At 43.4% G+C, this 71,076-nt stretch overlaps 1 protein-coding gene and 1 pseudogene across 1 annotated transcript; one reads left to right on the forward strand and one right to left on the reverse strand.

The window, feature by feature from the left end:
* The first annotated feature begins 1,602 nt into the window (after positions 1 to 1,602).
* On the forward strand, positions 1,603 to 1,721 carry LOC145418665 (5S ribosomal RNA; annotated as a pseudogene).
* Positions 1,722 to 16,096: 14,375 nt separating this feature from the next.
* On the reverse strand, positions 16,097 to 59,447 carry TfIIB (transcription factor IIB). Its single transcript, XM_080286927.1, has 8 exons — positions 59,178 to 59,447; positions 51,914 to 52,023; positions 51,194 to 51,304; positions 47,046 to 47,232; positions 40,419 to 40,532; positions 38,971 to 39,072; positions 37,179 to 37,433; positions 16,097 to 16,428 (listed from the first exon to the last, which is right to left on the reverse strand). The coding sequence occupies exons 1-8, from the start codon at positions 59,445 to 59,447 to the stop codon at positions 16,267 to 16,269; spliced, it is 1,311 nt and encodes a 436-aa protein (XP_080143053.1). The 3' UTR covers positions 16,097 to 16,266.
* Positions 59,448 to 71,076: the final 11,629 nt, after the last annotated feature.

A 71,076-nucleotide genomic window follows, 5' to 3' on the forward strand; every position in this document is an offset into this window, starting at 1 on the left:
TTAGTCTTTCTTCGGGCTCTAGAGAGATGTCCTTAGAAAACTTCGGGATGACACTCGCACGTATTTTCACTTGAGGTCTCTACCCACATTCTCGCCCTTTAACGGGGTATTATGTCCTGGTTTACCCCAATGGAGATTACATGAAATTACTGCACCAGTCTTATTCTAAGAGGAAAGGAGTCACACTTAACCTACTTCACGATTATTACAGGATCACTCGTATTTCTCGTGGAGAGAAACACGGTTACATCATTGATGATCCGGTCGGACTGAGGGCGTCGTCAGGGTGGGGCGAGCCGGGAGGGCACGGGGCGACTCGCTAGGGCGTCCTCTCACGTCCGGGGGTTTCCGGACTGGGCTCCGGTGTAAGGCCCTTGGGACTGGGGCCGAAGAGGTCTAGGAACCTCTGGGTCAGGTCCCGGCGTCGCGGGGGCGTGGTGAGGTCTCGCCCGGGTGTCCTAGGGCGGGCCGGAAGAGGCGACGGACTGCGGTCTCCTATGAGCAGGGGCGCCGACAGGGGAGGACTGCGGCAGCGGCTGTCACGGGGGCCCGACAGGTGGGTCTTCTCAAGGGCCTCGCGTAGGGAACAGAGGCCGGGGGAAACAGGGAGGTCTCTCCGAGAATTCCCGGAGTGAGGCCCCTGGAGTTGAACCTCCGGTCGTGGAGACGTCTTTCTCCTTACTACACCCTGGGAGCGACCATCGATCGTCTCTACCGGAGTGCTGAGGGAGCGACCGTTGATCGTCTCTACCTGAGCTTTCAGAGAGCGACCATTGATCGTCTCTACCTGATTTTTATGGGAGCGACCATAGATCGTCTCTACCTTGTTTTTATGGGAGCGACCATTGATCGTCTCTACCGGAGTGCTGAGGGAGCGACCGTTGATCGTCTCTACCTGAGTTTTATGGGAGCGACCATAGATCGTCTCTACCGGGTTTTGATGGGAGCGACCATAGATCGTCTCTACCTTAGCACTATCAGAGCGACCATAGATCGTCTCTACCTTAGGGGCGCTGCCTGGAGTATAGTTTCTGACTCCACCCCTAGCTAACTCGGTGATTCCGCCACACGAAGGTAGTGTCTTTCGCCTACGGTGGCGGCGGCGTGGTGGTTGAGTGTCACAAGGGCGCACGGCCCGGGCTGACGTACGCCGTTGTTGCCCGGAGTGGTGGTGGCTGGCGGCGGCTACCCCGGGGGGTCCGAGTTGGGGTGTCGGCATTCTTGAGGGCGAACTCCACTGCTCCTGGTCCGCCTCGATGTCGGGGATACTGCGGTATTCTCCGGAAATATCCGGAGTATTGTATCGGTCAAAGCCACGCATTTCACTAAGGTAGATAACTTTGAAAATAGTGTAAAAATACTAATGCAGTAAAAAAAAAAATGACTATGCTGAAGACCAATGCTATACGGAGACCACTGCAGCTGCGCTTGGCTGTAGGCACACAAACACCCTGGTAATGGGAGCGTCTGCTAACATACCCACAGCCTCGGGGCAGCACTGGGAAGTGTGGGGGAGAGGGACGATTTTTTTTTTTTTTTTTTTTTTGTCAAAGAACGACTAGTGTGCAATAGATTTTTTTTTTTTAACCTATATTTACCCCTGTAAATGAATACGCCACGTTAAGTACACCGCTTCCCGTCCGATCAGCGAAGTTAAGCAACGTTGGGTCTGGTTAGTACTTGGACGGGTGACCGCCTGGGAACACCAGATGCTGTTAGCATAACGTTCTCCCTACGTGTCGAGTGGGGTTGGTGGAGGATTAGTGCCCCTCCCTGTAAAACAATTAACTCTGAGCCCTTGGCCACCCTGTTTGGGATACATGGCGTCTGGCAATGAATGAATGAGGATGAAAAAAATGAATAAAACTACTTATTACTGATCACCAAGCCTACAGCCATTGATTACAAAAGAATTCTTACAGATTATTATATTTTTTCTTTGAAAAATTAAAAATCTTCCGTATGCAAAATAAAGACTATAATCTTATGTTACACCATATATCCTGTACTTGAACTAATAAGTACAAGTGTACATAGGAGTGTTCAGTATATGTACTGGTGTGCAGATGTACTAATCTCAAAATAATTATATTCCTGTCAGTTATTTGCCCCCCAAAAACTAACACCTATAAACACTAATGTGGGTTTGAGGCAACCCCAAGCATACTTTTCAGTATACAAAATACAAGCAAGCTGCACCACATTACCTCCTTTCAAGAGCGGTTGTAGTGGCATGAAGGTACTGGAAGACCCAGCACCCTGGGCCTCTTATCTCCTCATGATCACGTTATCACCTCCTGGGGTGGGGGTCACCTCTACCCCACGATAGTATTCTAGGGTTGAGCGTAGATCCTGCGGGTATGAGGGATAAATCCACCCCTACAACTAGTCATGGGGAATGTCCTGCTTTGTAATTGTTATGCTGGTGTTTTTATGGCGACTTCTCGTCCTAAAAACACTAGCGACTGAAGCGGGGTCATCTTTCTAGACCGGAAGTAAAGCACCAACAAACGAACAGGACATAAAAACCAGGCAGTACACCTTAACACATCTATTACTTTAATTCTAACCGTTACAATACAACACAGAGTGATATTAGAGATACAGGGGAACAGGTACACAAAGTTAACATTCAGCATCACAAAATATAGTTACACTCAGTACACACTACAATGCTCATACAGGGATATCTTGATTTATATATGATATTGTCTATGTGTCACTTTTAGGCAGGATATACACTGAACTGATCACAAGGGGGATAAACAAGATTGGGAGTGTGTAGGGGAAATATTACTATAAATAAGATAGGGTGCGGATAGCGACACTTGACACATTCACCTGGTCACGGCGACACTTACATTCAGGCTTTTGACCGGCCCGCGCACCCTAGCCTTATGCGTTCACAGAAAGTTCTTTTATTGGGGGGACTTGGATAATTACTCTAAGGTTCATTCTCTGCCCTGCCGACACTGAGTTCTTTTGGACTATTGGTAACTGCACTGTTCTTCACTTAGTCACTGTTCACTGTTCTTTTCCCCGATTTGTTCTCTACACAAGGGGAGTCACTATTTACCTGTATCTTCTGAGTAATGTTCACTCCGTGACAAGGGCGTGAGGATAGAGCCCTAGGGGGACCCGGCCTGCAGAGGGAAAGGGATTACCCGCAGGGGAGTCACTGCCCGGGTCACACTCGTCGGTGGGGTGCAGGGAGGCCCTCCCGTCTGGGGGCCTCGACCTGAAAGGTGGCCCTCGAGTTGGGGCCTCGTCGGTGTGGTGCAGGGAGACCCTCCTGTCTGGGGGCCTCGACCTGAGAGGTGGCCCTCGGGACTGGGGCCGAACAGCCTGAGTAGTCGGGCCTGTCGTCTCTGGCTCCGTGGAGTGAGGGAGCCGGGATCGCCTTCGTCGGGAGCCGGTGGGTCTGGCCTGGGTGTCCTGGGACTGCGGGCACCTAGGGGGAGAGGCGCCGACAGGGCTGGGCTGCGGCAGCTTCTCCTTCGGGACTCGGGCAAGAACAAGGATCTCCCAGGCGTGGGAGGTAGGTCCGATATCGGGCCTTGCCACCACTCTAGTGTCACCTCCGGGGCTATATTCCCGGGTGGTGACGAAGGGCTCCCACAGGGAGGAAGAGGCTGGAGAAGGACTCACGTCGCTCGTGTCCTCTCTGGTACGTCTTGAGGCCGGAGCCTTGGGTCGCCTTACCCTGGTACGTACGTTGGCTGTGGCCGTGAGCTTACCCGGCGTACAAGGAGCAACTGAAGGGCGTACAAGGCCGCTCCTTCCCCACCACGTATAGAGACCGTCGGCGCGGTGTTGCTCCCGTGGTAGGGGACAAGCCGGAGCGAGGGGCACAGAGGCCACACTCTCTCCAATACGTACTGAGGCTACCTTCAGGGCTTCTCTACCCTGGTACGTGCCACGGCCGGAGCCGGATGCCTATCTGTCTTACAGAGAGCAACTGAAGGGCGTACAAGGCCGCTCCTTCCCCGCCACGTATAGAGACCGTCGGCGCGGTGTTGCTCCCGTAGTAGGGAAAAGCTACACGTACGATAGCAGGGGCTCTTTACCCTGGTACGTACTCTGGCCGTAGCCGGGAGCTGATCTTTCTGACCAGATGCAACTGAAGGGCGTACAAGGCCGCTCCTTCCCCGCCACGTATAGAGACCGTCGGCGCGGTGTTGCTCCTGTAGGGGAGAACAACAGGAGAGGGATGCACTGGGGCAACTCTCTCTCTGGGGTGTACTAAGGCCGGATCCTTGGGTCGCCTTACCCTCGTACACTTTATTAGGCCGTAGCCTTGGGTCGCCTTACCCTCGTACACTTTATTAGGCCGTAGCCTTGGGCCTCCTGCCCTAGAGGGTGTAACAATTGCCGTCAATATGGTGTTACCTGGGACTGAAGCTAGTTCAGTCCCATCCCTTTTCTGACGACGGTTGTTCCGCCCGCCAGGTAGTTGCCTTTCCCTGGTCACCTGGTGTTGGGGCAATTGCGGGGAACAAGGGCCCAGGACCGTAGTGTCCCTCTTGATTGGGGTCACTAACCCCTCCGTTATGTCCTCCTGGGGTGGTGGTGGGGTGGCGGCCCGGTGGTGGGGTGGGGGGTGGTGAGGTGGGAGGTCCGGCGGCGGGCACGGCGGGCATTTTAATCATTCCCTCCTACAAACCACACGGCCCAGAAGACATGCAAAATTAAACTGTACAGGATGAAGATTATCTTCTATTTGAATTCGACTGTTTGTTAGCCATCTTGACCGTCTCTGTACACCAAAACCCTGTTTTAATCTAGTTTTAATGTTAATTAATTAGTTTACATCCTCAAGATCATATTACCTCTATTATAATGTCTCTTGGAAGGAGACATTATGATAGAGGTAATATGATCTTTCCAAGATAAATCCCGAGAGAATGAAATCCCAAGTTTAATGATGATGCAGGATCGAGTTGGATATTATTAAAAAATTAGCACATACTCCTGTGGAAGAGTTCGCTAGGTCGCAAGATGTACAGCAAGATTACTTTTGCCCCAATCAGACATAAGGTGTGCCAAAGCCTAATCCCTTGTTTGTTGAAGTAACTGTCGAATCAGGCAGCATAGCCTAAGTGAGGCTTATGAAACTGCCAGGCATCTGGGAGAAACTAAATGAGTGTTGGTACACCATTCATAATACATGTTTAGTTTCAACCTTTCCCGGAGATATAACCCACAACTGTCAATAATACAGTGTGTCCAAATTCCCAACTGGACTTTCGGGTGAACAAGAAGGATGATAAAACAGTCTCTGTTCAAGAGTCTAACCAGTACAAGACTTAAACTTGGATTCTTCCAGTTGAGAATCTAATGTTATAATAAATGAATCACTGTCACCACCACCATGGCAATCAAAATCCTTAAGAAGGTTAATAATATGTATAGCATTTGTCTAAATTTATTCAGATACAAAAGTACTATATATTAATACAGTAAAGAGAACCGACATGAAGCTCTTTCACTTCCAAATACACTAAACCGTACATCCTCTCAAAAGAAGCAAGCACATGACCTACAATAAAAAATATTTGTGTATGAGTAAAATAATTGTCACACAAAACATTTACACTTCCCAGCACTACTTACCACTTCAGCCCAAGTAACATCTTTTCATATCATTCTTACTGCTGCTACCAGGCAATTATATTCAACTTAAAACAGACATTGTACTGAAGGGGTTTATCAATGCTGAGTCCCTGTGCCATAGAAGGTTCCCATGCACTAGTAAAATTTAGCAGGCAATGCTCTCAAAGTTTTCCTACTGTTAAAACAACCATAAACTTTTTTATTTATTGACCATGATCGTTCATTTCTGCTTCCAAACAATGGTGAAAGCATGTACACTCGCTCCAGAGAGTATCGGTGCACTGTTGGTCTGATGTCATCCGGAATGATTCGACCATGTGGCAGTGATAGCCCGTTAAGACCTGTATATATTATAACATTTACGGCCATTCCCTACTCATTATGAAGGACACAAGAGGTATCTGATATACAAGTCATCTATCGTCAGAGATGCCTGCGTGTGGGAGGACAGAACTGCAATTTCCAGTTTCCTTTGTTCCGTGTGTCATAATATTTAACACATATTCTGCACAGATACTTTCTGGAGCGACTGTACATCATGATGGAGAAAGTCTTGAAATAGCAAATGATTGGGGGGGAGGGGAGCAGGGGAGGTGCAAGTAATAAGTCTCTCCTTAGTTAAATAAATCAGGAAATGGGAAATTGAAGAGACTTATTAATGCTATATCCAACCCCTCCAATTCAGTCCCTCCAAAGTTTAATACAACCATCAGATGGCAAGAAAAAAATGAAAAATAGGTCATCAGAGTAAAGTAATAAAACAATATGAAGAGAGTATTATCATGGCAAAACAATGCAACATCAACTTATTACTGGACTATAAACCGCTAAGCTAACTGAAGTAACTTCATGTATAGTAACTCACATGTTGTACTTATATAACTGGAAGAACGAATAACTAAAATGATGAGTGCATGGATATGATCATTTGATGGTAGATGCTTTTCAAATTCAGCAACTACACTGTAAGGGATTATTGGCTGATGATCATGAAAGCAGTAAAAAAATAAATAATAATAATAACCTTTTCTCACCTAATAATAGTGAAATAAATTATAATGGTAATAATGTATTGAAATAATGTTTCTGTGCTATCCAAAGGGCAACAATCACCTCCCTTATCTCAAGAAAGAAGTGCTTTAAAATGACAAAAAGGAAAGACTGCCTACTCTTTATGAAGGGAGCTGCAGTTCATCCTCCTGTTACTTCTTTGTCATTATCTCATTAATCTTCTCATTTTACATCACATTATTTATAATGATTGCTACACATTTATGAAACTTTCAGATCCCTGTTAAAATATCTCATCTCTACACTAATTCATGAACAATACTTGTTATCGATGGCAGCACAATATGCTTACTGGAATATCCCTTAAATCTGGCAATGTATTTTATATATTATTCTTGATACCTCCATATGACAACTGACACCCTAGGAACTCTTACATTGGAGAGATTAATGAAAGATGTATCTAACCCCTTCAGTTCAAAAGGTTTCTCCTAAGCTAGATAAGAGTTTTAGGTCCTGTCCACACAAAATGCTTGCTGTTGCAGGTGGGAGTTCCGCATCACTGAAACCCACAGAAGTTCTTGCACGCACCCGCCCACACCCATGTCAGCAAGCATTTGGTGTAAACCAGACCTTAAAATGGTAGGAACAAAGTACAAAAATACATCACCTGATAGAAGAGGCTAACACAAGTTACTTATATTTACAGAAGATCCAGGATTTATTTAAGCAATGCAATAACAGTCATGCCATTAACCCCTCGTTGCAATCTCATTCTCAGAAGGCATTTCCAATAGCCATGGCATGCTGTCTAGAATCTCATCTAATTTTTCACATTTTCTGGACTTCCTTATGGTGCAAGAAGCATAAGCATATGGGCCATAATTCAACTAGGACTTTGAAGATTCCATAGCACCTCAATCTCAGTGATATACTTTGCCTATTGCACCTTAATACTGTATCCTCCTTGGGCATTAAAACAATATAATTAATATGTGAGGGAATTTTAAGATGCACTAGGGCTAAATATATCACTGAGGAAAGAAGTGCTATGAAGCCTTCTCTGCCAACTAAAGTATGGACCACATTTGATGAATGGCCATACACAGTGATGCAAGATTTCTTATATGATGATTGGAGGTGGAAAATTCCTGCTGGCAAAAAACGAGGTGTTTTTAACCCATCACTACAATCTTCCAGTTTTTCATATGCAAGTAGAAAAAATTATCTATATGTGTATTAATCATATATATGGTATGTATTTCTATTAAATTTCTTCAAAAGGAAAAACAAAAAAGCAATTTTTTCATACATACTCCATACCACAGAAGGCATGCTGCAGGCTAAGGGTTAAACATCAAAGTTCCTTACACTCATAATGGCACTTTTCCCTTTATGGTAGCAGCTAGTTACTGGTGTGCTAGTTTAGCACACTGTTCATCAAACCTCTGATTACACTTGGTATCTTCCTTTAACTAATCTGACAGATTATTGATGAACCTGTCACATGTATAAACTATGTAAGTCAGTATTTTCCATGCTTATTGTGAACATTAGGTATAGGCACTGTTGTATATTTTCTTCAAATCGGTATTTTCACTTATGCTACTGCAGCGTGTAGTTACTACCTTGGTGTGATGTGTCCCACGGATTATCATATATCAAATGCTGGTGGTTTACAGTAATTATTCTTTGCACTGATGAACAAGTACAAAAATATATGCTCTTTCAAGGAGCCTTGCCAATTGTCAACACAAAGATTTACAAGAACTTAGGGCTGTATACACAATTTTACACTACAGTGAGACATGGCACTAATATATATACCAGGTATATATATATAATGTCCCTTATTTTATTTACTACAGAAAAAATTTGTACATGCATACACCTCATAGTAAGATATGAAAATAATTATATGACTTGGAAAGGGAAGTGTGAAAACCTGACCTGTACTATGAAAAAATCATGATCATGGACGCTCTCTGCTTCTAAGATCAATGCTCCATACACACAAAAGGTGCACAACATTTATGGCTAAGTGTTTAGGTAGTCTTTTTAGTTCTATAACAATATTTACTTTAAAGATAAGGCTATACACAACAAACATCATGTGTACCTTTAATGGCTGATCTTCAAAGTTTTTACACCTGTATCCTTGCATTCAAGTACACTGTATAAACAAGACAATTGAATTCAGATTATTTCTTTTTTGCTCATTCCCACCATACCCACAGAATTCCATTCAGTCTTGGAGAGCACTTTAGTAGAAAGAGACACTGAAGGCTGAAATTAACTCTCCAGTTTAAAAAGTCTCCTAAGCTGAATAAAACTGCTGGGAAGCTACATGATTAAAATAAAAATGTCACTGGATTGAACAGGTTCATCACTTAAGCAAAACCTGTTATACAGTACAGTACTCTTTCTTCAGGCTTAAAGAGGGAAATCCCTTCCACAACATAAATATATAAAAACATATTATGAGAAACTTATGCAAATGAAACAAAATAAGTAACAAACTACAAATATGACTAAAAGAAAAATCATGAATCTTAGAAACTACAAGTATGAAAAAAGGTATGGAAAAAAAAAGGTGGATCATGGAAACTAAAAACAATATGAAAACAACTACTTGTATAAAAAAAAAAAAAAAAAAAATTGCAGCATAAAGACTGGTATATAATTACTCTTACAAAGCATCTATAATGAATGGTTTGTTCACTCAAACTTAACCCCTTCACTTTTATGACATTTAACTCACGTTACCCAACCATTCCTAAGGGGCATAAGAGCCAGGGGGCTAGTCCACCCAATCCGGACATTTACAGCAAGAGTGACTGGTTGCTCATCCCTTGGCAGCATTATGTGAGCAATAACCCCCAACCATCCCTAACAATCACACTATTCTGGCCCACACCCAGTTGAAAAGAAGCAAGACCAATACGAGTCACTGCTGTGAAGGGATAAGATGTGAACATCAAAACAGTCCTCTATAGTTGTATACCTTTCTTCTATACTTGTATATCTTTCTTCACAATATTTAATGCTTTAACAGAAATCCAAAATATACACATTTTTCCACTCCTTATGCAATCATCTGTTTTCCCCAACCTACATTTTAAAACACCTTAGCTAAGTCTAAATAACTTATGACTCAAAGGAACATTTGTGTCAAACTACTGTGCTGGTAAAAAAATAATGAATAATCACCAGAAACCTTAACTGCACATACTGCTACTGGTTATAACACTGTCTACAGGCAAAAATCACTAAATAGGAATAATAAACCTTGAAGTGAATAATGACAAAATCACAAAAAACAAAATGTCAGTCCCATATTACCCCCTCCAAGGTGTAGGAGCCTGAGGCTACTAAAGTCCAGGTGGATGTACAGCCTACTTTCCCTGATGGCATTACATGACTGAAAAACCTATACCTTTCGGGGATTAAATCTATACAAGGCCATCACTCTGACTGGAGTGTTTGAACCACTAGACCACCAGGCACAAAACCATAAATACATAAAACACATTTGAAAACTGACTTGCTTCCCCTCCTTCCATGGCAACATCTAAATCACTTAAAATTATGTTCATAGTTGGTACATGACACTGGATGAGTTTTATGATATGATACCTGTAGTTGTATTCTCAGTGGCATTGGAGATATCTTAACTCTGCTTCCCTACTGATTTATTCTGCACACCATCGCAATATCTTCTTGATGTTCTTGATGCAAACTATGTCAATATTAGTGGTTGTAGCAGCTGAAGTCCCAGGTTCATCCGAAACATGAACCCAAAGGAGCAGGCTTAAGTTGATCTCCTGCAGTTCACCATCCTTGTTTGGGGTGATAGGGAGGGAACTGAGGGACATTTTTATGACCAGGCTGTTGAGCCACCCAGTCATATCAGTGCCAACCTGTGAAGGAATCCCTCTCCAGCATCTTGTCAATATTATAATGATATAAATAGCATGCAGAAGCATGCTATGGTGTGAAATGCAAAATAAATCACTAAGGAGGATCTACTAAAAAGGTTCCAATGCCACCTAGAAATTTTGTCAATGGTCTATAAGCTTCACCAGAAAAAAAAAAAAAAAAAAAAAAAAAAAAAAAAAAGTGAGATGATAGATATTTAGGGGAGATCTGACTGATGAACTTGGCAGTATCTTGAAGAGTTGGGTGGCTAGTCTGGAAATGAATCCTGCATGCAAATGTGGTGCCTCCATCATTCTCATAAGGACGTGAATTTTGCCCAGTAATGAAGGAGAAATTTCTTGCATGCTGTAAAAACTACCAGTTACAAAATAGTTGCACGCACAAACAGGACAAATGGCAAAAGTAATAATAAGAATTTTTCTTAGTACACTAGAACTGAAATGGAAGAAATTATTTATGGAATAAAATGTGTCATTACAGTATGAACAGAGAAAATGCATCAAGATGACGAGGACACGTACGATATAAATAATGCACATTGATGTGATACCAATAACAGTGTTTGAAAGTAATACAAAGGGTATTGTTGGAAAAGGAAGTCTATATACTGCGTGTTGAAGAGGAGAAATCGTAAAACATGGAAAAAAATGGAAAAGGAAAAAAATAAAGAGAGCAGCTATGTGGTATGGAAGTAAAATGAGGGGACGGGAAAGAAGGAAGATAAAGAGGGATAAGAGAGTGAGAGACAATGAAGTCTACATGGTGTGAAGGTGAGGAAGTGAAACAAAAGAATGAAGAGGAGACAGAATGATAAGTGAAGTAAAGACTATGTGGTGTAGAGAGAATGCACAACAGGGGAAGAGGGAAGAGCAGGAAGGAGGAAACAGAAATGAAGAGAAAGAATATGCAGTGCGAGAGAGTGAAACAGTGCAATGAGAGAAGAGATGAAAAAAAAGAGTGAGAAATTACAGTAAGAAATGATGATAAAGATTATGTGGCATGGAGAGACATGGTACATTGATGGTGAGAAAGAAGAGGAAGAAGGATAACACTTTCCCGGGCCAGCCTTGTGTAACTTTTCTACCCTGTTCCCGGGCCAGGGACAAGTTTGCAACGAAATGAAGCTGTGCTGTCTGTGTTCACCAAATTCTTGTGCCACGAATCTGAGCAATGAAAAATCATTCCAACAAATGTCGCACTGGCGTGTCATTGGCCCAGAATTGGTTGGCCAACACATGACACACCTGCGCATCATCGGCTTAGAATCAGTTGGCAACAAATAATGCACCGGTGTGTCATTGGCCTGGAACTGGTTGGCCAACAAATACTGCACCGGTGTGCCATCGACCAAGAATCAGTTGGCCAACAAATAATGCACCAGTGTGTCATCGACCAAGAATCAGTTGGCCAACAAATAATGCACCGGTGTGTCATCAGCCCAGAATCAGTTGGCAACAAATGATGCACCAGTGCATCATCGGCCCAGAATAGTGCTAACACAGAGTGAGAGAAGTAAAGAAACAAGAGAATAACAAAGTATACAGCTTGAATTCAGTAATGAAGCAAAGGGTTAGAGATTATAGCAATTAATGATGATGACAAAACCAATGCTCATGATGATTACCAGCATGTGGTGGTGGTGGTAATGATGATGATGATTGATTATGATGATTATCAACATGTGGTGGTGGTGGTGGTGGTGGTGATGATGACAATGATGATGCCTTTACACTTTGGAGTTATTGCAAATGTTATACTGAAGTAACTGAATGTGATTCCTAAACTGGAACTTGGTGCTGGAGGTAATGATAATGAGGATGATAATGACAGATGATGACAATACCTTTACAGTTGAGTTATTGCAAACCTTCCAGTTGAACCATTTATAGCACTAAGACAAATACAATACTAAAACTGTTTTCCACACAGCAATATCCATGAAATTCATTACTATGTTTAAGACAAGGGGTCCGTATTTTTCTCAAATTAGTAGGCTTTCTTACATTTCTTCCTTGCCAGTTTATTTATATATTTGGTAACAGTATATTCCTGTGTGGTATTTACGCAATCACTGTCACTATTAGTGTACACTAAATCCATTATGGAACAAATCCTTAAAAGCAAAAGTTCTTTACGGAAATGTCAATATATTTCATTTAACTGCATCAATCAATCCTGTACTGCTCAATCAGGAACAAAAGGGACTGAGGCTATGCTACTTAATCCAGACACTGAAGACGAGTGACCAGTTGCCTCCTCTAAGTGGCATTGTGTGGGCATTAAACCCCATCCATCCCTTGTATGTTTTCCCTTACAGTAACATCTGTTTGGAGTGCTACACCACCATGCACCAATACGATTATGTGATTACCACCTGTCTTAATAGTCATGCTTGTTAACTTATGTTTGTGGTAGGTGAGGGTGCTCATCATCCACTCACTCAAATGTTAGTGCTACTCTCGGGTTCCCGCCCTTTCCTCTCTTCCTTCCTTCTCCTTCTGTCTTTCTTTCCTTCACTTTTTTCCTCTTCCTTTTGTCTACGGGTGACCCTACACTGAGTGACAAGCCAAATGATTTCCTGTACAACTGGAAACCATTAAATATGCTGGGTGGTAACCATATAACCAAATTATGGTGCTTGGTGGTTCAGTGGGTAATTAGGGGGCTCCAATCAGATTGCACCAGGGCAGGTTTATATCCAAGGAGTGGTTGAGGATTATTGCTCACGTAATGCCACTTAGGGATGAGTGAGGCTGGTCGCTCTCATCTGAAATGTCAGGATCAATTTGCTTAGCTAAGGGCTCATACACTCCTCATGGGGCAACACAGGATTAGATGATGAATGAATGAATGAAAATGTTAACTTTTGTAATCAACATTAATGTGAAGAAAATATAATAGCACAACTTATTTAACATACACAATCAACATCAACATAAAGAAAAGAAAAAGCATACAAGAGTAATGTGTAATATGAAATACTCTGTGGATGAACTCTGAGGGCACCAAAATCAAAATTGAGAAAATGGAGGAGAGAATACAGAATTCTGGACACATGGTGATTTCATTATCCTTTTTATGATGCTACTCCATGAAAGAACTCCAAAGGGATCATTTAGAAAAAAAAACAATAATAATTAAAAAAAATAAATAAATAACCTCCATTTTATCAGTTTATTGATTCTGGGACATTTGGAGTTCCCATGGAGTGCCTCATATGCAAAGTACAAAAATATGGAAGATATGTTACAAAGCCTCCTAAACTGATGCTAATACCAGCCATGGTCCTGTAACAATTTTTAATACATATGTATATAAAGTGTTGTGTGCAAATGTAAGCTCTGACTGGTTCAATTTTTTCTAGGTACTTCATACATATTTATAAAATACTTGCAGTGCCTAAATAATTATGGTACACATAATTACAGTACTTAGTTATACTGCTTACTGACCACTTCAATATACGTTACATCTTACCCTTGCTGTTACCAAACAATATTATTAAACTTAGGAAAGACCTCCCATATTAGTACTGCCTCCCATATTAGTACTGCAGTAGTTGCAACTCCAGGATCATCTCAATATGAACCCAGTGGACTGCTAACTGAAGCTGCTCTTCTGCAGCCTACCATCCTCCATTTGGGGATTGGAAGGGAGCTGAGGGACATCTGTATAACTGGGCAGTGGAGCCACCTGGTTATATTAGTGCCAACAGTGTCCCTCTCCAGCACACCCTCTCATACTGAACAGGTTTAATAAGGCTGTATCTAACCCCTTCAGATGGAAAAGTCTATCCTAAGCTGAATAAAATCTTCAAGGGGTGGTACATATTAAAAAAAAAAAAAAAAAAAAAAAAAAATGACTGTACATAACAAAGCAAATGTAAATCAAAAGATATAAATGATCATTACACTGATAGCTGTATTCAAAGTGGCACTGCATGTTTCATAGCACCACTATCTTAAGAGAGATATTTCACACATTACACCTTACCTAGTAGTGTACCATTCATTACATTTTTTTCTAATATCAACAAAGGTTGTATCAATAATATAAACGGAGATCCTGCGATGTAACATACAGAATAAACAGGCATCTTAACATTACCTTGCAAAGCACTTTTATCTTCCCAATATTAACAAAGCTTGCTTCAATAACATACGTGAGGATACTGAGGTGTAATGTGCAGAATAAATCACTATGCAAAAGGTGCTACAAAATCCCCAAACCCACTTAGAATACAAACCCAAGAATTATATCTTCTGAATACGATAACCCAAAGTGTGATTCTCAAACATAATTATGATTGATACCCTGTTGTAACTTAGATTTGTTTCTGCAGGCAATGAAGTAATGGAAAGATAATGCATTCTCTTGTCCTTCCCACTAAAACAAATGTATAAACCCATATCACCTCTCACGACCAAGATCTGTTTTTGCAGTAAGAATTAGACATGGGAATACTGCACTCTCCGTTCTTTGCCCTACCTTAGAAAACAAAATCAAAGTTGTAACTATTGCTAGCTAACCTGTCTGTCTGGTTGAGCAGACCTGTTGACTTGTGGGGCCATCCTACAGGTACAGTACAGTACATACACTGAGTAAAGATCCAGCACCCCTAGGTGGTACATGGTGTCTCACCAGGTCCTTTCCACACTGAGGTCCAGGGAAATATGAGGAAATTTGGTTCCGAAGTGGATGCCCCAGCTGCTCCACCCTAAATGTACAGCATCACCATGTATAGGCTCATCAGTGCCATAAATCGAAGTTACAAAAGGGAATTGATCCTAAGCCTGCTTGTGAATCTGGCCCCGTCATTTAGGCACACATGCAAACTCTTCTCTCTTTAAAATATCTTGCACAAAATATACAGATATCCAAGTTTGGAAGGAAGCAAAGTATAGCATGGTCATATTCTGGGTGGCATAGAAGGCTTCGCAGCACCTCTTCTATTGTGATTTAATTGCATATTCCACTTTAACATCCTCTTGTGCATTATTCCTATTATTAAAAGATCACTGTGGTGTTCACATAAATGTGACTTATGGCATTTAGAGAAATACTCTAAGATGGTCTGGCCATATGAAGAAGATGGAGAATGAGACTGACTAGGAGAGTGTAAGTGGGTGAGGTTGCAAAGGGGAGGAAAGACTGAGGAGGAGACAGAGGTATGCAGTGGAGAGGGAAGGTGAGTTGGAAGAAGGGCAGGCAAATGGCAGTGGACAGGGCAACATGGAGGTGATTTAATTGTGGTCACTCCTTACGGGATTAAAGCTTCCAGCTATACTGTAGACAGTTAGATAGATACAGAAAGACAGAGATAGACTGATAGATATACAGATAGACAGACAGATGCAGTCCACGGGTAACATATAGGAGGATATTATGGCTTACTGTGCTGAATAAATGACCTTACCATTCTCTTGTATGTTATTTTTATAATTTTAATATCGACATAGACTGCAACACTAACACAAAACAATATCAAGGTGTAATGTACATAATAAGTCACAATGGAAGAGGTGTTGCGATATCTCAAAAGCCACTTAGAATACCATGCATACTCCACAGCAATCATTTTATGAACTGAAAGATTTGTGAACACTAAAAAAAAATACATTAAAATCATACCTAACCAACTGGTGTAAAAGGGTGAAATCACCACACCTTAATATTTTCACATTAAGGAGCACTTTGGTATGTTTATAACTGAGGCAAATGTTCAATAGAGGTGGAGAATTTGAAGTCCTCAGGGAAGAGCTGTTTGGCATGGGGGTACATGAGTTTGTATGACTGCCTAATGGTGACGTCTGCTACACCGGCAATGTCCCCAATTTCCTTCTGGGTGCGCTTGTCATCTGATGCCTGCAAGCAGAGATAAATAAACTGTCAAAATGTTGCAAGGATAAACTGAAAAACACATTAGTGGACTGAGGGGATCAGGGGGCATTTTAGTGTGCCACAGTGTAGGTAGCATGATGGGCTCTGCAGCACCAATTTCTACATGACTTATTTGGCATATTAAACCTTAGCATTCTCTTATATGGCAATTATATCAATCAACACAACTTGCAATGATAATAAATATGATGATACTGTGATGCAACATGCAGAATAAATTGACATGGAAGAGGTGTAAAAAAAATCTCTAAAGCCACCACTTAGATCATGACCCTTATAACTGTGGTAGATGCTTGATGGAGGATGTAAATTTAAAGTTAGCTGTTTGGCATGAGGGGTAACATACAGTTGGAGTCAGGAATATTGTGCCATTTTTTGGTCGAAAAATTATGAAACTCTCACACAATAATTTTGAAAAATTTGTTGGGTTTCAAAGACATCATTACTATGTTTCAATAGTCATTGTTCACTGTCCTGCTATTCATCATTATGCAGTGGATCGGTATCAGTGTCCGCAATAGCACATAAACTTGCGTGACTGACTGATGTTGACATTTGCTATACCGACAATGCCATCCATTTCTTTCTGGGTCTGTTTGTAATCTAATGCCCGCAAAAAGAGGAAAGACACATTAAAGTTTCTCTAAAGCCAAATGCCTTAATCTCACAAAGGGTGCTAATGAACATCACCTCCATATCATCCGCTGTCATTATGACGCCCTCCCTCCAACCCACACCTTCCTCATTCATATACTCATACCTCTCCACCCCAGCCCTCCATTTACCCTCAGTTAAATTAAACAGAAATATTAACTGTAAAGTAAACAATGGCAATGTTGCCACTTTTCTTCTAAGTTTGCTTGTCTATCTGATGCCTGAAAGTACAGAAAATTCACATTAAATTAATAATAATCATCATCACCATCTCACCCTTTTTCTTCCCATCAAAGATGGGGTGAGGTAGGGTCCAGAATGGAAGAAATGAGAAAAAACATAGTAGAGGGAGAATTAATTAACATCACATTCCATGAAACTGGCCAAATTCTTACTAACTCACCATTCAAGCCCCTGGAATCCTAACTCCACCTCAGAGGCCTCAGGAGGTAGCAAGAATATACTGGAAAACGAATCACCCAACTCAAGGCTACAGGTCACTTATATGTGTCCTAATCTCATGAACGTGTTGAATGGAGGTGGAGAGTCTGAAGTTCTAAATCTTCCTAACTTTGGCATGTCCACTGCTGGAGCAGGTGTTCACTGGAGGAGAATGTGATATCCTATGTCATCCTATTGGAGAAGTTACATGTCACTTTGGCTGCTACAATTTAGGCAGGTGTTCAACAGAGAAGAATGTGAAGTCCTACATCCTACTGAAAGGTTCCAGGTCACTTTGGCTTCTAATACTCTGGCAGGTGTTCAGTGGAGAAAAATGTGATGTTCTGTATCATCCTACTGAGGGTTTACAGGTCACTCTGGCTTCTAAAACTTAGGCAGTTGTTCAACGGAGGTGGAGAATATGAAGTCCTCAGGGAAAAGCTGTTTGGCATAAGGGTACAAGACTTCATATATTGTCCTAATGGTATAGTCTGCTACACCCGTGCTATCCATAATTTCCACATAGGTTCGTTTATCATCTGAGGCCTGAAAGTAGATGAAAATCATCATCATCGTCATCATCATGATCACCACCACCAACTTTATCAACAACATCCTCACCTCTTTTTCCCACCGAGTGTTGGGGTGAGGCAGGGCCAAGAAAGCCAGCAAAATGAAAAAACATGACAAGGGACAGCTAATCAAAGGAATGCCCAATGAAGTTTAAGTTAAATACAAACAATAACCCCTTCAACTTCTTACTACCTTATCTGCCACAAAAACTATATTCATAATTAAAAGAATGATAAGTTAAATGTTAATATTAATAAACTCTTAATAACTGATGGTCTTCTCGTTATTTATAGATTTCATCAAACTTAAGAAAGGTCTCTCATGCTTAACTGATTAATAATGGCTAAAGATAAAAGTCTCTACTTAGCATAACATAAGCCTTTGGACGTAAGAAAAATTTGAGGTCCTGCTGCAAGAGCTGTGTCGCATGAGGGAAATATAAGTTTGCATGACTGCCTGATGGTTATGTCTACTACACTGGTAATGTCCTCAATTTCTTTTTGCTCTTCATCTAATGCCTCAAAGAGGATTGACATACCAACACGAAATGATACCGTGCTTTCTCTTAAGGAATTCCCATATTTGTGTTGGCCATGGTACGTCTGATAATTTCTGAGGATTGAAAATCTAAAAGTATCAGTAACAGCTAATTATTTTCTATCAGTTCCCAGAAACCACTGGGAAAAAGAAATCTAAGATGTGTACTATAACTTGTAAAATTATAAGTGTCAGCTTGGTGTTTCCCTCTATCTACCCGTGCATAAACATTCCTACCTAAAACTAATGATACTGTGGCATGTAATCAAGCCTGTAGCCACAATTCACTCTTTGGTAGTACCTCCCAGGGTTGACAGTAGCCACCCATCTACATTCATGTTAAATTAATGGAAATATTACCCTGATTGTTCTTGCTTCTAACATATGATTATATAAAGCTTTGAAGGAAACTCTCAGAACTTGAGGGTCAGATATAAGTACTCCTCCAGCATTTGAGCTCCTTTCAAAGTTTAATACAGCTCTCTGCTGGTAATCTGATTAAACAATAAATAAATAATTCATCATCATCATCATCCGGACCTCCTTCCTCACCCAAGGGCAGGGTGAGGAGTAGCAATGTCCAGACAGCCCAAATTTGCCCAATCCAATGGGCCACGCTTCCATTCACTCATCATTGAAGTCCCCGGAATCCTGGCTCTATAGGATACGTCAAAAAACATTCACCACATTCTGTAGCTTCGCATAAATGAATCCGATTGAGTCAATCAGATAATAAATAAAATATAATAAATAAAATAATAATAATAATCCATCCATCCACCATCCAATCCTATGTTGCCCCACAAGAAGCGTAGGAAACCGCGGCTAGGCAAGTTGGTCCTGACGTTTAAGATGAGAGTGACCAGCCTCACTCACCCCTGAGTAGCACTGCACAGGCAATAAACCCCAACTACCCCTTGGATATAAACCTACACAAGCTCAATCTGATTGGAGCACCTTAATTACCCACTAAACCACCAGGCACCATAATTTGGTTATATGGATACCACCCAGAGTAGTAAATGGTTTCCTGGTGCACAGGAAACCATTTGGTTTGTCACTCAGTGTAAAGTCACCCATAGGCAGAAGGAAAATGAAAGAATGAGGGAAAGAAAGACAGATGAGGAAGTGTAAAGTCACCCATAGGCAGAAGAAAGAAGAAAGACTGAAGGAATGAATGACAAGAGGAGGGATGGAAGAGAGGAAAGGGAATAAAAATCAATCCATTCATCCATCACCTAATCCTATGTCGCCCCACAGAGAAGCGTAGGAACCCGGGGCTAGGCAAGTAGGTCCTGACATTTAAGATGAGACTGACCAGTGTCACTCATCCCTGAGTGGCATTACATGAGCAATAAAAGGCTCAATCCAATCGGAGCACCTTGATTACCCACTAATCCACCAGGTGCCATAACTTGGTTATATGGTTACCATCCAGCACAGTAAATGGTTTCCTAATAATACCTAATAATAATAATAATAATAATAATTGTATAATAATAATACAGTAATAATAATAAAAATAATAATAATAATAATAACACTGTAATAATAATAATGGGCCATTACTCAATCTGGCACTCCCCCAGCTAGAGTGTTTGAGTCTGGGGCCTGCCTATTCTATCCAAACATTTAAGGGGGGTGAATGCCAAAAGAAAATCTAATATTTAATCTGATTACAGAAAATGGAAAAAAAAAATCAGAGTATACCTTGAAGCCTCTCTGGTTGTCTGTGAAAAAAAAAATAAAAAAAAAAAAATGGCATGCATACAAACACTCCAAATGCTTCAAAACAAATAATATATAGGGGTACCTGGAGCGTCCCCCCCCTGATATCCTTGTTTTCTATTGGGGCAGTCTATACAGCAAAACCTCTACAACTCTGCAAAATACACGTGCAAGCCTTGCCGAGTTAGCCTATTTGCCGAGTTGTAGGGATGAACTTTAAGTCCCCCCACCCCCAGCACACACGCAAAAAAAAGGAAAAAAAGGGAAAAAATGAAAAAAAAAGTTTTTACAATAAACAGTAAAAGCTGCCTTACCATGATTCCATGCAGTTGTAGGGTGTATTCCAGGCATGAAGGAGGACTTTTGGTAGTTTTATGAGGTGTTAGAGGGGCTCAAGATTACTTTTGGGCACACCTTTACTGTACTGTACTTGAGACTGTACACTATGTGAAGTACAATTAACACTATAAAGGCCATTACTGTAATGCATTTATCACTTGTACTATACTGGGGAACTAAACACTAAACACTTATACATTACTGCACAGAACTTATTTACTAAACACTGGGGTAGCACTGGGAGACGCCATGGTTAGCTTCTGCAGGTACAATCCACTTAAAGAGTGCGTAACACTTACTCACAAGCAGAGTGAGTGAGGAGAAAATGCAACATGGGCGGCGGACGAAGGCAAACTGGCCCACGTGGAGCGCAACAGGCTTTGTTTACATACCCATGCACACGTGATGCCGGGTTACTCTTGCTGAATGTCAGTACAACTCAGCATCTTACCAAGTTGGGGGGATTTTTGCCGACTCTCTTCCGCTCACATGCGCATTTTTGAGAATTTTTTAATTTTGATTTTTAAATTATATTTTTGAGCCTTCCCGAGTTGTAGAGGTTTCCGATTTGAAGGATGATGAATTGTAGAGGTGTTACTGTATATTGTACAATGTACATTGTTTAGTAATTGTCTTTACAGATTTTATATGATTTTTTCTTTTTTTTTTACGTAAAAGTACACATTCTCCTACACGTAGCAACTCACAGGATGGGTGGAGGGTAGGTGGAGGAAGGAGGAATGTAGCCAGAGCTCCACTGTTGCTCAGAGAGGAAGGACACTAAGTTTGCTCAATCCTCTCCTAGCCTTTACAGACATCTACCTTCTATATGGAGTTCCATACAAGATGGGACGACCTTCTCAGAAGATTAAAAAACAACATGGGACTATGAGAAGACTCCTGGAATATCAGACTGAGAATAGCACAGCAAGAGGAGAGTACTGTGGGTGACGCAACATGACTCACCGCTACACCACCACAATCATCACCTCATCATTTTACACTATCTATTTATCTATCTATCTATTGCCAAAAACAATCCCATACGGGGTGGCCACTAACAAATCACCTCCACGTTGCTCTGTCCCCTGCCATTTCACTGCCCTGCTCCCAGCTCACACCCCCTCCCTCATATACCTCTCCACTCCATCCCTCCATCTCATCCTTGGCCTCCCCCTCCCTCTCTCCCCCTCCATCTCACTCACATATACTCTCTTCGTCAGTCTCTCACTCTCAATCCACTCCAAATGGCCAAACCACTTCAGTGTGTTTCTCTTAACGCTTCCTATCACATCCATATCCACCCCACAACTCTCCTTCACATCCTCATTTGTCAGTCTGCCTCTCCATGTGACACCACATGCTCCTCTCAAATAACTCGTTTCCACTGCTCTCACTCTTGACTTTTATCCCTTCAACAAGGTCCAAGTTTCACTTCCATACATCAGAGTTGGCAGAACAATACTATCATGTAGAAACTTTTTCACTTCCATGCTCACTTCCCTGTTTCTTATCACTACTTTCAAGGAACCACCAACCTTTCTTCCTTGTTGTACCCTTTCAAGCACTTCACCCTCCAAATTTCCATCCTTACTCATCACACTACCCCGGTACTTAAATGTACTCACATTCTCCATTTCCTCCTCATCCAACCTCACTGTAAATTCATTGACTTCACTTCTCTCGAAGACCATAACGTTACTCCTCCCTACATTTACCTTTAGATTCCGTTTCTTACACACTCTCCCAAAGTCATCCACCAAGCCTTGCAGCTCCCCTTCATTCTCACTTAACAACACAGTATCATCTGCAAACAATAGTACAGGGAGCTTCCAAACACTGCCCTCTCTCATTAGGGCCACTCCAACATCCAATGTTCTACCTTGTATCTCTTTTATAACCCCATCCATGTACAGATTGAACAACCATGGAGACATGACACATCCCTGTTTCAACTCAACCTTCAAAGAGAAAAATTCACTCAGTTCACCATCCAAAAGCACTGCAGCCTTAGCCCCGTCATGCATACTCTTCACAGCATTCAACAACTTCCCATCTACTCCATATATGCTTAATACTTTCCATAATCTCTGTCTATCCACCCTGTCATATGCTATCTCCAAATCCATGAAGGTCGCATACAATTTCTTTCCCTTCTCTAGAAACTTTTCCCCACCATCCAATCACTCAATGTAGTGCTGCTCTCAGGTGTCTGCCCTGTCCTCTCCTCCATCCTTGTTTCCTTCCATCTTCTTCTGTCTTTTTTTACTTCATTCTTTTCTCTTCCTTCTGCCTACGGGTGACTTTACACTCCCTCTTCTGTCTTTCATTCCTTCATTCTTTCCTCTCCCTTCTGCCTGTGGGTGACTCTACACTCAGTGACAAGCCAAATGGTTTCCTGTACACCAGGACACCATTTGCTACACTGGGTGGTAACCATATATCCAAATTTTGGCGCCTGGTGGTTTAGTGGGTAATTATTGTGCTCCAGTCGGATTGAACCAGTGAAGGTTTATATCCAAGGGGTGATTGGGGTTTATTGCTCATGTAATGCCACTCAGGGATGAGTGAGGCTGGTCACTCTCATCTTAAATGTCAGGACCAACTGCCTAGCCCCGGGCTTCTACGCTCCTCATGGGGCAACGTAAGATTGGATGATGGATGGATGGAAAAACTTTTCCACTAAAGATCTAAGAATGAATATCTGATCTACACAACCTCTTCCCTTCCTAAAGCCTTCCTGTTCTTCTCCAACTAATTCCTCTGTTATTTCCCTAACTCTGTCAGTAAGTATCCTACCATACTGTATACTCTTCCTATTACACTAAGAAGACAAATGCCCATATGATTACCACACACTTCTTGTTCCCCTTTCCTTTGTACAAGGGAATAATTATACTTGGCTTCCAATCCTCCGGGACTCTACCTTCCTCCCAGGCCAACCTGCACATCTTCCACATCCATTCTACTGCTATCTCTCCCCCATGCTTCAGCATTTCACTACACACTTCATCAATTCCTGGGGCTTTCCCCATTTTGACTCTCTTCATTGCTTCTACAACTTTCATCCTACTGACTTCTTCCTCTCTTCTCACATCCCTCCTTCTCCCAGCCATTCCCGAGCCACTTATACTGGCATTACTTTCATTCTCTGTGTTCAACAATTCATTAAAGTGTTCTCTCCATCTGCTCACTTTTTCTCCTGTCTCCACTAGTAATCTACCATTTTTATCTTTCACTCCCCGACTAACTTCCCTGAAACCCTGTCTAAAGCTCTTTACCTCTTTCCAGAACATTTTCTTACAGTCCCTCCACTTTACACTCAAATTCCTTCCAAATTCCTCATCCACTCTCTTTTTACTCTCTCTTACTAATCTTTTCACCTCTCTCTTCCTCTCTATGTATCTCTCTCCCATCAATCTCTCAACTTCTTCCACGCCCCTATTTCTCATCCACTCACTATATGTTTTCTTCTTTTGTGCCACAGCCTGTCCACCATGCTGTTCCTTGAACCCCCTTTCATTTTCTCTTCTTCACCCCACACACCACTTCATATGCTGCACATATTTCTTCTGTAAATATCTAGCACACACCTTCCACGTTCTCCATCTGCTCCAATCCATATTTACCCAATCACTCCACCACTTCTCTCTTATATTCTGCCTATTTCTCATTCTCTTGTAACCTTTCCACTCACCTTGCATCTACTCCTTCCTCCCGTCCTTCCCTTCTTCTATTCTCCATTTTACTTGGACCTTGATTCTGACCACCACTTAGTGGTGGTCAGAAAGTCCACTCCCCCCACCTCTATATGCTCTTGCATCCATTACACACCTTTGCATCCTTTCATCCACACACACATAATCAATCATTGCCTTCCGTTCATTCTGTTCACCACCCACCCTTCTCATCATTCGCCATGTATACCTGTGGATCATTTTGTGCCTGAAGAGGGTATTGGCTATCACCAACCCCCTCCCGGCACAAATGTCCACTAAAGCACTGCCATTCACATCCATCTCAGCAGGCACACCCCACTCACCAACTACTCCACCCACCTTCACATTCCCTACTTTACCATTCATATCACCAATCAAAAACACTCTCTCATTCTTTTCAAACTTTTCCATGCACACTTCCACATTTGTCCAGAACTCTTCTCTCACTCTGCTTGCACGAACTTGCGTTGGAGCACACACGCACACAATCGCTCACTTTTGTAGTCCAACTTTCAATCTTACCCACACAACCCTTGAGCCAATTGATCCATACTCTCTTATATTCTCCTTCCATCTGTTACCCACAACAATACACACTACCTCTTTTGCCCTCTCATTCTCACCTACTGCCGCACATATATCCTATCCATACCCCCATTCTCTCACACTCTCACCTCTCCTTTTAGTTTCAGTTAATCCACATACATCCACTTTTGCACCTTCAAGCACCTGGACAATCTCTCTTTCACCTCATCATTTACACCCCTTACATTCCACGTCACCATCCGTATCATGTCCTTTGTTCAGTCCTTAGTCGTCATCTTTTGGTCAGTCCAGGTCCGAGGCTTCTTGTTCATATTTTTAGTTAGTTGTTATCCGGGGAGGGGCATTAACCCTTCGCCAACCCACTTACTGTCACATGGGGAACACATGTTGGTTGCTTATAAAGTTACCACTATCACCACCACCAATTCGTCAACGTGATTCATCATCACAATCATCTACCTCATCTGCACAATCTAAATCAACATCAGCTGCTGCAGCATCATCAACTGAGGATGAAGTTGCTGTTGTCACTAGCTACATGCCAGGAATGTAGTTCTGATATCAAAATTCTTGGATCTAATACCTGGGTACAATGAGAAAGGTGGCAACTTCTGAAACCCCAGCAGAGTGTGATAATATTCAGTAAATGGGTCATTACAGAAAGGGACCAGGTGCCAATTGGGATTAGGATTAGTTTTGACATTCAAAACCAACCCTAATCCTAACTAGTAAATTATCATAACATCACTATACTTATTTCTATGCCTCTAATTCAATCATACAGTACTGTACTTTCACAGAAACCAGCCAATATCTCAAAACTAAAGTTATTACACTTTCGGCCATAACTGTGACATTTCTGTTCAAAGCATCATAAATATGACATGTCAACATGAAGAAATAGCAGAAGAAAGTTTTCCTAATTTAGTTTTATTAATTATGCATTGCACTTCTTATATATTGATTTTTTAATGCCAAATTTGGGGGAAAAAAAAAAAAACAGCAATGCAACAAGCAACAGAAAGGAGGAAATTATAGCTTTTTTTTTTCCCATTGTTTAAAAAAAAAAAAAAAAAAAAAAAAAAAAAAAAAAAATACCCCCTGGGGGTAGGGTTTTTTTTCCAAGAATACTCCCCCAGTATCCCTGCTTGTCGTAAAAGGCGACTAAAAGGGTTGGCGGAGGGTTAGTGCCCCTCCCTGGAAAACAACTAACTAAAAAAACAAACAAGAAGCCTCGGACAAGGACTGACCAAACGATGACGACCCAGGACCGGACAAAGGACTTGGTAATGGCAACGTGGAATGTAAGAGGAGCTAACGATGAGGTCAAAGAGAGAGAGATTGTCCAGGTACTTGAGAGTGCGAAAGTGGATGTATGTGGAATAACTGAAACAAAATGGAGAGGAGAAAGTGTGAGAGAATGGGAGTATGGATGGGGTATATGTGCAGGAGTAGGTGAGAATGAGAGGGCAAAGGAAGGAGTATGTATAGTTGTGATGGAAGAAGAGCATAAGACAGTATGAATCACTTGGATCAAGGATTATGTGGGTAAAGTTGAAAGTTGGAATACAAATGTGGGCGATTGTGTGTGTGCATGCGCCAACGCAAGATCGTGCTAGCAGAGTGAGAGAAGAGTTCTGGACAAATGTGGAAGTGTGCATGGAAAAGTTTGGAAGGAATGAGAGAGTGCTTTTGATCGGTGATATGAATGGTAAAGTGGGGAATGTGAAGGTGGATGGAGTAGTTGGTGAGTGGGGTGTGCCTGCTGAGATAGATGAGAATGGCTTTGCATTAGTGGACATTTGTGCTGGGAGGGGGTTGGTGATAGCCAATACCCTCTTCAGGCATAAAATGATCCACAGGTATACATGGCGAGTGTTGAGAAGGGTGAGTGGTGAACTGAATGAAAGGAAGGCAATGATTGATTATGTGTGTGTGGATGAAAGGATGCGAAGATGTGTAATGGATGCAAGAGCTTATAGAGGTTGGGGGAGTGGACTTTCTGACCACTACTTGGTGGTGGCCAGAATTAGGATCCAAGTAAGATGGAGAAATAGAAGAAGAGAAAGACGAGAGGAAGGAGGAGTTGCAAGGAGAGTGGAAAGGTTACAAGAGGATGAGAAAAAGGCAGAGTATAAGAGAGAAGTGGAGGAACGACTGGGCAACTATGAATTGGAGCAGATGGGGGATGTGGAAGGTGTGTGCAGGATATTTACAGAAGAAGTATGTGCAGCATGTGATGTGGTGTGTGGAAGGAAGAGAAGACGGAGGGGGGTGCAAGGAACAGCGTGGTGGACCGAAGAGGTGAGACAGGTTGTGGCACAAAAGAAGAAAGCATACAATGAATGGATGAGAAATAGGGGCGTGGAAGAAGTTGAGAGGCGGAAGAGAGAGTTATATGTAGAAAGAAAGAGAGAGGTGAAAAGATTAGTAAGAGAGAGTAAGAAGAGAGTGGATGAGGAATTTGGAAGGAATTTGAGTGTAAAGTGGAGGGACTGTAAGAAAATGTTCTGGAAAGAGGTGAAAAGAGTAAGACAGGGTGGAAGTGAGGTTAGCAGGGGAGTGAAAGATAAAAATGGTATATTACTAATGGAGAAGGGAGAAAAAGTGAGCAGATGGAGAGAACACTTTAAGGAATTGTTGAACACAGAGGATGGAAGTGATGCGAGTATAAGTGGCTGGGGAATGGCTGGAAGAAGGAGAGAGATGAGAAGACAGGAAGAAATCAGTAGGATAGAAGTTGTGGAAGCAATGAAGAAAGTTAAATTGGGGAAAGCCCCAGGAATTGATGGAGTGTGTGGTGAAATGCTGAAGCATTGGGGGAGAGATAGTAGTAGAACGGATGTGGAAGATGTGCAGATTGGCTTGGGAGGAAGGTAGAGTCCCGGATGATTGGAAGTCAGGTATAATTACTGTATTCCCTTGTACAAAGGAAAAGGGGAAAAAGAAGTGTGTGGTAATCATAGGGGCATTTGTCTTCTTAGTATAATAGGAAAAGTGTATGGTAGGATACTTATTGACAGAGTTAGAGAAAGAACAGAGGAATTAAGTTGGAGAAGAACAGGGAGGCTTTACAAAGGGAAGAGGTTGTGTAGATCAGATATTCATTCTTAGATCTTTAGTGGAAAAGTTTCTAAAGAAGGGAAAGAAGTTATATGCGGCTTTCATGGATTTGGAGAAAGCATATGACAGGGTGGATAGACAAGGATTGTGGAAAGTATTAAGAATATATGGAGTAGATGGGAAGTTGTTGAATGCTGTGAAGAGTATGTATGATGGTGCTATGGCTGCAGTGCGTGTGGATGGTGAACTAAGTGAATTTTTCTCTTTGAAGGTTGGGTTGAAACAGGGATGTGTCATGTCTCCATGGTTGTTCAATCTGTACATGGATGGGGTAATAAAATAGGTACAAGGTAGGGTAGTGGATGTTGGAGTGGCCTTGGTGAGAGAGGATAGTGTTTGGAAACTCCCTGTACTGTCGTTTGCAGATGATACTATGTTGTTGAGTGAAGACGAAGGGGAGCTGCAAGGCTTGGTGGATGAGTTTGGGAAAGTGTGTAAGAAACGGAATCTAAAGGTGAATGTAGGGTAGAGTAAAGTGATGGTCAATGAGAGAGGTGAAGTCAGTGAATGTACAGCGAGGTTGGATGGTGAGGAATTGGAAAACGTGAGTACGTTTAAGTACTTGGGTACTGTGATGAGTAAGGATGGAGGTTTGGAGGGTGAAGTGCTTGAAAGGGTACAGCAGGGAAGAAAGGTTGCTGGTTCTTTGAAAGCAGTGATAAGAAACAGGGAAGTGAGCATGGAAGTGAAAAAGTTACTACATGACAGTATTGTGATACCAACTCTAACGTATGGAAGTGAAGCTTGGACGTTGTTGGAAGGACACAAGCCAAGAGTGAGAGCAGTGGAAATGAGTTATTTAAAATGAGCCTGTGGAGTCACATGGAGACACAGGCTGACGAATGAAGATATAAAGAAGCGTTGTGGTGCAGATGTGGATGTGATAGGAAGCATTATGAGGAACACACTGAGGTGGTTTGGCCATGTGGAGAGGATGGAGGGTGAAAGACTGACGAAGAGAGTGTATGTGAGTGAGGTGGAGGGGGGAAGAGGGAGGGGGAGGCCGAGGATGAGATGGAGGGATGGGGTGGAGAGGTATATGAGAGAGGGGGGTGTGAGCTGGGAGCAGGGCAGTGAAATGGCAGGGGACAGAGCGACATGGAGGCGATTTGTTTGCAGCCACCCCAAGCAGGATTGAGGCATCTGGCAATAGACAGATAGATAGATAGATAGGTTTGGTTAATAAGGGGAATAATTTTCAATGTACTGAGGTGAAATGTAATGTCCCAAAACAATTACATTTTTTACGTACTGAGTTGGGTCTGGTTAGTACTCGGATGGGTGACCGCCTGGGAACACCAGATGCTGTTGACATAACATTCTCCTTACGTGTCAAGTGGGGTTGGTGGAGGATTAGTGCCCCTCCCTGTAAAACAATTAACTCTAAGCCCTTGGCCACCCCGTTTGGGATACATGGCGTCTGGCAATGAATGAATGATTGATTTTTAACCCCTTACGGGATTAAGGCGTCTGGCAATAGAGAGGAGTCTGTGGAGTCACATGGAGAGACAGACTGACAAATAAGGATATAAAGGAGCGTTGTGCTGCAGATGTGGATGTGATAGAAAGCGTTATGAGGAACACACTAAGGTGGTTTGGCCATGTGGAGAGGATCGAGAGTGAAAGACTGAAGAGGAGAGTGTATGTGAGGTGAAGGGGGAGAGACAGAGAGGGGAAGGTCAAGGATGAGATGGAGGGATGGAGTGGAGAGGTATATGAGAAAGGGGGGTGTGAACTGGGAGCAGGATAGTGAAATGGCAGGGGACAGGGTGACGTGGAGGCGATTTGTTTGTGGCCAACACGTATAAGGGATTAAGGCGTCTGGCAATAGATAGATAGATAGATAGCAATAGACAGACAGATAGATTTTTAACCTGTTTAATTTTTTCTGAGAAAAATAATAATCTGAACTGAATGAAACTTATAGGCTTTGTCATTTACACAACCTCACACAACACACAAAAAATTCAGCCAGACTGAATGAATATGAATGTTACTGCAGTCCACTCCCCTTAATGTAAGAGTGACTGATTCCACATCTCTGAATGGCATTACATGAGCAATAACCCCTAGCTACCCCTAGGAATGAGACTCCTATGGCTATATTTGGTTGGAGTGCCTTAAACCATTAGACACCTGGCACCTAAAAAGTGCAGGGGACAACACAGCTAATGAACTAGACCTTTTCTTTTACTTTAACTTGGCCTAAAACTGCCTTATCCCCATCTTCTGTAATAAGATGTCGCAAAAGACTTACGTAAGAATATGGTACTACTGTATTCACGATAATATGTACAGCCATAGTACTGCCTCAGTCTATCACTGAGGGACATGCAATATGCTGCAAAGAGACAAAAATCTGGGCAAGATTAAGATCAAATGACCATACATAAGTAAGTAGCACAAAGGACACCCTTGATCTTCCTGCATGTAACAGAGAACTGTCCCACATAAGGTAGTCTGTATGCCTGCCTCTGCCTCTTGGTTAGCTCAGCCACTCCTGCAATGACCCTAATTTCCATTTGGATTTGCTTGTCATCTGATGCCTGCAAGTACATAAAACTAAGGCTATATAAAATGAAAATACAGTAATTAAAGCAAAATATACACCAGCAATGTCATCAATTCCCTTCTGGGTTTCCTTGTCATCTGATACCTGCAGGAGGTCGCTGAACTGGTACAGTGGTGGCCTGCAGTCCTAATGGACCCAGGGAGTAGACTGTAGCACCAGTCGAGCAGGGCGGTGCTCCCAAGATGGATGGAAAGCTGATGACAGGGAGAGATCGAGCTCCCGTTTCATCAGCCCTCAGGACTAGCTTCTGACCATCCCCCTTTGCTGAACTTTTTCAGTGTTTCAGTAATACATAGAGTAAGTCAGCATGCTCTCCATCACGAGTTCCACTAACTGTCAACACCAAACTACGTGCACGTAACACACTACACTTCCTATTCAACATTTAAACCAAAAAATAGCATTTCATAACCAAGCCTCAGACTCCCCAGGGAGGGAGGAGGGGGGGTCATCAAAGCCCCACCATCTGCCCCTCTCCTTGGTGATGACCAAGTGAGATGCCTGGAACCACTGTCTGACTCATTTCTTCTTCATTTCTGCAACATTTGCAGCCATTCCTCTAACTTTCTCTCTGCTGCACACTACCTCTCTTCCTCTAAACCTCATCTTCTCTTCCTCACCAAGACTCAGCAGTCTGAGACAACTGATAGCAAACCCTTTGCAGTATCCTTCTATTATCTCAATACTCATTTCAAAGCCAAAGGTGGCTGCTACGTATATGTACGCAACAACATATCTTGCTCTCGTGCTCCTCAACTTAAATCTTCTGAATTCTCTACTCTCAGGCTCCGACTTTCCTGTCATTCTCTGATTAAATATATGTGTTGTTTACTTATCCCCTAATTCTACTGACCATGAAAAATTCTTTGACTATCTTACGTCTAGGATGGAACACATCCTATAAATTTCTCCCTTCTCTGAAATCTCCATTCTAGGAGACTTCAATGTTCACCACCACCTTGGATTCTCCTCTCCTTTCACTGATCCACCTGGTGAACAAATCTATATCTTTTCTATCCTTAATGACTTAGGGCAACTTGTGCAGCACCCCACTCATTTCCATGACCGCCTTGGAGAGAGTTCCAGCATACTTGGCCTCTTCCCAACTAATCCTTAGGTATACGATGTTAATCTTTCCTCTCCGCTGGGATCCTCCAATCACAACCTTATAACCTTAACCTGTCCTATCGTGCCAGTAAGGCCTGTGGACCCTCCCAAGAACCAACAGTTATGGCACACTGGAGCTGCTGATTGGATGGCCCTCAGGCAGTACTTCTTTGAATTTCCTTGGAATGATTATTGCTTCCATGGCCAACAGCTATCTGAGTGTGCCTTTTGCATTACAGAGGTTATTCTCTCAGGCATGGAAACATGCATTTCTTTCTCATACCCTATGACTAATGCGAAAAAACCTTGGTTTAATTGCACTTGTTCTAATGCTGTCAACAACAAGGAGAAGGCCTTTTAAAGGTACTGGAGCCAACTCACCCTTGAATCTCACCTCTTTTATGTTTCTGCCCAGAATCGTGCTGAGTCTGTTCTTTGCTCAGCCAAAAATAATTTCATTCGTACTAAATGATCTGAACTCTCAAACTCGAAATCTTCCCACTCCTTCTGGCACCTTGCCAAAAACCTTTTTAACAACTTTACCTCATCATCTTTCGCTCCTCTTTTCTACTCTGATGACTCTGTAGCTACTTCTTCTACTGATAAAGCAGAACTCTTCGCTCACATTTTCTCCTCCAGTTCCAGCTTAGACTATTCTGGTGCTGTTCCTCCATCACTTCCCCATTCTGACTTCCTCATGAATGACATAAAAATTTCTTCAACTGACATTTTCTGCCATCACTGGCTTCAATAACAGCAAGGCATATGGACCTGTTGGGGTCCCTCCTGTTGTCCTCATGAACTGTGCTTCTGTGCTTACACCCTGCCTAAGTAAACTCTTTTGTCTTTGTCTGTCAACTTGTACCTTTCCTTCTTGCTAGAAGTTTGCTCTTATTCAACCTGTCCAAAGAAGAGTGACCATTCCCATCCCTCTACCTATCATTCAATTGCTTTAACATCCTGTGTTTCAAAGTTTTTGAGTCTATTCTTAACAAAATAAATTTTAAAGTGTCTTTTCTATCACAACTTTCTTTCTGATCGTCAGTATGGATTCCAACAAGGATGCTCCACTAACAATCTTCTCACCTACCTTTCAAACTCTTGGTCATCCTCCTTTCAGGACTTTGGTGAAAGCTTTGCCACTGCACTTGACATCTCAAAGGCTTTCCATTGAGTCTGGCATAAATCATTAATTTCCAAACTGCCCTCTTACGGTTTCTATACTTCTATCTGTCCCTATATCTCTAGCTTCCTTTCTGGTTGTTCTATAGCTGCTGTTGTAGATGGCCACCATTCTTCTCCTACAGCTATCAACAGTGGTGTTCCTCAGGGTTCTGTCCTATCATCAACTCTCTTTCTAAGCTGACTCTCTAAGCTGTACTTCTTATCTTATCCACTCATACGCTGATGACTCCACCCTTCACCAATCCATTAGCTTCCCGCAGTGTCCATCTCAGCAAATACTTCAACAAACATGGGATGAGGCTATGGCACACCTAATGTCTGACTTGGTTCATATCTCTGAGTGGGGTAAGAGTAATCCTGTTGTTTTAATGTATCAAAAACTCAGTTTCTACATCTATCAACCCAACAAAATCTTCCGCAGCAGTACCCTCTAATTTTCAACAACATCCAGCTCAATCCTGCATCATCTTTAAATATAATTGGGTTTCATTCTCTCAGGATTTATCTTGGAAAGAACATATTACCTCTCTTGTACAATCTGCTTCCAAGAGATTAGGTGTGCTAAGCTGACTCCATGCCTTCTCTACCCCTGCAAAGTTGCTGACTTTACACACACGTTTCATCTGCCCATGTATAGTACAACTCTCACATGTGGGGAGGCTCCCCATATAAAGCTCTTCTCAACAGGGTGAAGTCAAAGGCTTTTCGTCTTATTAACTCTCCTCCTCTTACTTGCTCCCTTCAACCTGTCTCTTCATTGCACTGTTGTATCTTTATCTCTTTTCAATCACTACTTCAGTGGTCACTCCTCTGAACTATCTGCTTGCATCCTTCCAATACCGGTACTACTGCAGGCACATAGCACCCATCTAGCAACAAACTCTCATCCCTTTTCTGTCCAACTCTCTAATGCAAGAGTTAACCGTTACTCCCAGTCCTTCATTTATGCAACAAGTCAACTCTGGAACTGTCTCCCTCTGTCTGTATCTCCTACTTCCTATGACCTCCAGGCTTTCAAATGCAGTGTGTCCAGGAATCTCAAAATGAACGGATCTTGAATTTGGCTCTCTTTTGTATTGTTTTTGTTTTTTTTCCTTGGAAGGAACAGTTTGCAGGCTCCTGGCCTTTGCTTCCTTCTTCTTTCCATTAAAAAATATATATATATATATATATATATATATCACCTAAGAGCAGCACTGCATCGAGTGAGCTGCAACACTCAAGCCTCTGTTTCTTATCAAGGCCTTCGTAGCACCAGCTACTTTCCTCCCTTGTGTCACTCTACTTTCCACTTCTTTTGCACATTTTCCTCTCTTTTCTAACACTGTACCCAGGCATTTGAACTCTCACCAATTCCAGTCTCTCTCCATTCATTGTAACATCACACTGGGAGTCACCTTCTCTCTCAAGAACCATCACTTTACTCTTTTCTACATTTACTCTCAAGGCACAACACTCACAGACACCTACAAAACTCTGCACAAGTCTACTAAGCTTTTGTCGCGTATTTGCAAGTACCACTGCATCATCAGCATACAACAAAGTTAAGATTTTCCATCCGTCACTATTCATTACCAACGCCATCCCTCTCTCCATTACTCGTGTTTTTACTTCTCTCATCACCCCAACCATATACAGAACCATATGAACAACCATGGGGACATTAAGCAACCTTGTCGCCATGTCGCATGCCTACGATGATCATGAACCATTCACTTAGATGCCCATTTACCCTTACTAATGGTTCACTACCATCATAAAAACTCTTGATGGCACCTAGTGGCTTGCCATCTACACCATACATGCACAAAGCCTTCCACAATCCTTCTCTGTCTACTTTGTTGTATGCTTTTTCCAGATCCATAAATGCCATGAACACCTTATTGTCCTGCTCACAAGCCTTCTCCAAATAACTGCCTCACTGTAAATATTTGATCCACACATCCTCTGCCACTCCTAAAGCCATCCTGTTTGTCACTCGCTAGGACTTCTGATATCTCTCTTATTTTCTCTACAATAATTCTTCCATATACCTTCCCTACCACACTCAATAAACTTATGCCACAATAATTCTTGCACTCACTTCGCTCACCATTACTTTTGTACACGGGTATAATCACTGCCTTTTTCCACTCTAATGGCACAGTTTCACTCATCCATGCCTTCTTACATATCTCCAACAAGCACTTCATTCCACTCTCCCCACTACACTTAATCATCTCTGCATACACTTCATCAACCCCAGCTGCTTTCCAGTTTTTCAGCCACTTCACAGCATTCTTCACCTGTGCGAGTGTCACATTTCCTGGCACTGCATTCCTTCTCTACACACCTCCAAAACCAATCATGTTAACAGCCACTTTCCTCTTTCCAGTCCCATTCATCAGATTTTCAAAACATTCCTTCCATCTATTCCTCACTTCATTCCCACAGGTTAATAATTTATCACTTACATCCTTCACACTTTCACATTTCTTTCCTCCACTGTCACTTCTGAATTTCCACACCTCTTTCCAGAATAACTTCCTATTTTCAGAGCAATTTGCATTCATTTTTCTTCCAAGATCATCATTTACTTCCTTCTTTTTCCTCTTCACTAGTCTCTTTACGTGCTTCTTGCTCTCAATATATTCAGTTCTTATTTCAACTGAACCCCTGTCCTGCATCCACTTAACCACTTCTTCCTTATTTCCTCCACCACTCTCTTGACCTCTTCATCCCACCATGCCATACCTTCCTTCTTTGTTGTTACTTTTGCCACACCACACACCGTTTTTGCATTCCTAACAAAGCAATCCCTATATGTATTCCACAGGCTGTCCAGATCCAGTTCATTCCAATTCACTGATTCTAACTCCTCCTCTACTTTGGACCTGTACTCATCTGCTATTTCTTTGATCCTCAGCTTCTCAACTTTCAGTCTATCTCCCTCACTGCTCCCCTCTCTCTTGGTCCACCTCAGTCCTCTAAGCTACATACATAAGGTTAAATTTTGATGTGGTCCAATACTTATCTGAATATGAACCCAGTGAACTAATGTACTGGCTATGTTGTCGTTCTCCTGCAGTACACCATCCTCTTTTCAGGGAATATGGAGGGAGACAGTGACATTTGCACAACCAGGCAGGTCAACCACCTACTAGAATCAATCGCACATGAAGGCATCTGTCTTAAACAGAAATAAGGGTATACAATACATGCTATTCAATTGCACTCACATACATGCAACTTGTACCATACTTTAAAGTTCTTACTGGAACACTTCCATTATATGAAACAGTTTTATGTAAAACCTGTATCTGATGAACCCATTGGTGCCCAGTGTCCTCCATATAGGATGGAACTGGGCATTTTCAAATTTTAATAAAGACAGGAACCCCAGGGTAAGGACCTATAAGGTTCGCAACTATGACCCAACAGGTGGAGGGCGGTACGCCTAGCATCCACTCAGCAAAATCCCTCACACAGGAAACCTGGGAGCCTATGGGTTAATGACCATGGTGTTAAATAAATAAATAAATAAAGAATCACTTCTGATTTCAGAATCTTGACAAGAATCATGTGCAGCAGTAAGTGAAAAATACATGCTAAGTCATTATCACCTTAGTCATGAAAAATTTTTTCAGTTCATACTAACTGTACACTCAGTTCTTCCTTAAAGTTGTTAAGAAATCAGAAATAAGTTTTTATTGTGCTCATTAACTCCTTCAGACACTGTCAAGCATATCCCATGTATTTCATTACAACACAAATTCCACAACAAACTATACCAATGAGATGAAACCTGTAATCTACACTCACAATACATACTTTTGGTTTTGAACTTGCCCAGCTTACACGATGTTTTTATTGTAGACAAACCTTATCTACATTACGACAAATTTACTTAAAAAAAAAAAAAAAAAAAAAAGTTTGTTACAACCCCAGGTTTATCTGGACATGAACCCAGTGGATCACAGGAAACCACCCACTTAAACCTGTCACTCACAGAGGCTTTTTGTTGAGGAAATGTTGAGGGATTGTCTGTGAAGGTAAAGTGAGGTGCATGAGATGACTATGTTGTGATGTGGGAGGCTAAAATACAGAGGAATTCGCAGGCTTTGTATGTGTACTGAGGTAGGGATGCCACATCTGACAGGCCTTAAATAGGACATGACTATATTATAACTATTTCAACTTGACAACCTTACCTGTGATGCCATATAAATAGCAGCAGCAGCCACAGAAATTGGAGACCTGCCCGGAACAATATCTAGATCCACTGCCTTCCTTGCAATATGTGTGGCTGCTTTCTGGACTGAGGTAGGGAGTCCCAAGTTGGAGCAGAACCGTGACATGAAATCACCAGTGGTGATGAGGTCCACTTGGGTCTCCAGTGCTTTCAGGATCAGCTTGAAGCAACGCCCAATTTCCTTCTTGCTGATCTTACTGACAGCACATATTTCCTGCAAGAAGAGGTATAGAAAGATTTCTAGGTGCCCTGTTCATGCAAAGATATCCAAAATCCACCATTTTTACATAACTTAGTACAAAATATGTGATTAGCATTGCTTCCTAACAAACTGCCAACCCCATAGCACCAGGGTTTAAATCCTGATGCGGGCAACTAGCACCATGAGACCTGTGTCCGTCCACTTTATGTGGGCTGGTTGGTACAAGTACTCTGAGGACTATAATACCTAAGGTAGGTAACTATGCTAACCTGGATAAAGCAGTACTTTAGTACATACATACATCATCTAAGCCTGCATTGCTCCACGAGGAACGTAGAAGCCTGGGGCCAGGCAAGTTGGTTCTGACATTTAAGACAAGAGTGACAAGTGGTCACTCATCTTAAATGTCAGGACCGACTTGCCTAGCCCTGGGCTCCTACGCTTCTCAAGGGGCAACACAGGATTATATGATGATGATGATGATGACATGAAAAGGATATACAGTCAGTCCTCCCCTAACACGGCTATTTGCTTCCGCACCAACATCGCATCAAGCAAATATCACGTTACAGGGACTCTTGGAAACCCCTATTTCCTTCCGCACCCCCGCCCAAACTCCACTCTTCCCCCCTTGTGGTGCAATTTTTTTGGTACTCCCCAATTTAAACCTCCTAAAAGCATTGATATGGTTATAAAAAATATATTAGCTCAATAGGAATTTTTTATTTACTGTATCACATGTGAGGAGAAGAGCAGACACACGTCACCAGAGATGAGGTACAGGGGAAGAACATACACTAAAATCCTTCAAACTCCATTCCCTAGCAACATTCCTAACATCATTTTCTAGGTCCTCCATAACTTTTTCATCCTGCTGTCACTGGATATCCTCTTGCTGTAGACCAGCGGCAGCTTGCCTGGCAAAGTAAAGGATGATCAGTGACTGTTTACGGCGGTTTACTTGGTCGGTGTGCATACGATTGTAGCCGCTGACTACATCAACAATCTGCTTAATCACGTCATTACCTCTTGCAAGGAAAGGGTCGCTGTCAAAGATGAACTTCTTGAGAGACTCAGCTCAACTCAAGATCTGACTTAACACTTCACTGCTGGGTTCACCTGCTGGTCTGGCCTCCCTCTCTTCCTCTAGCTGTTCCCTCTCCTCTTTGTCCCTGTCTTGTTGCTCAACTTCCTGCATAATCCACTCATCTGAAGTGTCATTGGTGTCCCTGGCACTCTCCATCACCTCCTCCACCGTCACCCCACCACAACCATGCAGAGTGTGCGATTGACACCGTTGCTGAGGCCAAATCACAACCCGTCCGGTTCAAATTACCGCGTTACGTTAACAGTGCCCGCGTTAGAACGTTTATTTCCTTCCACAAATTCATGCCATGTTAGAGCAATATCGCGCTACAGCAAATCACGTTAGGGGAGGACTGACTGTATGTGAATGAGTATGAAGGTGGAAGGAGGTATGGCAGTCCAAGATCAAAGTAAAACAAAGTTATGCTATTAGTATACATGCATGCACATAAAGCACTCCTACCTTGAAAGTTCGAGGCACACCCTCCTGACGACAGGCTATATACAGAGATGCTGAGGCAATGGCATCATTGCTACGGCTCTTCAGATTTTTACCATCATGAACCTGTAAATAAAAGCACAAAAATAGTCTTAATATCTTAAGAAAAAAAAAATTACAATCCTACATGGCACAGTTGCTGGTTTGTTGTTACTTAACCCTGGTCTGTCTCATCAAGCAAACTCACAGACCACAGTTAAGCTACTGCTTCTATAGGGCTGTCCTACAAGTACAGTACAGTACAACTTGTGCAGGAACACAGGAACCCCTTGTGGTAGACAGCACCTTACAAGGGTCTAACCACGAATATTCCCCACAGCAAGGTGGAGGGAAATAGGAGGTCTGATTCCCAAAATGGATGCCACAGCTGTTTCATTCCAGCGAGGATGTACAGTGCCACCAAGTGTAGGCTTCTCGTCAGTGCTACAAGATATAATTTTGGCAGCCAATTAAACTACTTAGTAGGCTAAGATCATATAATAATGTATTCATCACTAAATTTCGGCAAATCTTCTAAAGAACAAAGATATCAAAACAATTTAAATGAGATTATCATAACTTCAAAGTAAGACCTGCACCAGTATCTAATACGAGATAGTTAAAGTAACAGTTCCTATGATTGAAACAATCAACAGAAGATGTCTGAGTTAAAAATAAAAACCCAGCCAATTCTGAATTTCAGAAAGCTAAAACTTACTCTGTAAATAAAGTACCAGTAAGAAGTTGTGACCTTAACACTAGGTAGATATGACAGAACTCAATGTTGAGATATTTTCTGTAATTCTAAGAACAGTAATCTCCTGGTTAACACTTACGGTCTATTATATTCCAGACCTCTTCCCCCTCCCTCCCCCCTAAGCATGGGGTGAAGTAGGATGCACAGTAAGGAGAAAACCTGATTGCATGATGACGATTAATTACATTCTAGAAAACTTGGATATACAGTATAGAGGAGGCGAATAACACAATCAGTTGACTGGAAGTTTGGCTCTGTTAATATCAAATTTAAAATGTAAGACACTAAAATACAGTGACATAAATATTGTATTCAGAACAGCAGACCCAAGTAACTTTTGTTATAACTATGTTTAAGGTCTGCTTATGCTGTGAGAGCATAAAATCCATAAACTGGGTGTGTTGTGGTGTGTGAGGACTGCACAGACTGGTTGCGAGCTGTACTGTTTTGGTACTGAAACAGATATGGGTGATGACCACACTGCAGTCTGGTTACGTGAACTCTTGTCCCTCCACAAAGAGCATGGTCAGTGCTATGAATGTCTGGTGGAGGTTCCAGAACACAGTTTCGCTGGGCTTTTGGAAGGCTGAGGTGATTAAGCTAACAGTAAAATTTTGCTTATCAATACAGGAATTATAAAGTACAACAAAGAATACTAAGGACCAATTCCACTAACCTGTTTGAAGAGAACATTCGCTCTGTCAATTATTGTCTTTGGTAGATTGATCTTGTCAGCCATATTACTTATTTCACGGAAGGCATTGATTAGGGCTCGGTCTGAACTGCTCATCTGTGGAAGATTAACATGGATTAGCAACAAATCACTCCTCATCAGCAGTCGGAGACATGTCCTAAAGTGTCCAATTATTCTCTCGTAACTGGTACTGTACTTGATACGTACATCAACCAATGACCCATGGATTAAATGCTCAACCTCTCAGTCCATAACTGGAATATGTGGATTAAGCAGGTCACTGGTGCCATTTGTGTCAGGTGTCTATCCATCCTTGTGGACTGGTAGGGCTAATGAGTAGCCAGAGTAACATCTAAGGGAGGTAACTTTGATGATACAGTGGCCTCTTATCCCAGAATAGTGGGTGAATATCCCTACACAAGCTCTAAGACCAAAGTTAAAGAAATTAGCACTGCACCTATGCATCTCTGTACCTCATGGCTTCTGCCCCCAAGCCCCTTAACCCACTACACCACAGCATTAAACAGAGAAATATAAGCCTCACTCTGAAAAGGGTATGTTCTATTACAGTGTATGGTATGTATTTCCATACACTTAGCATGGAAATTTGGAGGGAAAATTATTATTAGCATTTCAGGTATAATGGAAATAAAAATTCTGCAGGTAATTTTCTGTAATTCACTACAGATAAAATTAAAAAATAAATAGCTAAATAAAACATACTTTGTGTTAAGGCCCCAGACTCATCTAGACATGAGCCTTATGGGTTGCAAGCAACAAAGCATTTCAGCCAGGTACTCCCAGAGATATTTTGCTGAAGTTATGCCATCACAGCGAAGTATACAAGAAGAGCAGAGCTGCATTACAAGGACACTGTGAATGACTTCACTATAATGCAATGCCCCAGACAACAACATCACAGTAGTTTTCCATGCTGCATGGTGGTACTACTACAAACATAAGAGTGGAACTATATTGGTGACAAAGATGGAAGAGATGGAGAAATATCAGAGAAAACAGGAGGTATGTTAAGACACAGTGCTCTGGAGGTTGTTCTGTCACAGCCACTGCCTGTTGAGGGGTCCCTAAGATGATAATGATGATGATAATGGCTGATGATGATAAAAAATGGAGGTAAAGATGGTAGCTGTGATGATGATGATAAATACAACTAAGATAAAAATGGTGAGGAAAATTATGAATACGAAGATGATGACGACGATGATAAAAATATGACCAACATCAGAAACGGACTCCAATGGGAGATGTTGTATGCTGATGACTTGGTGCTGATTGCTGAGAATGACAGAGAGGTGGAGGAATGATTTAGAAAGTAGAGAGATGGAATGGGGCACAAGAGTTTAAATGTGGATGAATAAAAAGTGATGATAATTAGGGTTGGTGGCAGTACTGCCAAAGCAAAGGGAGTATGGCCATGTGCATTCTTTTTTTTTTTTTTTGTGTCCGACTCTGGGCATAGGCTTCTCAGCTGGCTCTCAAGGCCCAGTAGTCCTCCTGCGTACCATACACCTCTGCATGTGTGCCACAAGGATGAAGGAAGTAGCTTCATCTTGTGCAGATCGTGTGATAAGTGGGTGCATAAGAGATGAAGTGCCAACAGAGGAAGGCTTTGAAATAATGCTGACTTTGTGTGTGCAGTGTATCAGGGACAACATGTAGTGATTGTCAGGCATTCAAGCATGAAAGGACTGATCTTGCTGGAGTCTTTTGTGTGTAGGGATGAGCTTTGTTATTGGGGAACATGTTATAAGCATGCTGTATGGTAGAGAGATCTGGACAGTAACAGGACATTTGTAAACTCAGACGTACAGAAATGACAATGATAAGATGGATGTGAAGCGCATTCTTGAATGCGAGGCCTGGGGGGTCCTAGAGATGCGACTGAAGAGTTGAGAGGAAGGATGGGACTTGAATGTATTAGTGTTGTGATGAGGAGGGGTAGATTGAGATGGCTTGGGCATGTTGAGAAGATGAAGAATGACCATTGTTTGCAGAAGGTGAAAAGTGTGACCATCGATAGCAAGATCGTGAGGCAGACCAAAAAAAGACCTGGGAAAAGGTCATAGAGTGTGACTTCAGGGATAAGTGACTGAATAAAGAGACTGCCAGAGATCGATGAGTGTGGAGGGCTGCCATTCGGTGACCAATGCCGTCGCATGCAAGCACATCATAAATGCTGTATGAAATGATCTTCAGTTACAGTACTTCAACCTGCTAACCCAATAAAGTGATGTATCACCATTCCCAGTTCTAATAACAGAGGATATATCAGACCCACTGAGCAATGATAACTATGATGATGATGATGATTCATTCATTGCCAGACGCCTTGTATCCCAAACGGGGTGGCCAAGGGTTTAGAGTTAATTGTTTTACAGGGAGGGGCACTAATCCTCCCCCAACCCCACTGGACACATAGGGAGAACGTTATGCCAACAGCATCTGGTGTTCCCAGGCGGTCACCCATCCAAGTACTAACCAGACCCAACGTTACTTAATGATGACATTAAATAATCATCATCATCCGGACCTCCCTTCCCACCCTTGGGCAGGGTGAGGAGTAGCAACGTCCAGACAGCCTAAGCTTCCCCAATCCAATAGACCACGCTTCCATTCTCTCACCATTCATGCCTCCGGAATCCTGGCTCTATCTGATACGCCAAAAACTTTCACCACATTCTTTAGCTTCACATAAACGTATCCAATAAAATGAATCCAGACACTGTCACATTAAAAAGAGGTGCCAAATCCCTGATCATGCACATCTCATAACATTCATCCAGCCAGCTCGATCTCTTGTCAGTTCTCTAGCCTCACAGCTTCCATACCTCTCTTCCTCACACGCTCATCCACCATATCCCTCCACCTTCTACTTGGCCCACCTCGCCTCCTTCCTCCTTCAAAATCACTCAGATATATCTTTTTCACCACTCTATTGTTATCCATTCTCTCCACATGACCATACCACCTCAGTACACTCTCTTCGATTCTGGTGCCCAAAGACTTCCTCACTCCGCATCTTTCACGAATCACATTATTTCGTATCCTATCCACTCTCTGTACTCCACATACATTCCTCAGCTCTCACTTCTGACTTTTCATTTTCATGCCACACCATGGCATCCGTATGTTAAAGTTGGCAATAACACTCCTTCATGTAAGCCTTGTGCAGCTGCAACACTCAAGCCTCTGTTTCTTATCAAGGCCTTCATAGCACCAGTTACTTTCCTTCCTCGTGTCACTCTACTTTCCACTTCTTTTGCACATTTTACTCTCTTTTTTATCACTGTACCCAGGTATTTGAACTCTCTCACCAATTCCAGTCTCTCTCCATTCACTGTAAAATCACACTGGGAGTCACCTTCTCTCTCAATAACTATCACTGTACTCTTTTCTACATTTACCCTCAAGGCCCGATGCTCATAGACATCGGCAAAACTCTGCACTAGTCTACCAAGCTCTTGTCCCATATTTGCAAGTAGCACTGCAGCATCAGCATGCAACAAATTTGAGATATTTCATCCATCACCATTCATTACCAATGCCATCCCTCTCTTCATTACTCGTGTTTTTACTTCTCTCATCACCCCATCCGTATATAAATTGAACAACCATGGGGACATGACACAACCTTTTCACACACCACACTGATCGTGAACCATTCACTTAGATGCCCATTAACCGTTACACATGCATCACTACCATCATAAAACTCTTGATGGCACCTAGCAACTTAACATCTATACCGTACATGCGCAAAACCTTCTACAATCCTTCTCAGTCTACTTTGTCGTATGCTTTTTCCAGATCCATGATTGCCATAAACACCTTATAGTCCTTCTCACAAGCCTTCTCCACTATCTGTCTCACTGAAAATATTTGATCCACACATCCTCTACCATTCCAAAAGCCACCCTGTTCACAAGTTACTAGGTCCTGACATTTAAGATGAGAGTGACCAGCCTCACTCATCCCTGAGTGACATTACATGTGCAATAAACCCCAACCACCCCTTGGATATAAACCAACACAGGCTCAATCCGATTGGAGGGCCGTAATTACCCACTAAACCACCAGGCGCCAAAATCTGGTTATATGGTTACCACCCAGTGCAGTAAATGGTTTCCTGGTGTACAGGATATTGTAGAGTCACCCACTGGCAGAAGGAAGAGGAAAGAATGAAGGAAGAAAGACAGAAGAGGGAGTGATATCTCTATTACTTTCTCTACAATAATTCTTCCATATACCTTCCCTACAACACTCAATAAACTTATGCCACAATAATTCTTGCACTCACTCTGCTCACATTTATTTTTGTACAGGGGTACAATTACAGCCTTTTTCCACTCTGCTGGCACAGTTTCACTCATCCATGCCTTCTTACATACCTCCAACAAGCACTTCTTTCTGCTGTTGGAAATACGAGTTACAAATGCACAACCTCCTTTCCTGACACATATCCTTCAGTTGCTTCCCATTATCATTTTCTCCTGGTACTCCATTACAACCCATTATGTCATCCTCAGGACCAGTGCCTACTCTTCCATTCGTATTGCCCATTACGATCACTGTATAGCTCCTGGGCACTTCTCCTACTGCTTCATCTGCTCATCCCAAAACCTGTCTTTCTCTCTCTCACTCCTGTCATCACAAAGTGCAACTGCTACAATCACTGCCACTTTCACCTTCTCAAACTTGAACCTGACATACATACATCTTGAGCTGACAGCTGACATATTTGTAATCTCTCATTCCACTCAGCCACACCTCATTCATCCACAAAGCAACTCTTTCCTTGCATCTTCCTTGCTCATTCATCCCCAATCTTACACATTTCACACCCTCCCACTCCTCCACTTCACACCCTTTCATCTTTGTTGCACACAATGCCATCATGGCATATCTCGCACTCTTGAACACATTCACTACCTCCACCCTCTTGCTCTCCTTACTCACAACTGTCACATCCCATATGGCCATGTGAATCTGCCCATTTGGTTGGGGCCCTGGGCAGGTATTGGGACCTCCAAGGTTCTCCAAAACATTTGCCATGATCAAGTGATTTTAGAAAGGGGAATCTGGGGGACACTTAGCCTGGCCAAAAACTAAATGAAAAAATAAGACAAAGACGAATTTATATGACAGTAAAGAAGATATTAAAGATAAGGACAAAGATGACGATGATAATGATGAAGAAAATGGTAAAACATACATAAATACTACATAGGAAAAAGCATACGACAAAGTGGACAGAGATGGATTGTGGAAAGGTTTGCACATGTACGGTGCAAACGGTAAGCTACTAGGTGCTGTCAAGAGTTTTTATGATGGTAGTGAAGCATGTGTAAGGATTAATGGGCATCTAAGTGAATGGTTCACAATCAGTGCGGGTGTGCAACAAGGTTATGTCATGTCCCATGGGTGTTCAATATATATATACATGGATAGGGTGATGAGAGAAGTAAAAACACGAGAAATGGAGAGAGGGATGGCACTGGTAATGAATGGTCATGGATCGAATATCTCAAATTTGTTGCATGCTGATGATGCAGTACTGCTTGCAAGTACCGGACGAGAACTTGGTAGGCTGGTGCAGAGTTTAGCTGATGTCTGTGAGCGTCGTGCCTCGAAAGTATATGTAAAAAAAGAGTCAAGTGATGATTGTTGAGAGAGAAAGTGACTCCCAGTGTGATGTTACAGTGATGGAAAAGAGACTGGAATTGGTGCGAGTTCAAATAGCTGGGTACAATGATAGAAAAAAGAGGAAAATGTGCAAAAGAAGTAGAAAGTGACACAAGGAAGAAAAGTAGCTGGTGCTATGAAGGCCTTGATAAGAAACAGAGGCTTGAGAGTTGCAGCTGCACGAGGCTTACATGAAGGTGTGTTAGTACCAACTTTAACATATGGATGTGAGACCATGGTGTGGCATGAAAATGAAAAGTCAAGAGTAAGAGCAGTGGAGATGGGACTGCTGAAGAATGTATGTGGTGTAACGAGGGTGGATAGGATACGAAATAATGTGATTCGTGAAAGATGTGGAGTAAGGAAGTCGGTGGACACCAGAATCGAAGAGAGTGTACTGAGATGGTGTGGTCATGTGGAGAGAAAGGATAACAACAGAGTGGTGAAAAAGGTATATCTGAGAGAATCTGAAGGAGGGACCGGGCGAGATAGGCCAAAGAGAAGGTGGAGAGATATGGTGGATGAGTGTGTGAGGAAGAGAGGTTTGGAAGTCGGCGAGGCTAGGGAACTGACAAGAGACTGAGCTGGCTGGATGAATGGTGTGAGGAGAAGTGAACGATCAAGGATTTGGCACCCCTTTTCAAATGAGGCAGCATCCAGACTGACTCAATCGGATACGTTTATGTGATGCTACAGAACATGGTGAATGTTTTTGGTGTATCCAATAGAGCCAGGATTCCAGGGGCTTGAGTGATGAGTGAATGGAAGCGTGGCCCATTGGATTGGGCAAATTTAGGCTGTCTGGACACTGCTACTCCTCATCCTTCCCTAGGGTGGGAAAAGAGGTCCAGATGATGATGATGATGATGATATACAGAAGGTGGTGATAACAATGATGACACTTACTGATCTTCGGTTCTGATATTTCAGGCCGCCAACACTATCAAATGAGGCACTGCCGGTCCCGGGTCCAATAATAGTGGACAGATCAGAGCCATTGAGCAGTGGGTTCTCAGGCCCTCCAACACGAGATGGGTCATTGTTTGCCTTCTCATTGCTGAATGTACGCCACTCCGAACCAACGTCTATTACTCTGAAAATGAATGATTAAATTAAGCTGTTCACTCTGATAAAGTTTATGGACAAAGTACACAACGTCAATAACTGGAAAGTGGCCTAATGGCAAACAATACCTCTTACCAGGCCCATATCTTGGGTATTCAATGGAAGGAGAGGGGGGGGGGGAGAGGGTGAGCTTCATTTAGTGGAAAGCCAGTTTAAACAACTTTAGCGGGAATGTTAATAAATGAAAAAACAATTATGTATACTGTACTTTTAATTATATGCGTAAAGCCTACGCTCCTCATAGGGCAATGTAGGATTGGATGATGGATGATGATGAAGTTTTAAAATGTCAAGAATAATTTTCTTGAAAACAAGAAATGTAATTAAGATCTTTATAATATGAAAGCCCTTATGAATTTTTAAAAATATTCATTACTTTAGCCAGCTGGAACTCAGAGGCTTGCAGGAGGGTGGCACTCCCCATCCCCCCAGTTACAGACCTCTTATCAAACTTGGACTTTCTATTTAGATACAGTATATACTATACCTGATGACAGGCCAATTTGAGTACCATATTAAAAAAAAAAAAAAAAAAATCCTAATACACAACTTTTCTAAATGTGTGTAAGTTATCCCATTAAAACAATTCATATCAAGACACACACACACACACACACACACACACACACACACACACACACACAGTATTTGTTTTGGACAACTCTGGACAAATTTTATTTGCATATGACAGGGTGGATGGACAAGGATTGTGGAAAGTGTTAAGAATATATGGAATAGATGGGAAGTTGTTGAATGCTGTGAAGAGTATGTACGATGGTGCGAAGGCTGCAGTGCGTGTGGATGGTGAACTAAGTGAATTTTTCTCTTTGAAGGTTGGGTTGAAACAGGGATGTGTCATGTCTCCATGGTTGTTCAATCTGTACATGGATGGGGTAATAAAATAGGTACAAGGTAGGGTAGTGGATGTTGGAGTGGCCTTGGTGAGAGAGGATAGTGTTTGGAAACTCCCTGTACTGTCGTTTGCAGATGATACTATGTTGTTGAGTGAAGACGAAGGGGAGCTGCAAGGCTTGGTGGATGAGTTTGGGAAAGTGTGTAAGAAACGGAATCTAAAGGTGAATGTAGGGTAGAGTAAAGTGATGGTCAATGAGAGAGGTGAAGTCAGTGAATGTACAGCGAGGTTGGATGGTGAGGAATTGGAAAACGTGAGTACGTTTAAGTACTTGGGTACTGTGATGAGTAAGGATGGAGGTTTGGAGGGTGAAGTGCTTGAAAGGGTACAGCAGGGAAGAAAGGTTGCTGGTTCTTTGAAAGCAGTGATAAGAAACAGGGAAGTGAGCATGGAAGTGAAAAAGTTACTACATGACAGTATTGTGATACCAACTCTAACGTATGGAAGTGAAGCTTGGACATTGTTGGAAGGACACAAGTCAAGAGTGAGAGCAGTGGAAATGAGTTATTTAAGAGGAGCCTGTGGAGTCACGTGGAGAGACAGGCTGACGAATGAGGGTACAAAGGAGCGTTGTGGTGTGGATGTGGATGTGATAGGAAGCGTTATGAGGAACACACTGAGGTGGTTTGGCTATGTGGAGAGGATGGAGGGTGAAAGATTGATGAAGAGAGTGTATGTGAGTGAGGTGGAGGGGGGAAGAGGGAGGGGGAGGCCGAGGATGAGATGGAGGGATGGGGTGGAGAGGTATATGAGAGAGGGGGGTGTGAGTTGGGAGCAGGGCAGTGAAATGGCGGGGGACAGGGCGACTTGGAGGCGATTTGTTTGTGGCCACCCCAAACGGGATTGAGGCGTCTGGCAATAGACAGATAGATAGACAGATTTTTCTCAAATGGGTGGATTTAGATACATGTACAGCTCTTACAAATACTGTATCTTCATAATGATGTCAGGGGATTCTCCTATGCTGCATAAAATTACTGTACTACAGTAGATTGATCAATGTACAGTAATTTCCCACTTAAAACTAAAATATGTTCCAACGAGCTACCACATTAAATAAGGGTTGTGTTCCAAGAAGAGGTTGTATTCTCTGTTAATAAAATAAATCATATTCTGGGCTGCAAACAACTATTAACAAGAGATTTTATTTTGTGCCTGGGTGTGTACCAAGTATTGAAGTCCTTAGGTAAGTCAAAGATATGGTGATACAGTATTAAGAACAGACAGTGTGAGCTGTATCAACCCTGACCTTTCATTGCACATCCTGACCACTGAACAGTGAAAAATAGTGTGCTAAGTGAAAATTCTTAATATATTAGTTAACAGCTTTATAGTAAATAACATATTAAGTGATAGTGTATTAAATAATTATGGAATTACTGTAAATCCATTTGGCTGCAGAGATATGGGTTTCAACTAATGAAGTAAATGGTTGCCATCTTTGGCTCGTCACCAGTACTTGTTTTTTGTACACCTTGTTTCTTGTACACCTGGAAATACATAAACAACAAAAGTGTAACAACCAAAAGAAACTGCTATGTGAAGAAGTGCTACAAAGCCTCCGGAGGTAAAATGAATGTTTCATACAATAAGTCCTTGTTATATATAACATTGCTTACCATAAACTGGCCTAAATTTCCATCTCTCCATCTTCAACATCTAGTTGTAACAAATTAGCATAAAGCAAGATACTAATCATAAATGTTCCAAGCTTAGTTGTAACATCCATCCATCCATCCATCATCCAAGCCTACATTGCCCCATGAGGAGCGTAAGAGCCCGGGACTAAGCAGTTGGTCCCAACATTTAAGATGAGAGTGACCAGCCTCACTCATCCCTGAGTGGCATTACATAAGCAATCAACCCCAACCACCCCTTGGATATAAACCTTCACCGGCTCAATCCGATTGGAGCGCAATAATTACTCACTAAACCACCAGGCGCCATAATTTGGTTATATGGTTACCACCCAGCGTAGTAAATGGTTTCCTGGTGTACAGGAAACAAATTAACATAAAGCAAGATACTAATCATACAGAAGTGTTATGGAGAGGATGTAGAACAGTAGTGCTGTCTTTCCTCCACTGACCTACATGAAATAAGCAGCAAAAGGATGAAAATCTGGGCCAGATTAAGGCAAAAAATGTACGTGTTACAAAAATCACTTTTTTTTTTTTCATACGACGGTTATTATACCTGTACTGCAAATTGGGGCAAAATGGTAAATCAGTTTTATAGACAGCAATGCAACTTAAAAAGCAACTTCTCTATAAATTACTGTGGATATGAAAAAAAAAAACTGAAAGCCAAAAGTGAGCAATAGTTGGGCAGCAAGGGTAAGGAATGGTAGGAAGAAGTTTAGCAAGTTGTTGCTTTTCTTGACATTGAGAGGGCTCTCCCTCTGCATTAAGTGGTCCTTCCATGCAGCGTGTGTTAGGAGTGTAATGCTGTATGGTAGTGAGATTTTGGCTGTAAGGAGGATATTCAGAGGCTCAAATGTACAGAGATAAGAATGATCAGAACAATATGTAGTGCATCCTTGAATGACACATGGGGGTAGAGGGACAGGATAATGAATGAAGAATTAAGAGGAAGGATGGGACCTGAATGTATTAGCGCTGTGATGAAAAAGAGTAGAATAAGATGGTTTGGCCATGTGCAGAGGATGAAGGATGACAACTGGGTGTGGAGGACGAGAGGTACAACAGTTGAGGTTAAAGTTGCAAGAGACAGACTGAAAAAAAACTTGGCACCAGGTCACAGTGTAATCTCATGAATATGAGACTTAACAGAGAGTCTGCTTGAGACTGAGTAGTGGTGAAAGCTGCCATTAAGTATCTAAGGCCAACACATGCAAGCATGCTGAAGCCTATATAAACTAATGAAAGGTGACATATCAAAGACTATGTGTACATGACTGTAATGTGATGTAAACCAGTACAGGTATCCTAGGTTTCCAATGATTCAATGTCCTGTCATTTGCTTAACTGAAAAATAAATTTGCTACTGTACTCACCTATCACCAACGACAAGGCCACATTCTGAGCAGATTTGATCTCCAGCTCGGTAATCTTCAATCAAGTGAGCTTCTGGGTGTTGTGGACAGCAAACTTCATTGAACCTGCCCCTAAAAATATAACAAAACAGATTGAAGTACCTGCTGTATATACTGCGTATACAGCAATACAGGCATCATATGCTGTAATACAACCTATTCAGGGAATTATTTTCCTTTCATACAACCATAGATGTGGAGCCTAAAATGGTGCCCCATTATCTAGATGGAGAGACAATGTGGCATTCACCCAGGAACCAAACCCCCACACTCTGCCACAGGGGAACATCAGTTACTGTACAAGATGCACTGAAGGGGTGGTTGCTTGCCTACAGTTGATGAGCCAGCTCAGCCATAAAGACGGGTTACTCAACAACAACCATGGAATATCAGGAATATAAGATATGCAATAGATATACTGATTAGCTGAGAAAGGTTCATTGATATCTTACCACACGGGCAGGTGGTGATGACCATTATCCACTCGCCTGACATAGTGCTACATACTTCTTCCTACACATTAATCATTCTATCTCTGTGTCTGCCCCTCTCTTCTGCTTCTCCCTTATCTTCCTGTCACTTTTTATTGTTCTTCTTCCAACTTCAGGCAGCTCTTCACTAGGTAACAAGCCTATTGGTTTCCAGTAACTCATAAAACTATATACAATACTGGACTGTAACCATATAACCAGAATTCGGGGTGGTGTGGGGCCAGCTATGGTGGCCTGGCTAACTGGGTGGAGCAATGCAAGTGCAGCAACCATCAAGGAGTCTTTAAAATTTCCCACCAACTGGAAAGTTTCACAGGTTATTTGTTATGGTTCACAGATTACCACAGATATTGGGCACTTTTTAGATTTTACCTCTAAGTGAAATATTATCAAGGCACAGCAATTCCAGGTGTCTTATTAACACTTCATGATCCTGAGGGAAACAATTTTAGTACAATTAAACCATTAAACTATTGCAGGGAAGTCAGGATATGTCACCAGAAGTTCCCCCACTGCCTACCCAACTCTGAAAAGGGAAATAAGAACGGCAAGGTACCAATCCACCCGGGTCTTCAACATCTGCACACTCATTAAACCACTCCAGGACAATACAGATTTAGATATGAAGTGAGTGCAATAACAAAAATAATATTTCTTTCAGAGTATAGTAGACCTCATTTTAGTGGGCTAATTGGGGGGAAGCCTCATCCAATAAAACAGACAGTCCTTTCTATCCGATGGTCCCCCCAGGGAGGTATTTCAAGCACATGTTTGAAAACAAATGAGTACAAGAGCATTTTCTTGTACAAAAAATGAAAACTATATCCATTTTACACTAACCTGGCTCATAATGTTGCCCTTCTGTAGCTTATTTCACATCCTTGTCATATCACATCTTCATGCATAGGACAGTACAGCACTGTACAGTATTACTACGGTCTGTTATTACAATTCAGCAATCACAATGGGATGAGGGCAATTTCATGCCTGGTTGGAGTACAAAGGGTAGGAAACTCAAGTACAGTATTGTGCCCCACTGAACAAACTTTGTTCATTATAGTAGACGAAACTACTGTACGTGGTGTCCGCTAAATACAATATCCGGTTGATCAAGGTCCATTAGAGTGAGGGTCTACTGTATCTAACAATGCCTACTGTATCTAATAAAGCCATCTGGACACACAAGGTACTGTGCTTGCTTACAGTGTCACCAGCTGGTTACACCAGTGCACCAAACTTACTAAAAAAACATTAACAACTCAACTGAAGCTACAGGAAACTGGACGAACTAGTCTAACCTAACCTTACCTAATATACCTACCCTATCCTAACTTAATCTAACCAGGGTTATTTAGGAGACATGTTGTGTGCTGAAGGTGGGGCTGGAGCTAGCTCTGTGGCTAGGGTGAGAAGTGGTTGGAAGAAGTTCAGGGAGCTCTTGCCTCTCCTGACATTGAGGGGCTCTCCCTACGTGCTAAGGGGTCTTTGTATGCAGCGTGTGTTAGGAGTGTAATGCTGTATGGCAGTGAGACCTGGGCAGTGAAGGAGGAAGACATTCGCCGGCTCAGACGTACAAAAAATGACAATGATTAGGTGGATGTGCAGTGCGTCCCTGCGTCCAAGGCCTGGAGGGGCTGGGTTTACAATGGAAGAGTTGAGAGGTAGGATGGGACTGGAGTGTATTGGTGTTGTGATGAGGAGAGGTAGATTGAGGTGGTTTGGACATGTGGAGAGGATGGGGGATGATAGTTGGGTGAGGAAGGTGAGAAGTGTTAATATTGGGGGTGGGGTTATGAGGGGTAGACCGAGAAAGACATGGGACGAGGTCATTAAGTGTGACCTTAGGGTTAAGGGACTGAACAGGGAGGCTGCAATGGATCGTGCAGCATGGAGAGCCGCCATTAGGTGACCAAGGCCGACACATGCAAGCATGTTGGAGCCTTTAAAAACGAAAACGAAAACGAGGGTGCTTTGCCCAAGCCCATAACAGCTCCATGATTTTAACTACCTACGGCCGTCACTATATCTAACCCTGAAAGCCCCCATACCTGTCTGGCCAGAACTCACTACCAGATCTAACTTAACATAAGCAACTGAACTAAAAAATTGGTAAAGCACTTGAACACTGCCCCTTAAGTATGACATTCATTAGGAAACTGACAACAAGCTTACTTCTTGGTAGTAACTTTGTTGAAGAGAGCATGCTACATATTATGATACAGGTAATCAGTCTTCTACTGTCTTCTACATACTGTACATACTGCAAATACTGTATTACAATTCAACCAATCGTTGTTCGTCATGGTTGTGTTTTAACCAATCAGTGTGGTACTGTACACTGATGCTTGCAAGTGAATCTAATTAGTGAGACTCCAGGAGCTTCCCTGCTTGGAATTTATTTTTATTTTTTTTATTTTTTGCTCACATATGCTCAATGCTTTTTCTAGTGCACTTTATGATATTTTCCTCCTCAAAATGTGGGGGGGGTCTTCTCTACAGTATTTCTATTGCAAATGTGTACTTATGGTGTTTCATAGTTGCCATGACAATTACTTACCGGGTATGACTATGGCACAGGGATCTGGATCTTGCAAGAGCTACTTTAAAGTGATTTGTGACTATGATGCCCAGTGTCAATTTTCTTGGTCATTACTTCCTACACTGTCGTCCCCTACCAATCTTTCCTGAATTAATGCATTAGAGAAGCATGACTAATCCTTTAACCAATGAGCAAAAGCCTAACTCGCCCTGCATGCACTGAATGTGACTCTGTTTGCCTGCAATAGCAAGAACATCTTTTCAAATAATGTTACTGTTGTGTGAAGGTTGTGGCCCTGTGCAGAGGGACATGGTTCAGATATGTTACTGAATTAACATGGCAAGCCTATAGATTTTTCACAATCACAGGCTTATAAATAATATATCTATCTATAGCCCAATGCCTCAATCCCCTAAGCGTGATATAGTGTGCTGGTATAAAGCAGGAGTTAGATACTGATGGCATAATAGTATAGTACTTTCTCTATCCCTAAAACCATGTGCATGCTAGACAGCAGACATCCCTAGCCCCACCGAATGACACAGACAAACAGCACAAACATACCGACACAGCTGTGGCTTTTTAAGGTACGGTAGGTGGCCAGTTTCGTTTTGAGCAGCCTTCAAGGTTAGGTTTAGTGGCAGTCTGGAAGGTTAATGTTATGGGGGGTCTAGGAGAGTGAAGCCCCCAGTTAGGTACACAGGTTTGGTATGGCCATTTTTTATATGCTTGTTGTTTTAATGGGTTTTCATGTGTTATGATCGATTTTTTATTGTCATTTTTTGCTGGAAATTTCTTTTCAAAATGGGAGGCCAAATAAGGCATTTCTAATAAAAATTACAATTAAAAAAAAAAAAAAAAAAAAGAATTTACAATAGTATTTTTCTCAACAGATTATTACATGAATGAAAGAATGAATGGCATTATAATATAAATACCACTGTGACAGCTTTAAAAGGTTGTGGAAACGCTACATAATTTTGAAGATATCAACTATACAACCTTACTAATTTTACACACAAACTGAGGGAAGTGGCTTCCTTCTATGCCAGACTTTCAGGTCAATCTGATTGGACAATTCACCACTCATCACTCATCCCAACTAGCCTAACTTAATATGACCTAACCTAACCTAACACAAAATAACCTAACCTGACTCGACCCACTGACCATTGTAGAACGTCACCACTGTCAACAAACCTAAACTGGTGCTCTTTAGTATGGTAAATGTTGCGCTATTTCCAAAGACTCTGGTTGTAATAAATTACAGTAATTACCGTATACAATTATGAAGGATAATCCCTGTCATAAAAGCTTCTCCATTTCTTAATGGAAGCTCTCCTGTAGCTTGTCTCTCTATTAGTTCCAAGATGGCAGGGACAAAAGAATGCTCAGGTTTGGTTTATATTATGGTATGGGTAGAACTTTACCACAACGGCATGGCAATTCCATCTGACTTCTTATATTCTCACGTTTATATGGAAATTAATTTCAGCACAATTTGTGGAGAGAATGGAGAATGAAAGACTGACTAAGAGGGTGTATGTAGGTGAGGTGGAGGGAGGGAGAGGGAGGGGTAGACCGAGGATGAGGTGGAGGGATGGAGTTGAGAGGTATATGAGGGAGGGGGGGGGTGAGTTGGGGGGAGGGTAGTCAAATGGTGGGTGACAGAGTGACTTGGAGGCGTTTTGTCTGCGGCCACCCTTTGCGGGATTAGGGCGTCGGGCTATGAATAGATAGATAGACAATTTGCAGCACAGCTATATCAATGCTTGTTGATTTTTTACTACAAAGCAGATACAGAATGAATTTCTATCTACTTTAGGGTATTTAACCCTTCGTACACCATGTGGGGTCAGACTGACCCCAACACATTTTTTTAAATGATGCCATTCAGTCACTTAATGTTTTAGGGATCTGACAGACCATGACTTTGTCTCTGGCCTGAGTATAAGCACAACATTTGAGTGGAAACTCATAGTGCAAGAATTAGGAGGGCGCAAGCTCCACTGGGGGTCATCCAGTACCCCACCTAACATTTCGTTTTCCCCCCCCCCCTGGATTCTAGATATTATTGACCAAATTAACATTGACAAAATTATTATTAACAAAATTAACATTTGTAACTTTGTGCAAATGTTAATTTGGACATGTGGAGAGGATGGGGAATGAAAGACTGACTAAGAGGGTGTATGTAGGTGAGGTGGAGGGAGGGAGAGGGAGGGGTAGACCGAGGATGAGGTGGAGGGATGGAGTTGAGAGGTATATGAGGGAGGGGGGGGTGAGTTGGGGGGAGGGGAGTCAAATGGTGGGTGACAGAGTGACTTGGAGGCGTTTTGTCTGCGGCCACCCTTTGCGGGATTAGGGCGTCGGGCTATAGATAGATAGATAGATAGAACTTTGTGCATATGGATGAAATCCAAAAATGAAGTTGATGTCTTTTAAGGTCCCACATGGCATTCCAGGCTATATTTTTTCACCCAGTGTGCCAAGAGTTACAAAAGCTGCCTGGATGCTCACAGTAGAGCTAACTTGTTTACTGACAATCTCGTCAGCTTAACCTAGGCTAACTGGAGGGCTTTGCCACCCAGACTCCGCATGATTTTACCCACCTAGAACTGCCACTAAACCTAAAGTTGGAAGTCCACAATTCCTATCAGACCAAATCTTCTACCCTAACATATTTTAATCAACCTGCGAGAGACCGAATGGAATATGAAATTCGGAAGACATTCCCTGGTGGTCAAGTACTAATATACTGTTAGCTTTTTTGTTAGTAATACTGAAATTACAATTTTCCATTTTTGATTTGTACTTTAAATACTTCTGACCAAAATTTCTTTGCAAAGCTAAGGTTCTTGAACTGATGTGGGTGAGGGGTTGTTAGTGCAAAAATGTGATTTGCAAAACATAACAAAATTCACTAGGCACCAACAATTTTGGGTCTGTTAAAAGAAATGTTAACAATTTCTGCCTGTCTGTTTTTTAACTCTATCACTACCATTCGTTTTTTAATTCATTTTAGGTAGGCTTATTTCCAGAATTTACTATATAACTTTGAGGGAGACTCTCTGAAGAAGCAGGATGGAGTCTTCAGCTCCTTCACAATTGGAGGTTCTTCTTTACATGAATATAATCGTCTAACAATAGTAAAACTAACAGAAAATACGTTACCGTAACGAAGGCGCTGACTCGTGGAAAGCTTTGTTCACTGTAAAGCCTATGCGACCTTCATTATTTTTCTTTGAATTAAAAGTCAACTTATCCACTGAAAAATAACAGAATGTTACCAGATTGCAAAAATTTACAGTAAAAGTTCCATTCACACTAAAACAATCTGCCTGAGTGTGAATGATTTATAAAAATGCATTAAAAACTGGGGCAGCCAAAGAATGGAGGCCTATTTAACCAATCCTAGTCCAACTTCCGCCCTCCTTTAGACACCCACACACGTTACACACCTTTAAAAATTAATGAGGTATATTAAGAGAACGAAGATCGACCTGATACTGCCGTGGGAAGGAATATATTGAGGAACCTGTAACGTACCTGCTCGCCATGTTTACGTCAAACGGTGTTCAAGGGGACCCACACAGAGTTGCCAAGCCCACTTTCGCAATACAGCTTAACTCACCCTCAAAATTTGCTGGCACGTCACCCAATGCAACTATAGCATGAAAATAATTAGAAGTAGTGGCGAAACCTGTATACCATCATAATAGTTGTGTTAAAATATCTGAATCAATGTTAGGTTTCTTGTCGCTAAACGTTAAATGTTGGCGCTAAATAAAGCGTATACGTACAACGAAAAATAGGCTAACTTGATAACCCTAGATTTGATAGAGTTGCCACGTACCTCTTATTTGTTAAAATCTCCTAAATTCTGTAGACGTAGTATACTGTATATATTCTATATTTATAAACAGTCCTCCAGAGTAAACAATTTATTGAATGTGAGGGAACGAGCCACTTCGGTTAACGATTATATGGAAATTAAACCAGTCGTCAGTCTTGTGAAATGGTAAACTCGTTCTATCCAGATATTTCGCCATCCTTCTTCCCAATACTCGAAGGTTTACTAGATTAGATTAGATTATAAGGCATTTACTTTATCACGGGAAAAGTGTCATGTCATTTTCACAGCCTTCGTAACGTTCAGTACGATGACTCCTCTTCCTTCTCGCTGCCAGACCATTTTACTCAGCTAAGGAGTGTCGAATGAATCAGAATGTATAGTCCTTTAATGTCTTACTGAAATACCTACCCCAACGGGAGACCTCGGTAGGGGTGGCACAATACCAACCCCAAGGAGAGGCAACGGACAGGGTGACGAAATACAAACCCATAGGGGAGGCCCCGGGGAGGCGCGTAGAGCGAATAAGGGATCCGAGCCAGAGGATCCTATGTCCCCCGCCACCATGTGACCCTCTTCCCTTCAACAGACCCAACCACAAGTACGCCGGGCTGGTAGACTACTTCAACTAGACCAGCGCTCGCCAGGATCGGGGTGGGACTTGTGGGAATACAGTCCCAGGCAGCACCGCGACGACGGCCACCGTCCACGTCGGGAAGGAAGAGACAGCCACGGTACATTCTTCTGCTGCTACCCCCTGCAGGACCGCGGTGACGGCCACCATCCGCACCGGGAAGGAAGGGACAGCCACCTGACGGCCACATTTGCACCAGGAAGAAAGGGACGGCCACCTGACAGGCACCGTCCACACTGGGAAGGAAGGGACAGCCACTGTATGCCCTCCACCTGCAGCCACTCCTGGGAACAGCACCATGGTGACAGCCACTGTCAGCACCTGGGGGAGACCGGCCACTGTACGTCTCCCTGCTGCGGCCCTAGAGAAGTGCAGAACTGCGGTGATGGCCACGGTCTACACCGGGAAGGAAGGGAATGCCACCGTACGCTTTCATCTGTCACCTCCTCAGGGAGCAGGACCATGGCGATGGCCACCGTCCGCACTAGGGAAGGGACAGTATGCCCTTCATCTACCGCCTCCTCAGGGAGTAGGACCACGGTGACAGCCACGGTCTGCACTGGGGAAGGGACAGCCACCGTACGCCCTTCACTTCCTGTCTCAGGGGCATGTGGAACAGCAACGAAAGCCACCGTCTGCATCGGGAAGGTAACGACCACTGTATGTCTCTCCTCCACTGCCCTTGTGACTATCCCCATGGGGGACATCCTTTGCTCACTTCGCCACTCACCCAGAGGCCAACTGGGACACCCTAAAATGCAGTATAATGTCACGGAGGGCAACCTGACATCCCCAGAAGGAGCCCACCTAGAAGTATATACAGCGCACCTGGACTCCAGATGACAAGGACATAAGTCCGCCTGGGCCGCGCACCCCTATGACCCAGAGCTCGCCCACCACCACCATAGCAGGAATACGAGACTACCTTCCGGGCGAGCCAACCACCAACAACCACGGGATGGAGCTCTTACTCCAGCTCCAGTCAGCACCCCTGAGACGGCCAGTAGCCGCTCAACCCTCCTACTGGAGCCGGCCTGCAGCCGTTCTGGAGGCAAACAGGAGACGGCCTGTAGCCGCTCCGGTTGTCGTCAGATGGCCAGAAGCCACTCTGAAGGTGCCCCTAACGAGACTGCCTGTAGCTGCTCGACCCTCCTACAGGAGATGGCCTGCAGCTGCTCTGGAGGCAAACAGAAGACTCCCTGTGGCTGCTCCCGCTTTTGTCATGAGACAGCCAGTAGCTGCTCTGAAGGTGCCTCTTGAGAGACGGCCTGTAGCCGCTCGACCCTCCTACAGGAGATGGCCTGCAGTCGCTCCGGAGGGAACCAGGAGATGGCCGGTAGCCGCTCCCAACTTCGTCAGGAGACAGCCTGTTGCCACTCTGAAGGTGCCCCTGAGTTGGCCTGTAGCTGCTCCCTCCTCCAGGCCACGGCCAGTATCTGGGCCTTAGCGACGGCCGGTAGCCGCACCCCCAGAAGGCCACATCCAGTAGCCGGGCTCTATGGCAGAAGACAGCTGGTAGCCACTCCTCCATCAGGTGCTGACTCCTGTTCACCAACCTACTACCCAAAGGGAGCCCTCAGCCTCGAGGAGTACTGGAGAGGCCCCATGACTACCACCGGGCTCCTCTCCCTGCAGCCGGATCTGGAGAGGACTCTCCTGACGGACCCCAACGTAGGCCAACGCAGCAGCCCTGTCTTGACAGCGTCTCCGAACACCGGGGACCGCAGCCCTTGGGACCTCCAGACCACCCCCAGGATCCCCAGGCGGGACCTCCCTACACTCAGACCCCGGAGATCTTCGTCCTCAGTCAGGCACCTGAGCAAGAAGTTCAGGCAGCTATTCGGCCCCAGCCCCAAGGGCCAGACTCCCGCTAAGCCTCGAAAGTGGGGGACCCTTCACCACCAGCAGCCCTGGACGAGAGAGGACGCCTGTACGCGTGATCCCATGGCCCCTGAACACAGAAGCCCCTGGCGGAACCCAGCCCCATCAGTAGTGAGGCTGAGTCACCTCCGCTGCCCTTGTACTTGACTGCCACGACGCCCAGACCCAAAAGAAGTGACAGTGAAAGCACAGTGTCCATGACATAGTGAAGTACAGGCAGAACAGTGAATTAACAGTATAAAGGAAGTCAGTGAGAAAAGCATCAGTGACAATATAAAAGATTGGTGGAATAAGTAAGGTAACAGTGAAACAGTGAACATGGCTAGGCAGTGAAATATGGGTCTATCACAGTGAATACGCAACCAAATAATAACGCCACACCACACTAAGATCATAAGCAGGCCCCTGTGTTAAAGTAATAATTACCCACAGTGAGATAGTACCACCAGTTAAACTAATACATAAAACTTGGACTTCCTGCAATAATAATGCATAACCCCTCTGTCTAAAGTGCTATTCACCTTACCCGACCTTGACCTGAGTAGTATCCTGCGCGATACTAATGACCCATATTTAGGCCTAAGAATTATTATTGTCCAGTATATCTGTATTCGTGACATCTACCTGTTTCACTGTAGAATTTAGTAATACACATGTAAGGTTGTTGCCCTGAGTTTTTGTGTCCTGTCTCTCTCCTATTTGTCTAAGCTCCGATCTAGAAAGAGAACCCAGCTACACACTAGGCATTAGAGGGACGGGAAGCCGACCCTAAAACATCTAGCATTACACTGGTGGACAGCGGTGGTTCTTGACCTAGGCATACCAGAGAGGTAATACCGGAAATACCGGAAAAATGGCAACCAAACCTCATGAGCAATTACCTAAACTCGACCCTGAACAATATGATGTTCACACATACCTGGCAGTTATTAAACCTTTGCTAGATACCAGGTTCGAGGATGACAAGCAAAAAATTGCAGTCATACGCAACTAGGCAAAGTGGCAGCTAATATAGCATCGAAGATCATTCCAGGGCTCACCTGGCAGAATTTCACGAAACTCGTGATTCAAGCCATCACTCCATTGCTAGGTAAAGTGGTGGTGCTATCCCAATTGGATAGCCTAACTGAAATACAGCATAGTGTCCCTTGGAACGCACAGCATAGTGCCCCCGTAAAGTCCCAGACACCCCCACAAGGACCCCACGGAGGAGCAGCAGCGGCACACCGAGACTCGGCGTGACAACGGCACAAGTCAGCCCGGGACGTATGCCCCTATGACTCGGAGCCCTCCTGCCGTTGCCACAGCAGGAATCCTGCACTACCTTCCAGGCGAGTTTCCACCAATCAATCTCGGGGTGGAGCTGTCTGTCCAGCTCCTACCAGCGCCGAGTTGGCCTGTAGCCACTCCCGCCTTCTTCAGGAGTCAGCCAGTAGCCTCTCCAAAGGTGTCTTCCCTCTTGGAATGGCCGGTAGCCGACCGCCCCTCACTAAGGAATCGGCCAGTAGCAGACCTGAGGGTAACAAGGAGACAGCCTGTAGTTGCTCCACACACACCCCTGAAGGAGTCGGCCTGTAGTCACTCCACACGCACCCCTGAAGAAGTCGGCCTGTAGCCGCTCCCACCTTCGTCAGACGGCCAGTAGCCGCTCCGAAGGCGTTGCCCCTGAGTCGGCCTGTAGCTGCTACACATCCCTCCTGCAGGAGTCGGCTGGTAGCCACTCCAAAGGCATTGCCCCTGAGTCGGCCTGTAGCCACTCCTCGTTCCTGCTGAAGGAGTCAGCCTGCAGCCGCTCCTGCCTTCGTCAGACAGCCAGTAGCCGTTCTGAAGGTGTTGTCCTCGAGTCGGCCTATAGCCGCTCCACACCCCTCCTGCAGGAGTCGGCCTGTAGCCGCTCCACACCCCTCCTGCAGGAGTCGGCCTGTAGCTGCTCCCACCTCTGTCAGACGGCCTGTAGCCACTCCGAAGGTGTCCCTGGGTTCGCTGGTAGTCATTCACCCTCTCAGGCCACGGCCAGTAGCCGGGCCTCAGGGCCTTGTGGTCGCACCCTTGGAAAGCCATGGCCAGTAGCCGGGCCCCATAGCCGGAAGTAGCAGAGCAGCCCCGCCGCCCCAGCATGAGAAGAGTTTCCTGACCCCCGATGCAGAGGACGTAGAGGAGTACTGGAAAGGCCCTATAGCTTCTCCCGGTCTCTGCTCCCTACAACTGGCCCTGGAGAAGACCCACCTGATGGACCCTGACGCAGACCAGTGCTGCAGCCCCTCCCTGACGACGCTGCCTAGCTCCAGGGGCCACAGCCCTCGGGAACCCCAGGCCCTCCCCAGAACTCCCGGGTGGGACCTCTCTATGCCCCGATGGCGGAGGACCTCTACCTCCAGCAGGAACCTGAAGGAGAGGCTCAGGCAATTGTTCAGCCCCAGTCCTGAGGGCCACACTTCTGTCCCCAACCTGGAAAGTACGAGCCTGTAGCCCCGGACGCAAGAAGACAACCCTGCGCGTGATCCCGTGTCCTCTCGACACGGCCTCCCCTGGTGGTGCCCCTGCCCCGACAGAGCTGTAGCCAGCGTGTCTCCCCGCCGCACCCGCCGCCCAGTGACCCATGAGACAGTGACTGCACCCCTAGTGTCGTATAACAGTGGAGAGGCTATAAAGTGCATTTGTAGTACCAGACCAAATGTTTAAGTGAAATTGGAATAATAATGGTCTATTATACGACAGGGCGGAACAGTGAATAACCCATGTAGAATCAAAGGATAGTGAATAAGACCCATGTGCAGTACTCTTCAGATTATAGTAAGAGAAACACCCAAGCCATGGAGTTTGTATTAATAATCAACCAACAGTCCCTTGCCCTCAGAAAATAGTAAAGTGAACACGCTATCAACAAACTCCGCCTCATACTACCATAATCACAATTAGACCCCAGTGCCTTATACCCTCCCCTAGTGAGCCTCATCTCTAACTCCTCCATGCATGCAGAGACCTTGGACTGTACTAATTCTGCATGCTCTGCCTCGAGTGTTATTTTAAGTGCATTCTCCCATAGTATCCTGTGAGATACTAATTATCTAGATATAAGTGTTTGTGATTGACCAAATATTGTGTTGTAATATCTGCTGTTGTCCCTTGTCTGACTGAGTAATACACGTGTAAAGGTCATTGCCTGGAGTCTTTGTGTCCTGCCTCTCACTTATTTGTTCTAAGCCCCGGTCTTGAAAGAGGACCCCACTACACGTTAGGTGTTTTAGGAACGGGAAGTCGAGCCTTAAACACCTAGCATTACAATAACCTTTGATGGCAATTTGGATGATACTCTAATCCAGGCTAGACGCCTGGTTGCCGCTGCCTACCCAGAGGCAGATGAATTCTGGGAGCAACACACCTTTAATACTCTCCTGAGAGTGCTTCCCAGCATGGTCAAGGAGCACTTTACAATCCATGATCCTACCTGAGACATGTTTAAGGATATCCAACTGATACGCCGCCTCCTGACCTCCCGCCCTGCACCCCAGCGAATCAACGTGGTAAAAAAGTTTCCCACGAATATTCCGACTCCCCCAGTCAAGCCACGTCCGCCTATGTGCCTCACCAGCCCCACCCCAGCACCCAGCCTGCCTTGGGTGCACCCCACCCACCGGCGCCCCAGTCACAGGGAGAACCCCAACTTCATCCTGGTGAATCCCTGGGAGTTCTCTGCTTGCTAGCCGCTCCCTCCCCCAGGCCACGGCCAGTAGCCGGTCCCTACGGCAGGAGACGGCCGGTAGCCACTCCTCCGTCAGGTGCTGATTCCTGCTCACCAACCTACGAACCAGAGGGAGCCCCCAGCCTGTAGGAGTACTGGAGAGGCCCCGTGACTACCACTGGGCTCTTCCTTCTACAGCTGGATCCAGAAAGGACTCGCCTGACAAACCCCGACATAGGCCAACGCTGCAGACCCCTCCTGACGGCGTCTCCGAACACCGGGGATCGCAGCCCTTGGGACCTCCAGACCACCCCCAGGACCCCCGGGTGGGCTCTCACTACACTCAGACCCCAGAGATATTCGTCCTCCGTCAGGCGCCTGAGCGAGAAGTTCAGGCAGCTATTCAGCCCCAGCCCCAAGGGCCAGACTCCCGCCCCAAGCCCCAAAAGCACGGGACCCTTCACCACCAGCAACCCCGGACGAGAGACGACTTCCCTACGTGTGGTCCAGTGGCCCCTGAACACAGAGGTCCCCTGTGGAACCCAGCCCCGTCAGTAGTGATGCTGAGTCACCTCCGCCGCCCTTGTACCTAACTGCCATGATGCCCAGACCCAAAAGGAGTGACAGTGAAAGCACAGTGTCCGTGACATAGTGAAGTAAAGGCAGAACAGTGAATTAACAGTATAAAGGAAGTCAGTGAGAAAAGCATCAGTGACAATATAAAAAAGTGGTGGAATAAGTAAGGTAACAGTGAAACAGTGAACATGGGAAGGCAGTAAAATACAGGTCTATCACAATGAATACACTACCAAATAATAACGCCGCACCACACTAAGACAATACACAGGCCCCTGTGTTAAAGTAATAATTACCCACAGTGAGATAGTACCGCCAGTTCCACCAATATATAAAACCTGGACTTCCTGCAATAATAATGCATAACCCCTCTGCCCAAAGTGCCATTCACTTTACCCGATCTTGGCCTGAGTAGTATCCTGTGCGATACTAACGACCCATATCTAGACCTAAGAATTATTATTGTCCAGTATATCTGTATTCGTGACATCTACCCGTTTCACTGTAGAATTTAGTAATACACATGTAAGGTTGTTGCCTTGAGTTTTTGTGTCCTGCCTCTCTCCTATTTGTCTAAGCTCCAGTCTACAATGAGAACCTAGCTACACACTAGGCATTAGAGGGACTGGAAGCCGACTCTAAAAAACCTAGCATTACACACCCTTCTGCCTCTCCCCACAGGAGCAGTTCCCATGCAGAGTTGCAGCTGGAGGTGATCTGGCGAGGCCCTGTCATAAGCCTAGGAGTCCGTGCTCTGCAGCCAGCACCCCGGCGACGCACCTTGTTGTCAGACTCCACAGGGAAGGCATGCCGCAGGCAGCTCCTGACAACGACTTGACCCAAGAGAGACCGCAGCCCCCAGACACCCAGGGGCACCTCCAGGACTCCGGGGCATGACCTCTCCAGCCCCACCAGCAAGCGGTCCTCCTCCAGGAGTAGGCGAAGGCAAGCCCACCTGCTCGCCCTGTTTGGCCCCAGTCTAGAGGGCCACCTTCCCCACCGAGGCCCCACTAGGGAAGGGCCTTCCTCCACGCTGCCCAGCAGCCCACTCCAGATGCCCCAGCCGTTGGCCATAGTCCTGTGTCTCCACCTGATGAGATTCCTCCCGCACCCGGACGACACCTGTAAGCAGCCCAAGACCACAGCAGCCCGGGCCAGAGTCCACTAGTCCTGTTGTGTCCCCTTACCTGCCCACTGTATTTATTGATACTGTATTCTGTTCCAAGTTGTAACTGAGGTAATATACGTGTAAGGTTGGTTGACCCGAGTTTTTATGCCCTGTTCCTCTTGTTGTGTATTCTAGACCCGGTCTCGAAAGAGAACCCCAGCTCAGTAACTCGTGTTCAGAGGATGAGAAGTCGACCCTAGAACACGTTGCGTAACACTTACAGTATGATCCTTCAGTATGATTATTTTACTATATTCTGACTATCACCAGACAGTTAAAGTCAGCGTTATTTCTCTCGTGGCTAAAAGTGCTCTTGGTTATTGTCTTTGCCTTATATAACTCTTCATCCAGCAGTATTTTCCGCAAAACTTGCAGTTCACCTTATCTCGTATTTTTTATTCATTCATTCATTGCCAGACGCCATGTATCCCAAATGGGGTGGCCAAGGGCTTAGAGTTAACTGTTTTACAGGGAGGGGCACTAATCATCCACCAACCCCACTTGACACGTAGGGATGCCAACAGCATCTGGTGTTCCCAGGCGGTCACCCATCCAAGTACTAACCAGACCCAACGTTGCTTCCATTAGGAAAGTAAAGGCCCAGGGCTAGGATACCTGCCTTGCCAGCCCCTGAGTGGCATTATGTGAACAGTAAACTCCAAGCTGCTCCAACCGATCCTCGGATATAAACCCCAACGGGATCCACCCTGTCGGAGCGCCTTAAGCGTCACTTTGTTACCACCAACGCAATGAATAATTTCCTTGTTTACAGTAAACATTTTGGCTTAGCTTACACAGAGTCACCAGAAGACAGCGCTACATCAAGGGAGTGGATGGTGGGCGTCCCTACCTACCACAAATTTATCTCTCTCTTTCGCTCTCTCTCTCTCTCTCTCTCTGTCTTTCTGTCTATAGCCAGATGCCTTAATCTCGTAACGGATGACCACAAACATGTCTGCCTGTCCCCTGATATTTGGGTGCCCTATATATCTCCAACTCATGTACGAAAACGTTCATATTTCAGCAGTTACAGGTGTATCCGTCAGTAACACCATCCATCATATCACATAACCTCTTCAGGCCGAAGATGTCCTTTGATCCGTGTTGCCGTATTCCTCCTTTTATTCCTGCTATTTTCAAACGATTTAATTAAGTTTAGGCCGAAGCTCTACCACTACAGGGGTTAATGAAGGACAAATCTAACCCATCAAGTACCAGAAGTCAATCCTGGGGTGAATACAATACTCCAGAAGCAGCAAGAAACAAATAAATAAAATAAGTAACAAGTAAAATAATGAAAGAAATACAAATAAATACACTACATAAAGAAATAATTATGGAGTGAATAAACTCGTCCAGAGGCAACAATAAATAAATATGCAAATAAAGTAAATAAATAAACATGAGAGAATGACAGACAAATAGCCAGGTCACCGGACTGAAGTGGTATTTAGAGACTTCGACGTGGAGGGATCAGATAAACCAGGGGCGCAGCCAGAAATATAATTCGGGGGTGGGGCCATAAACCTAGCCCCCCCCCCCAACGCCTCGTACTTAAGGATGCAGCGCACTATACATATTTCGTAGTTAAGAGTTCCACTAAGTTGCCTGTAGCTACTTATGCTGAAAAAATTCACCGAGAAATATGCTTTTTATAATCATGAAAGGTTTTGTCCACCTCTTGCATCTTAAAAGGTACAGTTCCTGCTAATAAAACAGGTCCACCAATTATATAGGCTATGCCGAAAATCATCATCGGTATACAGTATATCATCACAAACTGGCCAGTTGCGTTTTTCAGATCCTCTCCTTTCCAAAAATTTCATTGTACAATTCTTTTTCCCTACTTTTAACACTGTACCAATATACTTTTTTTTTTTTTTTTCCCCCAAAATCCACATCGCAGTATTTTCTCTCCTTAGGTCATGCATGAAACCTGAAAATGAGAAATATAAACTTGTTGACACCCAAAACCACCACAAACACAGCAAACTATAAAGTATAGTAGTATATAATGCATGAAAAGTAGGTTTTTCCTTGCAAAAATCACAATTGAAATTGTTGTCCCAACTCACCCTGGGTTAAAAGAAAAAAATAAATAATGGTGGGCGAGTCGGGACAATTGTCTATTAATCCTTCAGCACTGCTCTGCTGTAAAAATGCATTTTCTGGATTAAAAAAAAAAAAAAAAAAAAACTATAAAAACTGAAGATTTCACCCATCAAAAAGTAGACCTTTAGCTGTAAAACTAACTGGGAGAGGAAAATTGGCAAAATATGTGTATTTCAAAAATGAAATTTTACAAAGGTCAAAATACTACCCTTTCATATTTGCACATTTTTCATGCATTATTCGTGGTTCTATAGAAAACTAGTATTATCAAATTTGTAAAGTTGGGGTAGGGCTATTGAATGGGCACCATAAAATGGAAATGTCTGGACATTTGGCATTGTAGTGCCCACTGTTCCAACTCACCCTGTGTCCCTGCACTGTCCCAACTCACCACACTGAACGCTAATGTCTGTGAAAATCCATCGTCTGTTAAATACTCCACTTAGTTCAGTGATGATTAGTTTACTTCAGTGATGGTTGCCACACAGGGCACAGGTAGGTAAGCCTGAAATATATCACAAGGAAAATCTTAAGAAATCATTGGCTTCCAGTTTCTGCGTGCACCTACGGCTATGTAGAGCTCATGGCATGACATTATCGTTTGTTATTATTACTGGCAGTAATAATATCCTCTACATTGCAATGCATTTGCCAAACATAACCTAACTTTTTAGAACTTGAACTCATGAAGTCCAATATACCTGACTGCTGCGGCTGCTTCCATTTCATAATAAAGTGATCCAGGGAAACCCACGGAATACGTCTTTTCACTTCTTGTCACAGTACAGCGTGCAAGTAGCGTAATTAGCAAGTAGTATGGACTGGTCACTGGTGCAACACGATCTGATTAGAGTTGACTGATGACCGATGGCACAGGCTGGTGATGAGCGAGTGACACTCAGCTGATGGCAGGTAAACGTTGCCACGATAGTTTACTTTTCTTGCCAATTTTGCCACATGTAGGCCTACATGCCCACAGGTACTCCTAACTAGTTAATTACATAAACCTATTAGTAGAGGAGTTTCCCATTTTGAAGATAATGGGTCATAAAGTACATAAAAAAAAACTGAAAATTTCACGGAGCAGCATACGTTTCTTGTTTCCTTTCCTGCCTCCTCTCCTCACCCGTCTGGGCGCCCATGCGTAAATTCGAATATCCGTCTCTCACCTGAAGTAAAGTAAGTCTTAAAAGTAGGCTATATATTTATACAACACTTTTGACTGAAAATTGCATATTTTTTCAGTTCTCCAAATATGTGACATACCGAGTATTACACCCTTGATTAAACAAGAATTTAACATTTAAGCTTCGCAGTCTATTCTCGAACACTTTAAATTTCGGGGGGGCCCGGATCCCCGTGCCCCCTCCCCCCCTGGCTGCGCCACTGAAATAGACATTAATAACTCCTTCAGTGAGAGGTCTTCCCTGTATTGAATAAAACTGGTCGATGGTGGCAAGAATAAAGGAATAAGGTCCTAGCTTGTTTTTTGTAATATTTAACTTTGGAGAGAGAGAGAGAGAGAGAGAGAGAGAGAGAGAGAGAGCAGCCATAGAGCCACGCGAGAGAGAGCCAAGTGTACAGAGCCGCATTATGGGGTTGGCAAAGGACACTTCGTAACACCTTCCCTTAGCGATTTAGTTTTCGTATCATACTATTATATTCACATGTACCGTATGTTATGTATATGTATATGTGGTTGTATGATTATGTATATGCCCCTTAATGTATACCTGGTTGTGTGATGATGTATACAGTATGCCTTAACGTACAGTATAGCTGGTTGTATGATGATGTATATGCCTTAATGTATATACCTGGTTGTATGATGATGTACGAGTATATGCCCTAATGTATAGCTGGTTGTGTGATGTATATGCCTTGATGTATAGCTGGTTGTATGATGATGTGTATGTCTTAATGTATAGCTAGTTGTGTGATGATGTATATGTCTTAATGTACAGCTAGTTGTGTGATGATGTATATGTCTTAATGTATAGCTAGTTGTGTGATGATGTATATGTCTTAATGTACAGCTAGTTGTGTGATGATGTATATGTTTTAATGTATAGCTGGTTGTGTGATGATGTATATGCCTTAATGTTTATGTGACTGTATGATGCAGGAGTGCACAGTGTAGCTGTAGAGAAGGCTGTCTTGGCTAGATCAGAGTATTTGCAAGTTCAGTGACACGTGAGCGAAACGTGACCAGCTCGTGGCCAGGTGTGCCCCTGTCTTTCTGAGGCAGTAGCAGGCACATCTTCATAAGACACACGCCTATCCAAGCTCAATAAATCTAGCAGCCATCGTGTACGGACTTTCTCAACCTGCACCTTGTTGCTTTTATCCACTCGTGTTACGCAAGGCGCTCCAGCCGGATAAGGCCCGGAAAGGTTTATATCAGAGGGTTAGTTGGGGTTTATTGTTCATATGATGCCATTCAGGGAAGAACGAGGCTGGTCACCGCCGTAAATATCGTGACTGACTGGTGTAGCCCCGTGCCCCTAAGCTGTAGATGGGACACTAAAATGATTAGGTAATGGATGAATATATGTTATCTACCGTCATCTTTAATATCGCTAAGTAATGTGTGGATGTTGATGCCTGCGAGGTAGTCAGGATTCCGGGGGCTTGAATGATGAGTGGATGAGAGTGTGGCCCATTTAATAGGGTAGGTTTTTGGTTAATTTTTCCCAGTCAGTTTTTCTTCTTCACTGGATCCTACCTCCCCCCCAACCTGAGTGGAAAAAGAGGTCGGATGATGATGACAGGATGAGGATGATGATGATGATGATGATGATGATGATGATGATGATGATGATGGTGATGACGATGATGATGATGATGATGATGTTCTAGTAAGTACTGTACGAGCCTATTTTCTTGTGCTTGTTTCTCGTGTTGTGCC

This window comes from Coenobita brevimanus, chromosome 115 (assembly GCF_032717465.1).
Source record: "Coenobita brevimanus isolate Jiangsu-jjx chromosome 115, ASM3271746v2, whole genome shotgun sequence".
NCBI lineage: Eukaryota > Metazoa > Arthropoda > Malacostraca > Decapoda > Coenobitidae > Coenobita > Coenobita brevimanus.

Coding starts and splice junctions, on each gene's coding strand:
- TfIIB (XM_080286927.1), bottom strand. CDS start 59,447: ATGGGGATAGTCACAAGGGCAGTGGAGGAGAGACATACAGTGGTCGTT. Junction 52,024..59,177: donor AGGAGGTGACAGATGAAAGC/GTACGGTGGCAT, acceptor GAAACTTTCCAG/TTGGTGGGAAATTTTAAAGA. Junction 39,073..40,418: donor CGAATGTTCTCTTCAAACAG/GTTAGTGGAATT, acceptor TTTTATTTACAG/GTTCATGATGGTAAAAATCT.